Source organism: Pongo pygmaeus, chromosome 10, assembly GCF_028885625.2.
Source record: "Pongo pygmaeus isolate AG05252 chromosome 10, NHGRI_mPonPyg2-v2.0_pri, whole genome shotgun sequence".
NCBI lineage: Eukaryota > Metazoa > Chordata > Mammalia > Primates > Hominidae > Pongo > Pongo pygmaeus.
Window position 1 is genome coordinate 52571082 of NC_072383.2, and position 72089 is coordinate 52643170.

Here is a 72089-nt window from a genome sequence, read left to right on the forward strand (position 1 = left end):
CAAATCATCCATTTTTTATTGAACAAATATTCTTGATGCATGTTAGTTGAATATGCAGATGCAGAACCCATGAATATGGGGGGCTGACTGTATTATAAATAATTCTGCGCCATAACAATAAGGCTTCAACTTCAACGAGGGGATTTCTGGTTAACATTAGTAGGAACATCTAAACGAATGGGCTTGGCATTATTGACATAAACAATGTAGGCAACTTTGTAGCAGAATTTGAAAAAGTGACACACACACAGCTGCACACACTTATTATACATATATTAGTGGTGTTTCTTCCAATGACTGGTAGTGATGCTGTGGGAGTTGGATGGGCATGAGATTGCAAAATCTCCAGTTCAGTGACTTAGAGATGTCTCAAATTCAGCTTTCCCCAAACCACACTTTTTATATTGTGAACCCAAAATATCTGAGACATGTCTCAGTCAATTTAGAAAGTTTATGTTGACAAGGTTATGGCATGCCAGTGACACAGCCTCAGGAGGTCTTGATGACATGTGCCCAAGAAGGTTGGGATACAGCTGGCTTTTATACATTTAGGGAGGCATGAGACATCTATCAGTATGTATAAGATGTACATTGGTTCGGTCTGGAAAGGTGAGACAACTTGAAGTGGTGGCGGCGGAGGGGGGGTCCAGTTCAGAAGTAGATAAGAGTCAAAAGATTGCATTCATTTGAGTCCTTGATCAGCCTTCCACTGAATACACAATTTAGTCTGGCTCAGTGAATCTGCATTTTTACATAAACAAAAAGGCAGAGGAAGCAATCAGATATGCATTTGTAACAGGCGAGCCTCAGAGGGATGACTTTGAGTTTTTTCTGTCCTTTGTCCACAAGGAATTATCTTGCTGGCAAATTGTGAGGGAGTTAATGTAGGATTTTATCTTTGTAGCTATCTTATTTAGGAATAAAATGGGAGGCAAGTTTGCCTGACACAGTTACCAGCTTGATTTTCCCATGGCTTAGTGATTTGGGGATCCTGAGATTTATTTCCCTTTCAAAATATATTGCTCCTTCTTTATTCTGTAATCTTAATTTAGGTACTGAGATGGTTTGGCTGTGTCCCCACACAAGTCTCATCTTGAACTGTTTGTAGCTCCCACAATTCCCATGTGTTGTGGGAGGGACCCGGTGGGAGGTAATTGAATCCTGGGGGCAGATCTTTCCCATCCTATTCTTGTGATAGTGAATAAGTCTCATGAGACCTGATGGTTTTATAAAGGGGAGTTTCCTGGTACAAGTTCTCTTCTCTTGTCTGCCACCACATGAGACATGCCTTTCATCTTGTGCCATGATTGTGAGGCCTCCCTAGCCACATGGAACTGTGAGTTTATTAAACCTCTTTATTTTGTAAATTGCCCAGTCTCATGTATGTCTTTATCAGCAGCATGAAAATGAACTAATACAATAAATTGGTACCAGTAGAATGGGGCACTGCTGAAAAGATTCCTAAAAATGTGGAAGTGATGATGGAACTGGGTAACAGGCAGAGGTTGAAACAGGTTGGAAGACCCAGAAGAATACAGGAAAATGTAGGAGCTTGGAACTCCTTAGAGACTTGTTGAATGACTTTGACCAAAGTGCTGATAATGATATGAACAATGAAATCCATGCTGAGGTGGTCTCAGATGGAAATGAGGAACTTGTTGGGAATCGGAGCAAAGGTGACTCTTGTTATGTTTTAGCAAAGAGACTGGCAGCATTTTGCCCCCACCCTAGATATCTGTGGAACTTTGAACTTGAGAGAGATGATTTAGGATATCTGGCAGAAGAAATTTCTAAGCAGCAAAGCGTTCAAGATGTGACTTGGGTGCTGTTAAAGGCAATCAGTTTTAAAAGACAAGCGGAGTATGAAAGTGTGGAAAATTTGTGGCCTGACAATGCAATAGAAAAGAAAATCTCATTTTCAGAGGAGAAATTCAAGCCAGCTGCAGAAATTTGCATAAGTAACAAGGAGCTGAATGTTAATCACCAAGACAATGGGGAAAATGTCTCCAGGGCATGTTAGAGACCTTTGCATCAGCCTCTCCCAGCATAGGCTGGAGGCCTAGGAGGTAAAAGTAGTTTTGTGAGCCAGGTCCAGGGTCCCTCTGCTGTGTGCAGTCTAGGGGCTTGGTGCCCTGGGTCCCAGCCACTCCACCCATCACTAAAATGGGCCTAGGTACAGCTTGGGCCATGGCTTCAGAAGGTACAAGCCCCAAGCCTTGTCAGCTTCCATGAGCCTGTGGGTGCACAGAAGTTAAGAACTGAAGTTTGGGAACCCCCACCTAGATTTCAGAGGAAGTATGGGAATGCCTGGATGTCCAGGCAGAAGTTTGCTGCGGGGCAGGGTGCTCATGGAGAACCTCTGCTAAGGCAGTGCAAAATGGAAATGTGGGGTTGGCACCCCCACACAGAGTTCCCACTGGGGTGCTGCCTAGTGGAGCTATGAGAAGATGGCCACCATCCTCCAGACCCCAGAAAAGTAGATCCACTGACAGCTTGCACTGTGTGCCTGGAAAAGCTACAGACCCTCAATGCCAGCCCATGAAAGCAGCTGGAAGGGAGATTGTGTGCTGCAAAGCCACAAGGGTAGAGTTTCCCAAGACCATGGGAACCCACGTATTGCATCAGCGTGACCTGGATGTAAGACATGGAGTTAAAGGAGTTCATTTTGGAGCTTTAAGATTTGACTACCCTGTTGGATTTTGGACTTGCATGGGGCCTTTAGCCTTCTCATTTTGGTCAATTTATCCCATTTGGAATGGGTGTATTTATCCAATGCCTGTACTCCCATTTTATCTTGGAAGTAGCTAACTTGCTTTTGATTTTACTGGCTCATAGATGGAAAGGACTTGCCTTGTTTCAGATGAGACTTTGGACTGTGGACTTTTGAGCTAATGTTGAAATTAGTTAAGACTTTGGGGGACTGTTGGGAAGGCATAATTGGTTTTGAAATGTGAGGACAGGAGATTTGTGAGAGGCCAGGGGTGAAATGATATGGTTTGACTTTCTCCCCACACAAATCTCATCTTGAATTGTAGCTCCCATAATTCCCATGTGTTGTGGGAGGGACCTGGTGGGAGGTAATTGAATCATGGGGGTGGTTCTTTCCTGTACTATTCTTGTGATAGTGAATAAGTCTCATGAGATCTGATGATTTTATAAAGGGGAGATTCCCTGCACAAGCTCTCTTATTTTGTCTGCTGCCATGTGAGATGTGCCTTTCACCTTCCACTATGATTGTGAGGCCTCCCCAGCCATGTGCAACTGTGGGTCCATTAAACCTCTTTCTTTTGTAAATTGCCCAGTCTGGGTATGTCTTTATCAGCAACATGAAAATGGACTAATACAGGTACCATAACATCAAGTATGACTCTTGCATGCTATCTGTATCATCGCAACATGTAAAATGCTTAAATGTCCTTGGGCATGTTAGCAAGGTCGTACAGAAGCATAGACTAGGAATTTTTATTCATGAACATAAAGAAGATGTTAGGTGTGTTAATGTTAGTCTATGACTTTTTAAAAAATAAATAAATGGTAGTCAACTTCATTTATATCCTTTGCCTAGTTTGTCCATCTAGGTTTTTTCCCTTTTTTCTTATCAATTTATAGATTTGTTTTGATATAATGTGTTTGATATAATGTGTTTGATATAATGAAAGTCTTATTTGATATGTAAATAATATCATGTAATTTGAGCAAAGCTTCCTCATGGGAAATGAAGCTCCTTTCTAAGGTTGAGGATCTGGACTCTATCAATATCCTTTCAAATGTGCAAAGTGGGAAGGGGCAGGGATGCAATTCATACCAATTTTACATCACTAACCTGTTCTTACTTGTTATTCTCAGTGTATTAGCATTGGCTTAAGAAGACATAAAATCTAACCAAATTTGCAGCTCCAATATAATTCAGAGACATAATTATGAACTATAGTTGTAGTTTCTATGAAGAAATTTTTGGACATAGCAAACAAGTTGGCCCATATGAGAGATAATGAATGGCTTTAACTATTTCAAAATTTGGGTACTGTAGCATGCCATTTTGGGGTTTAGAAGATAATGCTCCAAAATATGGTGTTTCGGCATGCTGAGTGCTTGAATTAAAGGAAATAAAAACCCTCAGAACCAAGGTATCTCTCTGACTTTCCCCTGCCTTTCTGATCTTCTTTATTTTCCAAGTACTGAGAAATTTCCTCTTCTGACTAGGGGAGCTTCTTTACAAAAGAAATACAATTGTTTTAAGATTTTCTCCCTGGTAATCTCATCAAATAACTAGGAAATATTAACTACCAGAGAAAAGACTGGGAGTCATCACATCCAGACAGGCTTTTCATTTATTCTTCTGAGGGTAACTCAGAGGGTTTACATGGGAAAGTTTATCTACATAATGAAACAAGTTTTTTTTACTGTGAAATTCTACTCTTCCCCTTCCTGCCACCTCCCCTAGAGCACATTCTTCCTGAAAATGAATTACTTCTATACCCACTCCCCATCTCACCTTCTTCTATGAAGAAGGGTATATAAGCATCTGGACCTCATTAGGTTATTGGATAATCATTCCCTTGAAATTCCCTGGTGTGTATGCACATTAAATGGATCTGTAAGCAAATTTTTATATCTTAAAACATTTAGCAGAGATAGTATTTGATCTGTTAAATTAATTTGAAGATGTTTCTATTTTATTTTACCAAAGATTTTAAAAACGATCTTTACCAAAGATTACTAAAGTCATGTGAACTGAAAGGTATTTGAGTTAAAGTTTTAATTTTTCTGATAAAATATTTGATTTAAGTACTTTTTTCTTTAAGCCAATTAGAGTTCTTTTATATATTTCAGTAGTAAAACATTATATACACCTGACATATATAAATACATAGACATATAGTAGCAGACCGAAGTGGATCTTATAGATTTATAAGATTATTATTTTGTCAGTTTTCAAAATTTCTCTGCCCCATTGTAGACTTGCAGTTTTTTTGAGAGCCTGTCTCATTGCCCTAGGCAATTGTCAGCTAGACAGCTCTAAATTTGCATTCTAAAGCAACAACTCTTAGGTGAAATCAGATAGAGAATTTACATCTCAAGGTACAGAGCTAAGAAGTTGGGCCTAAAAGATAATTATATGCTCAAACCAAGGAAATAAAAAAAGAAATGGTGTAAGTACATTTTAGTTAAGAAAGCCAGGAAAAGCACTTTAAATGGAAGCAATGACTTAAGACAATAAAGAGAAGTTTTAGATTTAAGAATCTCTCTTCTTGCAACTCTGAGGGTTCCATGAGGAAAACAGAGGTTCATCCTAAAATGGAGTTTGTAGTGACTTTTCTGTTTCTCCCAAAGGAATCCCAGGCTGTTGAAAATTATTTTGGGTCCTCTCATGTGGGCATCCAAGACGGCAAGAGGAGAGGGAGGCCAAAAGCCTGACTGGTAAAAACTTTACCCTTATGTGGGCATGTCAGGCTTTTTGGTTCCCTTCCCCTGAGCCCAATCCTAAGCCAACCAGTTTAGGGTTTGGGAAATCAACTCTTTCCAGTTTAGAGGATGCATCTGAGGGGAGTATTCTATAGTATGGAGACAGAATTATCAGTGAAGAGAGAACAATGGAGGAGCAAGGAAAAAAGGTGCTTTTTAAGGGAGTCCCAGGATTTCAGGATGCATTCAAGAGGGGTACAGACTGAAGATGAATGGCTACTCATCTAAGAAGAAAGTGTACTATATGAATCATTATCAATCTATTGCACAGGAAGACATAAGTAGTGAAAATAAGAGTGAGAACTCCCACTAATAAAAAGTGAGAGTCTCAAAGGGGGGAAATGAGAGAAGAGAGACAGACCCTCTTATATTGTTTTATACTCAGAAAAAGAACGAGAAGCGAAACTAAAGTCAGGTAGCCCGGCTCCTAGGAACCAGACCCAAAACCAAGGAACCAGACCCAAAACCAGGCCTGGGCCTGCCTGACCTAAGCCTGGTAATTAAAGATCGATCCCTGACCTAACCGGTTATATTATCTATAGATTCCAGACATTGTATAGAAAGGCATTGTAAAAATCCCTGTCCTGTTCTGTTTCATTCTGATTACTGGTGCATGCAGCCCCCAGTCACGTACTCCTTGCTTGTTCAATCAGTCACGATCCTCTCACACACACCCACTTAGAGTTGTGAGCCCTTAAAAGGGACAGGAATTGCTCACTCGGGGAGCTCAGCTCTTGAGACAGGAGTCTTGCTGATGCTCCCAGCCGAATAAACCACTTTCTTCTTTAACCCGGTGTCTGAGGAGTTTTGTCTGCTGCTCATCCTGCTACACTTACAGGTTTTGGAATAGGCAGTGGAGTTAGGAGCAATGTTTTGCAGGCAGGGGGTGGATCTCACAAACTACATTCTCAAGGGTGGGGAGAATTATAAAGAACCTTCTTAAGGGTGGGAGAGATTACAAAGTACATTGATCAGTTAGAGTGGGGCAGAAACAAATTACAATTGTGGAATGTCATCAGTTAAGGCTATTTTCACTTCTTTTGTGAATCTTTGGTTGCTTCAGGCCATTAATAAGAAAAATAAAACAAAATAGTGGTAAAGTGTTGGGGCAGCAAAAAGTTTTGGGGATGGTATGGAGAGATAATAGGCAATGTTCCTCAGGGCTGCTTCGAGCAGGATTAGGGGCAGCATGGGAACTTACAGTGGGAGAGATTCAACTGAAGAAAGATTTTGGGGTAAGGGATTATACTGTGGGGTTGTTAGAAGGAGCATTTGTCATATAGAATTACTGGTGATGGCCTGGATGCGGTTTTGTATGAATTGAGAAACTAAACAAAAGACACAAGGTCTGAATAAAAGAAGTAAAAAAATAGGTATTAAAGGACTAAGAATTGGGAGTACCCAGGACATCCAATTAGAGAGTGTCCAAGGGGGTTCAACATTATCGTTTGCTTGGTTGGTGAGTTTTTGGGCTCTATGCTTGAGTTTTTTTATGTTGTCATATACCAGGCCAGATTGATTTAAGTAAAAACAACACTCTTCATTTAAAAATATACAAAGTCCTCCTTTTTCAGCAGTGAGTAAATCAAGGCCTCGGCAGTTATGGAGGACAACTGCAGCTAAAGAGTCAACCTGGGCTTGGAGAACAGATAAAGTTTGTGATATATCTGTGATGTTAGCAGAGAAGTCATTAGGGAGGCTGTGGAATGTTGTGGCAGTGGTTGAGATGCCTGCTATTCCAGTTCCAAGTGCAATAGCGGAGGCAGAAAGTCCTAGACCCACAAGTAAAGGGATTAGTGGAATGACTCTTTTTTGTCATGTCGATGTCATGAGGGGGACAGGCAGTTGTTCGTTCCCATCTGCGAACTGGATTTTGGGGGTAAGGAAGACTAGAATACATGTGCCCGTCCAGTTGGCAGGCAGGCACATGTAGGTAGAAGAGCCACATAAAAAGAAGAGACCTTTTGCCAGGCAGAACTGGAAATGTAAAGTGAAAAGGTGAGAGGGTGTACTGAAAGAGGAATCCTGCACCCAAAATCCTAGAGATCCAGCAAGGGTAGCAGCTGTTAGAGGTTGTAATGGGGATTGATAGTGCAACTGTGTAGAGGGAGGGGTTCAGTTTTCATGGTATATGAAAAAGCGCATAGTGTCTACAAGTAACCTTTTACTGCTATTCATGGGGCTGGGTATAAGAAAGCAAGAGGAGGGCCTAGGAGGAGATTCAGACGAGCAGTGGGAGGGTAGCCAAGGATGGAGTGAGATGCAGGCTAGGTGTCTTCCTAAACAATAGTGACTGCCAATGTTTTTTAGTTTGTCAGTAATGATAGAGGTCTTATCAGTAATGTGAAGTTGGAATGCTACCATCTGTTTGATAATGTGTGTGGCTGGGTTCTGCAGATAAAGAGTAAAGGAACATGTGGACAGTGGAAGGTTGCCTAAAGGGATTCCAGTAGGCTGTTGTCAGGAGATGCACAAAGGAGAGGCAACAGGAATAGGATAGTTTTTTGTGTGGTTAGAGGTCCAAATATGGGGGGAGTGCAACTGACATAAGGAGAAAGGTGCCGTAAGTAGATGCGGAGAAGTGTGGCAGCTTGTTGGTGTGAAATGTCTGGGGAGTTCTCACCAAATCTGTCAAGAAAGTAAAGAAGTTCCTCAGGTGGGTAAAGATGAGGGCTATTTTCACTTCTTTTGTGGATCTTTAGTTGCTTCAGGCCATCTGGGTGTATACGTGCAGGTCACAGGGGACATGATGGCTTAGCTTGGGCTCAGAGGCCTGACATTCCTGTCTTCTTGTATTAATAAGAAAAATAAAATGAAATAGTGAAGTGTTGGAGCAGCACAAAATCTCAGAGGCCTGACAATTAAAGATTTTATTGGGTGAAAAGGAGGGAAAAATGGAAAAACAGAGACTCTTGGTGAAGTGAGAGAGTGTGCTTTCTGCCTTGCAGATTGAATCCCAGGTTCCACCCAGGAAGAGGCGAGGCCAGGCTCCTCCCCACTGCAAATGGCATGAACTTCTGTGGCTCCACCCCAGAGTGCACTCCTCCCAGTGTGCAGGCCAGCTGGAGTTTTGCCAGGGAGCCCTTCCCGCCTGGCTGTCTCATTATTACCAGATTTTAGCAGAGGCAAATAGCTGATATTTCTGGCTTTTGAGCATCTTTACAAAGGGTAACCTCCCCAATGAAGCCAATAAGCATTAATAAGGTTATGACTTAACTATGGAAGGGCTCATACAATTTATATGATTACTGAGTACTCTAATTGTAAGGAGAAGTTAAGAATAGCTGGTTGTCAATCTTTATGTTAGTGGAAAGAGGGTTCTCAGATCTCACGAAAGAAAAATTAGGGGTGAGTCCACAGAGTCCACACAGTAGAGTGAAAGCAAGTTTATCAAGAAAGTAAAAAAATAAAAGGGTGGTTACTCCATAGACAGAGCAGCCCTAAGGGCTGTTGTTTGGCTATTTTTATTGTTATTTCTTGCTTATATGCTAAGCAAGGGGTGGATTATTTCTATGTTTTCCAGTAAAGGGGAAGGCAATTCCTGGAACTGATGGCTCCTCCCCATTTTAGGCCATACAGGGCAACTTCCTGACATTGCCATGGCATTTGTAAACTGTCATGGTGCTGTTAGTAGTGTCTTTTAGCATGCTAATGCATTATAATTAGTGTACAATGAGCAACGAGAATGACTAGAGGTCACTTTCATTGCTATCTTGGATTTGTTGGGTTTTGGCTGGCTTCTTTACCACATCCTGTTTTATCAGTGAGGTCTTTGTGACCTTTATCTTGTGCCAGCCTTCTTTCTCATCCTGTGACTAAGAATGTAGCCCAGCAGGTCTAAGCCTAATTTTACCCATCCCCTATTCAAGATGGAGTCACCTGGTTTGAATACCTCTGGCACCAACTTAGTCATTAAAGAGAATTTTTAAGACAAAATCTCAACTTAGCTGTTATCCAGGAATGAGGCTCAGGCTAAAGACTGCTCTCTACCATTGTAAAAGCAGGAAAAGTCACCTTCCTTTCCAGAAGCAAGCAGAACTCCAGAATGGAATTGTAATAGCAAGATAAACCTTAGATCTCACTCAAATTTTGGGAGATCAAGTCTTCACTGGAGAGGATGAAGCTCCCAGACCTCAGCAAGTTGTCCTATTGGTTTGAGCAATAAAAATAGCCCAAGTTAGTATCAGGCACTGTTAGGAGATTTGCCACAGGTCAAGGGCCACCTCCACTCAGAATTTCATCATGGTTGCCAATTTGTAAACCAAAAACAGTGTCTCTATTAATTTAAAGGTTCATTTTGTCAAGGTTGAGGTTGTCCCTAGGAAGAAGAGACACAAGCCACGGTAGAATCTGTGGCTCACAACTTTTCCAAAGAGAATTTTGAGGGCTTCAATATTTAAAGTGGAAAAAGTGGGTGGGTGGGGAAAGGAGGAAGGAAAAAAAATGGGAGAGTATGGTCACATTCTTGTGAGGCTTGGGTTAGCCATCACTGAATCTACCTGTTACATGTGAAAAGGAAAAGACAGAGGAACAGCCAATTATATATTTGTCTTGCACTTCATAAATCTGTACCTCGCTTAAGGTAAAGTAAACAAAGAGCAGAATTCAAATATGCATTCATCTCAGGGTGGACAGGGGGACAGTTTTTAGTTTCCTTTTGTTCCATACCTGTAAAGATAAGCTGTTAATTTACATTGTCAGGGTGAGGGAGGCCCCTTGAGTAGATATATGTCCTCCTGTCTCATAACTATCTGTTTAGGAATACAAGTAAAGTCAGCATTTTACATGACTCAGTTTCAAAGCTTTATTTTTCCCTTTGGTATAGTGAGTTGGAGTCCTGAGACTTTATTTCCCTTTCACAGGGGTACAGACACATTGAGGATGAAGAGGTTTCAACCATTTCTCTTCTAAGAAGAAAGTATAAGAGACTCTTGGGTAGGACCTCAAAAATTGATCATCAGGAATTAGTCATCCCTTTCCACTCCCAATACTTCTACCTTTCTACAAGCATATTTGATTTTTAATCACAGTTTTTTTTTTGAGACAGAGTTTTGCTCTTGTTGCCCAGGCTGGAGTGCAATGGCACAATCTCAGCTCACTGCAACCTCCACCTCCCGGGTTCAAGCAATTCTCCTGCCTCAGCTTCCTGAGTAGCTGGGATTACAGACACCCACCACCACACGTGGCTAATTTTTTGTATTTTTAGTAGAGACGTGGTTTCACCATGTTGGCCAGGCTAGTCTCAAACTCCTGACCTCAGATGATCCACCTGTCTCAGCCTCCCGAAATGCTGGGAGTACAGGAATGAGTCACCATGCCCGGCCCACATTTCTTAATTGCCATGAGTTCTTAAAGGTTTTTCTGAACTCACAGCCGTTTGAATTTTATGGAAAATTTTTGTTTGCAAGGATTTCCAAAGCAGAAGTTTTTAGCACTTGCTCAGTAATCATCATGTGCTTCCTTATTATTACTGACAGTTACTTCCCTCTTGGGTCCTGTCTTAACTTTGTTATACTGAAATCTTAGCTCTTTCTCTCCTCCCATTCTTTGGCAGGAAGAACATCCGTTCTCCGTTCTTTGCAGGTAACAACGTGGCTTAGACATGTAAGCAATGACTCAGTTCCTACTCAGTCTGCTCTTTCTTCAGCTGAGTCATCCTGACACCCACTAGACAAACTGAAATAGTCTCTTAGTCTTTTTTGTGTTGCTATAATAGAATACGTGAGGCTGAGTAATTTATAAAGAACAGAGGTTTTTTTACCTCACAATTCTGATGGCTAGAAAGTTTGAGATTGGGCAGCTGTATCTGGTGAGGGCCTCAGGCTGCTTGCAATCATGGTGCAAAGTAGAAAGGCAGGTTGTGCAAACATATCACATGGTGAGACAGGAAGCAAGAGAGAGAAACCAAGGAAGCCAGGCTCTTTTTAACAAACGACTCTCCCACGAACTAATCTATTCCTATGAGAACAAGAGAGAACAAGAACTTGCCCCCACAAGAGAACATTAATCTATTCAGGAGGGATCTTCCCTTATAACCCAAAAACCTCCAACTAGGCCCCCCCTCCCAACACTACCACACTGGGGATACAATTCCAACATGAGTTTCAGAGGGAACAAACTCAAATCTATAGCACAGTCCAATGCATTTTTAAGGCATTTTTAGTAACAGGTAAACTTAGAAAAAAAAAATCTCAACCGTCTCTTTGCAACTGGGCAGGATCACTTCCTTCTGAAGAACTAGACTCCTCAAGGACAGGAAATGGGCCCAGGCTTCCCTCATACTGTTCCATCTGGTAGCTTCTAAGGCTCTACTTTCAAATTGCTTACTTTGTTTCTTTGGGCATACATACGAATAGAAGGGCCCAGTGCCTGCATTCTAGTAGTGACATACATTGAGAAACACATTGTATTCAAATGGAAAACTTGAGATCTATTTCTGTTGTAGGAACTAACATAGAATTCATTTCAGTGTATAAGAAAGCCTTTAGATCTAACTTGAATCATTCTGGTTGTTTTTAAGCTCATTGAATGTAAAAGTATTTCTTATAATTCATTTGGGGGAAGATAATGCAAGGTAAAAAGAAACCACATGGAAAAATACCTCATGACTAAATCAAAGATTCAAACAATTAATATTGGTAAATCTGAGGTAATCTAGTTTAATATCTTTAGTCTTCATTCGTTCATGTATTTAGTCACAGAGTGACTCAGGCATAAAGCACTATTCTAGCCCTTGAGGATATAGTAGTGGACAAAAAGGACAAAAATACCTTCCCTCATGAGCTTACATTCTACTAAGGAGAAAGACAAGGAACACATTAAATAAGTAAACATAAAATGTGAAATAGGGTAAGTTCTATGGAGAAAAATTATGGCAGGAAAGGGGTAGAGAGAAGATGTGGGCTGCTGCAGGTGGGATTGGAAGTGGATGAGAACACTGAGGCTGAAAGATGGAGAGAGACTTGTCCAGGGTCAGGCAGCAGGTTGGAGCCATGATGAGACAAGAATCAAGGTTTCTTTACTCTCAGTCCTGTGTACATTTCTCTACTCCTCCTGCATGTGCCAAGATCAGAAGGCACCCTTACGCAGATCACTGCATCCTGACTCACCCTGTTGAAAGTCAACAGGTTAAAATGCAGAACAATGTATTTCTTTCTTAAAATGTTGATACAATAACTGGTAAGTTTAGGAAGTGGTGGAATATGAAAAGGGAGTAGCTGTGCCTTAAACTGCAACTTGTAAAAAAAAAATATAATTCCCTGGTATATATTTGACTTGGTTTAGAAAGCACTCTCTTATTCTTTTGTCTGATCTTCACAACAATAACTTGAGAGGAAAGCAACCTTTATATTATTATCCCCATTTTAACAAATGAGGAAACTCTCAGGGTGCTCTTGAGCTGTCTCTGAATCTAACTAGAGCCAAATACCTGAGAATTTGGCTAACTTGAAGAGCTAACTTGAAATAAACACCCAATCCCTAGATTTTAGCAACCCTGGAGATCTTGTTAAAAATTTAGACAAATTAGATTGAAAAGAATTTATTTGAGCAAAGAATGATTCATGAATCAGTCAGCACTAATGTGATGGTTAATATTAGGTGTCAACTTGGTTAGATTGAAGGATGCCTAGATAGGGGGTAAAGTATTGTTTCTGGGTGTGTCTGCGAGGCTGTTTCCAGAGAAGACTGACATTTGAGTTCGTAGACTGGGAGAGGAAAGCCCACCCTCAATGTGTGTGGGCACCATTCAGTAGGTTGCTAACTCAGCTAGAACAAAGAAGGTGGAAAAAGGTGGGTTAAGCTGGCTTGCTGAGTCTTCTGGCTTTCATCCTTCTCCCATGCCAGATGTTTCCTCCCTTTCCTCCTGCCTTTGGACATCAGCCTCCAGGTTCTTTGGCCTCTGAACACTTGGACTTACACCAGTGGTTTGCCGGGGGCTCTCGGGCCTTTGGCGACAGACTGAAGGCTGCACTGTCGGCTTCCCTGCTTTTGAGCCTTTTGGACTATTGGCTCCTTTCTTCCTCAGTTTACAGGTGGCCTATTGTGGGACTTTGCCTTGAGATCATGTGAGCCAGTTCTCCCTACTCAATTCCTTTCATATATACATATATCCTATTAGTAATGTCCCTCTGGAGAACCTTGACTAATACAACACAGAACCAGACAAAGTTCAAAACGCTCAGCCAAGCAGTGTGAGCAGTGAGCTTTTACAGGCTACACACAGAAGCTGAGTAGACATATCATCTGATAACTAGGAATCTGCCTTATTTGGACATGGTGTGATGAAGCATTTGCCTTTTTTGGGCATGATGTGATGAGTTGAAGTTATTGGTTGAAGTTTAATTATTTGTAATTGGCTTTTGTTACAAAAAAAGTTCCAGGCATACTCATTTTGTTGTGTTTTATTTTATTGTACTTTGCAGATATTGAACTTATTACAAATTGAAGGTTTGTGGCAAACTTGCATGGAGCAAGTCTATTAGCACCATTTTCTCAATAACATGTGCTCCTTCACGTCTCTGTGTCACATTGTTGATATTCTTGTAAGAGTTCAAACTTTTTCATGCTATGGTGATCTGTGATCAGTGATCCTTAATGTTACTATTGTACTTGTTTTGGGACACCACAAACTGCCCAAATATGATGGCAAAGTTAATTGATAAAGGTTGTGTGTGTTTTCTGACTGCTCCATTGATTGGCTGTCCCCCCACCTCATCTTTCTCCTTTTCCTCCGGCCTTCCTATTTCCTGAAACACAACAATATTGAAATTAGGTCAGTTAACAACCCTGCAGGGGCTTCTAAGTGTTTAAGCCAAAGGAAGAGTCACATATCTCTCACTTCAAATCAAAAGCTAAAAATGATTAGGCTTAGTGAAGAAGCCATATCAAAAGCTGAGCTAGTCCAACAGCTAGGCCTCTTGCACCAAACAGCCAAGTGGTGAAGGCAGAGGAAAAATTCTTAAAAGAAATTAAAGTTGCTACTCTAGTGAACACACAAATGATAAGAAACTGAAACAGCCTTATTGCTGATATGAAGAAAGTTTTAGTGATCTGGATAGATCACATAAGACACAACATTCCCTTAAGCCAAAGCCTAATCCAGACAAAGATTCTAACTCTTCTATGAACTTCATAAAACTCTTAGTTCTATGAAGGCTGAGAGAGGTGAGGAAACTGCAGGAAAAAAGTTTGAAACTAGCAGCAGTTGGTTCATGAGGTTTAGGGAAATACATTATCTCTATTGCATAGAAGTGCAAGGTGAAGCAGCAAAGTGCTGATGTAAAAGCTCCAGCAAATTATCCAGAAAATCTAGCTAGGGTAATTGATGGAGGTGGCTACAGTAAATAACAAATTTTCAGTGTAAGTAAAACAGCCTTCTATTGGAAGAAGATCCCATCTAGGACTCTCATAACTAGACAGGAGACATCAATACCTGGCTTCAAAGCTTCAAAGGACAGCCTGACTCTTGCTAGGGTCTAATGCGGTTGGAGATTTAAGTTGAAGACAATCCTCACTGACCATTCCAAAAATCCTAGCGCCCTTGAGAATTACACTAAAACTATTCTGCTTATGCTGTATAGATGGAAAAAAGCCTAGATGGATGACAGCACATCTTTTTATAGCATGGTTTACTGAATATGTTAAGCCCACTGTTGAAATCTACTGCTCAGAAAAAAAATACTATTTTTCAAAATATTACTGTTCATTGACAATGCACCTGGCCACTCAAGAGCTCTGATGGAGATGTACAAGACAATTTTTTTCATGTCTGGTAACAAAACATTTGTTCTGCAGCTCATTAAGGAGTAACTTCAACTTTTAAGTTATATTGTTTAAGAAATACATTTTGTAAGGCTTTACAAAATGGATGGATCTGGGCAAAGTAAATAAAAAACCTTCGGGAAAGAATTCACCATTCTAGATGCCATTAAGAACATTTGTGATTCACGGGTGAAGTCAAAATATCAACATTAACGGGAATTTGGAAGGTGTTGATTCCAACCCTCAAGGATGACTTTGAAGGGTTCAAGACTTCAGTAGAGGAAATAACTGCAGATGTGGTGGAAATAGCAAGAGAACTAGAATTAGAAGTGAAGCCTGAAGATATCATGGAATTGCTGCTTGTGATAAAACTAGCAAATGTGGCCGGGCACGGTGGCTCATGCCTATAATACCAGCACTTTAGGAGGCTGAGGCAGGTGTGTCACCTGAGGTCAGGGGTTTGAGACCAGCTTGGCCAACATGGTGAAACTCTGTCTCTGCTAGAAATACAAAAATTAACCAGGCGTGGTGGAGCGTGCCTGTAATCCCAGCTACTGGGGAGGCTTAGGCAGGAGAATCGCTTGAACCCAGGAGGTGGAGGCTGCAGTGAGCCCAGATCGCACCATTGCACTCCAGCCTGGGTAACAAGAGCAAAACCCCGTCTCAAAAAAAAAAAAGAGCAGTTATTTCTTATGGATTAGCAAAGAAATTGGTTTCCTGAGATGCAATGTACTCCTGGTGAAGACATTGTAAACATTGTTGAAATAACAACAAAAGATTTAGACTATTACATAAACTTAATTGATAAAGTGGCAGTGGGGATTGAGAGGATTAACTCAAATTTAGCCTCGGGCTAACAGCCTCCTACTTTTAAAATTTAACAGTCTGTATCTTCTCCAAGCCAGATGAATGCTTCCTCTCCCTCACTTCCCATCCCAGCCATTCCCACTGCCGTATTCCACCCAGTAGCCTCAGAGGCCTCTCTGTAGCTCAGGAAAGTGATCTCCTAAAGGCTTCTCCACCCATGTCACTTTCCTTGGAATCAGCTCCCTGTAATGACCTTGGCTTTCCCTGGCCTCCCCTTAGAATTCGCTTAGGAACTCCAATTTGCATACATACGCTTGTCACTTTTTGTTTTTTTGGGCAGCACTTATGAGCTCCAGGCTGTTTCCTGAGGGAGCCTATCTCCCAGATTGGCCTCTCTTCCTTCTACAGGGCTTTCAGATAATGCGGGATAGAAATGGGAGGTGGGAGAAAGTCATGGCTGAGAAAAGTCAGCACTGAAAAGGGACAGTGAAGAATTGGGGGAAAAGCTTGGACAACATGGAGAATGCATGTAACAGAAAAAAAAAGCACTTCTGCTCATGGCCATAGGACCAGAGCTCTAGCCCTGGATGCCAGCCAGTGATCTTGATCACATTCCTTTGCTCTCTCTGGCCCTTTTTTGTTTCTTTACTACCAGACAATTGGGCTGGTCCTTTTGAATTGTGATAGTCTGTAATTTCCAGCCTCAGTTTACCCATTGGGAATGGAAATATTAGCCCCTGCTTTGCTAAGTTCACAGTGTAACAATTTCGCTACAGCTGGTAAACAAGCCTACAACCTTATCGAGACTGCAGTGCTGCGCTCTGCTTAAGAAACCACTGAATTGCCGTGTGTCTAATCCATTATTCCTAAATGATGCAGCAGCTCTGCCATCCACCCAGCTTCTGTCACTCACATGGGAGAGAGGAGGGAACTGCAGAGTGGCCTGGAAACAATGAGCAGTTGTTAAGCAGCAACCAGCCAGTTCCCTTGGAGTGCGGACTCCCTCCTCCCATCGCCCCATTGCCCCTTCACTTAAGGACAGTTTGTGGCTGGGGAGGCTGGCAGAGAAGTCTGGTCCTCCCTGGTAGCCAACTGGAGAAGGTGGAGCCAGGCAGATTCTGGAGAGAGCTAAGGCAGCAGGGGAGCAGGGGAAGCCTTTGTTCTCAGGGCTAATAATAGAACTTGCTGCAAAATATTCGCACTCACCAACTCAATTCTTTCAGAATCTTTGGGGTGGGTGGAGAGGGTAGGGCAGCAGGGGAGCATGTGTTGTTTCTTTCTCCCTCCCTGGTGTTTCCCGTGCAGATCCATTTGTCACTCCTCATGGTCTGTGTGGCCTGAGACTAGAGACTGAGGAAGCCCCTAGGGAACAGAGGAGATTATCTTGACCATACCCCCGCTACCTTCAAAATGAGATCTCTGATAGACACACACTCTAGATGCCTTTCAGTTGTCCACTTTCAGTTGTTGAGGAGTAGTGTCTGGCAAAACTGAATGTGGGGATTGCCTCATTCTGCAGCCCCAACCCATTTCCTCATGGAGATGGGATCAAGGATGCTGTTAGTCTCTCAGGTTCTTAACATGGTTTGTGTCACATGGGTCCGAGTGAAGAGACCACCAAACAGGCTTTGTGTGAGCAATAAAGCTTTTTAATCACCTGGGTGCAAGGCAGGCTGAGTCCAAAAAGAGAGTCAGCGAAGGGAGATAGGGGTAGGGCCGTTTTATAGGATTTGGGTAGGTAGTGGAAAATTACAGTCAAAGGGGGTTGTTCTCTGGTGGGCAGGGGCGGGGGTCACAAGGTGCTCAGTGCGGGAGCTTCTGAGCCAGGAGAAGGAATTTCACAAGGTAATGTCATCAGTTAAGGCAAGAAACGGCCATTTTCACTTCTTTTGTGATTCTTCACTTGCTTCAGGCCATCTGGATGTATACGTGCAGGTCACAGGGGATACGATGGCTTGGCTTGGGCTCAGAGGCCTGACAGTTTGGATCTGTGTCCTCACCCAAATCTCATGTCAAACTGTAATCCCCATTGTTGGAGGTGGGGCCTGGTGGGTGGTGATTGGATTACTGGGTAGAGTTTTCATTAATCGTTTAGCACCATCTCCCCTTGGTACTGTATAGTGAGTGAGTTCTTACAAGATCTGGTCTTTTAAAAGTGTTAGCACCTCCCCTTTTCTTTGTTCCTCCTGCTCACACCACGTAAGATGCCTGCTCCCATTTTGCCTTCCACCATGAGTTAAAGCTCCCTGAGGCCTCCCCAGAAGCTGATGTTGCCATGATCCTGTATAGCCTGCAGAACTGTGAGCCAATTAAACCTCTTTTCTGTATAAATTACCCAGTCTCAGGTATTTATTTATAGCAGTGTGAGAATGGACAAATACAGTTCTTTGAATGAAATATCGTCAGATATTTCTGTTCTCTTGTGACGAGATAGCCTTAACTTTCCCCTCAGCTTGACCGAATAGGTTTCTTCCTGACTTCAGGCCCTTGACCTCCCTTAAGAATATTTGCTTTAGAAAATTTACTGTAGTTCTTCCTATTTCTTGAGATATAAATCTTCTTCCAGCCTCTTCCCAGTTTTACAACTCAGGAATACCTTTCTCTAGGACCTGAGAACCACCTCTTTGAAATATAAACATTAAGGAAGATAGTTCCCCTGTCTCCTGGTTTCTGTGGGTGGGAAGGGTAGGAAACTTGGAGTGGGGGGTTTTTTCCAAATTGTAAAACTATCTTTTATCATGAAATAGAAGAAAGTTCATTTTTTTCTTTTGGTATGGCGAATTAGTAAACACAGATGGTTTAAAATTTTTTCTACCCTAGACCTTTGTCTCTGCCTCACTAGGTATCAGACTTAGTGTGTGCCTTCTCCCCTAATGCTGGCAATAGCATCAGAACAAAATCAACTTCTGTTTATCATGTCTGGTGTAATTTTTCCCTTTAAACTTTTGGTTATGATTTCCCTCAAATTCCCTCAAGTCCCTCTCTTCCTGTCTTTTTTTATTATTATTATTATTTTTTTGTCTCACAATTTATTAGGCAGCCAAATAATACGCTTCTGGAAATGCATGTATCTTACTTCTCCCATTCTATTAATACTAATATTTTCTCAGGGAGAAATGTGTCCAAGATGCTCTGAAACCACATACTGCCTAAGAGAGCACTGCATGTGCTCAAGCCCTGTTTATTGACAAAATATTTAACTTCCAAAGCAAACTACAGCTGTTAATTAACTTTAAAAACATGCCATGATTTAAAAAAAATTTTGTATTGTTTTCTGCCAGCAGAAATAGCGTTTTTTTCCCCCCACAATGGCTAGGAGAAGAGACTCTGAATCCTACTTATCTCTTTGCATCTATTTATCTCTTTTCCATCTACTAAAGATGCAAAATTTTGGGTAGAGAAAGAAACTGGATTTAAGGAGGAGCCTCCAAGTTGATTTCTTCAAAGGAGGTCTCAAGAAGAAAAATAGGACTCTGGTGTTGTGGAAGATTTTCTGGAATTTAGTTAGGAACACAGGGATGAACAGAGGTGCAGAGGGAATCCTACTGTGAGATGCACCATGCTTTTAGAACCAGAAAGTGAGGTGTCCTTCCTCTCTTCACTTGGGCCTTTTGAAAGTATTAGAAAAAAACTTGTCCCCTAAACTTGATCCTGAAGTCTCCTAACTGCCCTTGGCAATGTCAAAGCTTGGGAGAAAATTAAGGCTTTGTTCAGTTTACTATTGTCCACATTATATATTTTAATACACACATAGTAGAGAAACCAGTGTACAGAGAAATGAAGCAATGTGCCTAAGGTCTTTGTGCATGCAGCTGTGGCAGCGTTAGGATGTGGATTCCAAATCGCTCAGTCTGGTCTTCCTCCCCATGTTCCATGCTGCCTTTCTCCTGCAGAGTTTGGGGGTTTGGAGGACCAAGGAGTAGGGGCTGGATGTTGAGGGCAGTGCAGTTTCCTGCAAGAGGTGGCTTTTAGGTTCTTCTATGAAGCCACTTCTGTCAGACCACATGCTGTTGTGGCAGTGGAGAAAGCCTGCAATGGGAATAAAAAAGATACATATCATGCATTTTTTAAACAACTTTGGGTACTGAGGTTGGTAGGAACTTTCATACCTCAGCTGTGGAAATGTTTCTCAGTATTATAAGTGATATTTAAAGTTATTAGCAGCAGCAGCAAAGAGTCATGTGACCTAGGGTTTCTGCTCTTTTCATCATGAGGTGAGATTCCTGCAAGAGTTTACCTCTTATTATTTAATACTTATAAAAGCATATATTTATACCTTTATTTTTTTGTATAGATTGCTGAGCACTGTTGGAGAATATCACTAAACCACTATCAATTCATGTTCTGTACCTTGAAATGAGCCTAACATTATTCACCTATTCAACTAGCAATGCATTTTCTATTAATAATTATTTCTCTTGTTTTTTCTACACAGTAGAATTCTCAAATTTTTACCATTCTTTTCCTGACTCACACTTTTTAGTAATGACCCCACAGGAAAAAGAGAGAAAGAAATAGGCAGAATTTTTCTTGACTTCCTCTCCAGATGACCAATATAACTATATTGACACTTAAAATTTTTTTCCATTTTTTCTTTCCTTTAATCTCAGAGAAATATCTGTCACACTATTTTATGGCTAGCTACACCCTCCAAAAGTGCCTTGGATCTCATCTCATCCCAGTTCTCAGTGACTTCACACCATCAACATCCATGATATGGTTTGGCTCTGTGTCCCCACCCAAATATCATGTTGAATTGTGATCCTGAGTATTGGAGGTGGGGCCTCATGGGAGGTGATTGGATCACAGGAGCAGATTTCCCCCTTGCTGTTCTCATGACAGCGAGTGAATTCTCATGAGATCTGGTTGTTTAAAAGTGTGTAGCACTTCCCCCTTCTCTCTCTCTCCTGCTGACCATGTGAATATGTTCTTGCTTCCCCTTCCCCTTCTGCCATGAATGAAAGTTCCTGAGGTCTCCCTAGCCATGCCTCCTGCACAGCCTGTGGAACCATGAGCCAATTAAACCTCTCAGGTAGGTCCTTATAGCAATGTGAGAACAGACTAATACAATCCCTTCCCTCCTAAACCATAGCCTTTCCCATTCTATTGATTCTTTCCTTCCAGGGAAATATTTACTGTATGCTTAAACTTTCACCATCCTAGAAAAAAATTATTTACCTACTTTCTTTTCATCATTTCTTATTCACTTTTCATATTAATATTTTAAAGCCTTGCACCCAAATAAAAATATTCTTATCAAGGTTAGTAATTGTTATCTAGTCACAAATACAATGGTATCTTTGCATTTTCCTTCCTATTGGATATTTTATGGTAAATGTTACTGAAGACTACTCCTTCTTGAGAGAAACATCACTTGGTTTTTATTTGCAACCTCCTTTTTCTAATCAATATTGCTCCTTTATATACATTGTTCCTTGATAAAACTTTAAATATTAATATTTCTGAGTTTCTTTTTTTTTTTTTTTTACTTCAGATTCTGATTCTGCATACTTTCTTTGGTGAACTATCTTTCCTCATGCCGTCACCTATTATAAGTAAGCCTTGAACTCCAAAAAGCTCAGTTCCTAGATTCCTTTATCTAACTGCCTTATGGACTGCTGTTTGAGTTTGCCCTCCAAAATTCATGTTGGAATTTAATTGCCATCGTGATAGTATCAAGATGTGAGGTCTTAGGGAAAAAATTAGGATTAGATAAACTCATCAGGGTGAGGCCCCATGATGGGAATCTTGGCTATATAAGAAGAGGAAGGGAGGCCTGGGATGGCATGCTCTTGCTTTTTTACCATGTGATATCCTCTGCCATGTTATGATGCAGGAAGAAGGCCCTCACCTTGGACTTCCCAGCTCCCAGAACTGTAGCAAATAAATTTCTTTTATAAAGTGAAATACCTGGTTTGTAATGTTCTATTACAGCAACAGAAACCAACGAAGACATGGACCTCTTTATCATAGTATTTTAGAAGTACCTTACACTCACCATGTTCAGATATGAACTCATCAGCTTTTTGTAAGTAGTCAAACAAGATGACTAGATATTCTTTCAGTACAATGTTAATCTTGACTTTCTATTTACACTGCTATTTTATATTTTTGCAAGGACAGAGATTACCTTAGTGATTTATGTTGGGTAGAGATGCAAATAATTTCCATCCAGTGGAACCAGTAATCCCAGAGATAAAGTTTATGCTGTTATTGGATATTAACCAGTTTTGTATCTAATATGGCAATCTATTAAATTATCTCTCTGTATAAATTGACTTCTCAAATAGTCTTTGGACCAGGTCAAGCATATTGCTGGTGCCTTCAGTAATTAATGAGTTGAGTAAAGTCTTTGAACATGTTTATCTACATTTGCATGAGAGTCATTATTTTACCTTTTTGAAAATTATACTTTAATATATTTGCCTTCTAAATTGTTATTCCTATTTTACTTCATTCTTAATAAAATGATATTTACATCCATTTAGTTGCCCAAGAGGAAACCTCTATGTGCTATCTTTCTTTCTGTTCCTTATTCCATTTTTCTTCCCCAAACACAAGTCTAATCGGTCCTGGCTTAGATATTTTACCTCCTGAATATCTCAAAATCTTACTCGTCCTCCCCTCCATTCCCACTGCCTTCAGCTTGTTTCTGATCATCACGTTTCTCCCTAGGTTTCTGCAGTAGATTCTTAAATTATTTTCCTTACTCCGTCGGTTTCCTACCCAGTCCATCTCCCATACTTCTGCCAGAATAATCTTTCTAAAAGACAAATCTAATCACATCACTTCCTTTGTAAATTTTTCAGGGGGTTCCTATCTTAGACTAAATGAAAACACTTAAAATAACATAGGAGACTTTGTTTTATAACTTCCTTTCTATTCATCTTTCTCATTTTCAGTTCTGATCTTTCTCCAGCACATCCCCTTTCTCCCACTAGGCATAAGGTGTAGTTTCATAAGATATTGCGGTATTCCATTCATCTGTCTTTGAACTTATCTTTCTCTCTGCCTAGAATATCAATATTGTGCTTTTCCTTTTTCTACTCTCCTCAGCCACCTTCTCCCTGTTCAATGTTGGACACATCTGTCCAGACTTACCTTCTCTACATCTTTTTTTTATTTACTTTTTTTTTTTTTTTTTTTTTGAGACGGAGTCTCGCTCTGTCGCCCAGGCTGGAGTGCAGTGGTGCGATCTTGGCTCACTGCAAGCTCCGCTTCCCAGGTTCACGCCATTCTCCTGCCTCAGCCTCCCGAGTAGCTGGAACTACAGGCGCCCGCCACTACGCCCGGCTAATTTTTTTTGTATTTTTAGTAGAGACGGGGTTTCACCGTGTTAGCCAGGATGCTCTCAATCTCCTGACCTCGTGATCCGCCCGTCTCGGCCTCCCAAAGTGCTGGGATTACAGGCATGAGCCACCGTGCCCGGCCTACCTTCTCTACATCTTTGCCAACACACATCGTTAAAAAAAGTAGTGTCATCTTCTGAAAGGTTAATTTCTGGTCCCTATGGCATTTAATGAAAATTATTAATAATTACTGATTTTCTTGTCATATTTTTCACTAAACTATGAACTCAAAGCATCCTGTGAACATTTCTGCTTATTCTGTATAATGCGCCTCTTGCTGGTGACTTTATAAGAAGGCAAGTACATTTCAGTGGTGACAAAGGTAGTGAGAGTATTGGTACTTAGCATAAAGGGTCAAGGCACACAGTAAATGAAGGTCAGATCCAAGTACAGGTAGTGAGGCTTGCCCTGATCCACAATAACAGCCTAAACTTCTGCTCAATCAGGGCCATATGCTCTGATGGAAATGGTCTTCGCTTGGATCTCAGGAGACCTGGGCTTTAGTTCTGGCTCTGACACTAACTAGTTGCATGATCTTGCTAAGTCCTTTTCTTGAGCCCAGTCAAGTATAAAACGGATTTCAGGTAAATGAAATCACAAAATGCAAAACCACAGACAAAAGAACACTGCTGTATCTTCTTTTCTCTTCCTCAGGCTTCCCTTTATCTACACTGTCTCATTCTTTCTTTGGCTGTGGAAGGCAGAAAGATAATCTTTATCTGCATTGCATAATCCCCATTTTCTAAGTTGTAGTTCAAATGGATCACCAAGATTACTTCCAAGGCTGCCAAGGCACACAACATCAGGTGTCAACATTCACATAGAAAGCAATGTAAGAATTGCTTTTGAGGATGTGCAGAGAAGAGGAGGTCCCGGCTTCATCCACACCACTTTACACAGTCCTTCTGGTAGAAAGAGCCTCTAGTAATTATACTGTATAGCATTTTCAGAAATATTGTCTCATATAAGTCTTATATAGAGAGATGATGTCCACAAGATTCATCCATGCCATCACATATTGCAAGGTTTCCTTTCTTTTAAAGGCTGAATAATATTTCACTGTATATATATGTCACATTTTCTTTATCCATTCATCCACTGATGGACATTAAGTTTGTTTCCATATCTTAGTCATTGGGAATAGCGCTGCAGTGAAAATAGGAGTGCTAATGTCTCTTCAAGATCCTGATTTCAATTCTTTTGGATAAATACCCAGAAATAGGATTGCTACATCATATGGTAGTTCCACTTTTTATTTTTTGAGGAAACTTAGTACTCTTTTCCATGGCCGTTGCACCATGTTACATTCTTACCAACAGTGTACAGAAGTTCCAGTTACTCTACATCCTTGTGAACGTGTATCTTTCTTTTCACTAGTAGCCATCCTAACAGGTTTAAGGTAGTATTTCATTGTGATTTTGATTTGCATTTTCTTGACGATTAGTGATATTGAGAATCTTTTGATATACCTGTTGGGCACTTGTATGTCTTCTTTCAATAAATGATAATTCCAAAATATATAAGAAACTTCTTCAACTTAATAACAAAACAAACAAATAGATCATCCAATTAAAAAAATGGGCAAAGGTTGACAGCCATCCCTTTGAGATGTAATCATCAAGGAAGGTAGCACCTCTCTCTTCCAGTCTCCATGGGCAGGTGGGCATCTAACTTAAGCACTTTGTTTTAACTTGCAAAACCACTTCCTGTCTTAAAAATATGAGAAGTTTATTTTTTTCTTTGCATAAAGCCAATTGACTGACACAGATGACCACTCCGATTACCAGGTAAGTATAGGGTGAACTGTGAGTGACAAATGATTCTGTTAAGTCTTCTTACTTGAGGACAAAGTATTGTTTATTTGACAACAGCCATGTAATGGGTTGTATCTGCTTGGCTGTGTACAAGGGTAAGATTTCGTTCTGTCTTTGCAATCTGTTTAGTGGATGTTCTGTAATGCATATCATAGTCTGCTTCAATGGTATTCAAAAATAAAACTTTCTTTCTTTTACACCTTTGTGGAGCGATTTCCTGGGGTGGGAGGAGATTTTGCTTTTAATTGTATTTTCCCAACAGAGGCAAAACAACATTGGTAAGAATTGTAAATGAGGTGGAAAAATATTCACATTTTCATGATGTCCTCCCACCATCCCTCCCCCTTGTTTAATCTCTTCCTACATTTCACATCTGACAGTACCTCTTCAGAATTTATTTTGATATAAAAATAACTGTGTCCAGTATCATCATCTATAAAATGGGGAATAATGAAAGACCTTATATCATAGGATGAAATGATTTAATATCCATAAGTGCTAAAGATACTGTCTGCTATGTAGTAATCCCTATATATATTTGTTGTTATTGGTAATATTATCATACAGGACAATCTTACATCAAAGAAAAGACTGTAGCTACCCAACTTACAAAGGTTCCACCAAGTACAAAACAGATAGTGCTTTGAGTTACCTACCATTTGGGGGTATCTCAAACTAGTTTTCTTCTTTGTCTCGTGCTCTGAACGAGCATTCCCACCTAGTCCCTCCTGTCTCTTCTGTTACCACCAGCAGGGTTGACCATAAAAATGAAAACTTCCACCTCTAGATATGGTCACTTCACAAAGAGAATAAATATTGACCTGTGCTACCTCAGATCTGGTAAAAGAAACAAAAAGAACAACAAAAAATAAAAACTTTCTCCTTGGCTCTGCCTCTTATAAGTGAGATAAAGGTCAAGTGGTTTAAATGTCAACACAGGAAACCAATAGAAAGGGCTGTGAATTTGACATTTTTGAGCATGGTGGAAATTATGAGGAAAGATGTGGGTCATCCTTTCTCAGGAACTTGGAGGAAGATTAAAACCTCTTTCCCAGCAGAGACTAAATGAGAAGGTGGCAAGTGAAGAAAGCTGTTGGCTGGGGGTCAAGGTCCTCTTTTAATAGAAAAGTTGCCTGTTTGACTTCATTTCGTGTTGCCATAACAATACCACAGATAATGGCAATTTTTAAAGAAAAGAAATTTATTTCTTACAATTCTGGAGGCTGGCAAATCCAAGGTCAAAAGCCCGCATCTGGTGAGGGCCTCCTTGTAGCATCATCCCATGGTGGAAGATGGAGGGGGAAGAGAGCATGAGAGAGCAAGAAAGCAAGACACAGCCAAACTTGGTTTTATAACAAGCTCGAGATAACGAATCCTCTCCCACAATAGTGACATTAATCCATTTATGAGGACAGAGCCCTCATGACCTAATCACCCCTCAAAGGTTTGACCTCTCAGCACTGCATTGGGGATTAAGGTTCCAATATACCAACTTTGTGAGACTCATTCAAACCACAGCAGTGCCCTTGTGCTAATTACAGAAACGCACTCACCTTATGTGAATGAATTAGAAAAAAATGGAGCTCGCTCTTAGAAGATGAAAGCCCTAGAGTTTTTGGATGGCAAGCTCAGTAGGGCTGGATTCTAATTCCCATTTGCCTACTCAGCTGGGTGTCTCTGGGCTATGCATGGGCTGCACAACACTACACGGTGGCTGGCTGAGTGCTGCTACCACTTCCTATCCACTACTAACAAGTAGTAGTTAATACCTGGGACTTGAAACGACATTACAATGGAAGATCATTAATCTCCAGGAAATAATTACAGACTCTGAAAAAGGGAGAAGTGGGACTATTTCCCAGCAGAACTGAAAAAATTATCCAACTTAGCTCTGCCTTTGATTGTGGTGAGTGAACTTCCCCCTTCCATATTTATCACACAGGCTTTAATATTGGCAGTACTGAGCTGTTGCTATAGCTCTCTCCGCTTCCTGAGATTTCTTAAAGGGTAATAGAGGAGTGGATTGAGAGAAATAGGTTATAGCTTTGTGAAAAGACGGTTAAACAAATGCACAGGACATTGGAAAAATTTGGGAACTACTGTGACCCCTTCCTCAGCCAAAGACTGTGTCAGGAAAGAAGAGATCTCTTATTCTTCTATGTAATCATAGAAAAAAATCACAAAATATTTTCCTAATTTACTTGAGAGAAAAAGTGCATTTAATTTATAAAGTTATTCTATTTCATTGATTATGATAAACCATTTTTTGTAAGACTCATAATTATTTTACATTCCACTTAAGGAGGCAAAAAAAGACAACTAAATTGGCTGACACTACAAATTTTAAGGCACAACCTAATTTCAGAGATGTTAAAGTGTGGAAAAATGTGTGCCTTAGAATCAATAAAATACAGCATTTTAAACCATTACCTCTCCTGCTGTAATGAAGCCCCATCACTGGCAGAAAATGGAATCTAGTTAGGTACTTGAAATGTATGACTCCTAGCAATACTTTCTCCCTAGCAATTCAATTCTGATGTTTTAAAATGCTGACCTTTAGACAAAGTTGGGACAGGTTTGTGAGAGGAACTTGTGTTCCGGGCATTGCATAGATTGCCCAGAAATGTATAACCATATAAATCCTGCACACAGCCTGCTTTGTGGAACATCTTGGCATTTTTTTTCTTGTGCAAGGCTGACATCTGCTGGACAAACAACACTTAAGCAAAGTGTTGCATTTTAGAGTAAATTCAATTCTTGGCAAGAACCTACTTGTGGAAAATATACTACACATTTTCTGAGGAGAAGTTGCATGTAATTCTTATCTTTGTTCTTTTATAGGTAAGGTGTTTTTTCCTTCTGGCTTCTTTTATGATTTTCCCCTTTACTTTTGATTTTCTGTAGTTTAAAAATTATATGCTTAGGTGTAGATTTTTGTGTTTTTTTTTTTTTTTTTTTTTTTTTGCATTTCTTCTTTTCGGTGTTCTCTGAGCTTTCTGGATCTGTGGTTTGGTATCTGACATTCATTTGGGGGAAATTCTCAATTATTATTGTTTCAGATCTTCCTTTTATTTCTTTCTCTCTTTCTTCTCCTTCTGGAATTTCCATTATGCATGTTACACCTTGTGTAACTGTCCCACATTTCTTGGATATTCTCTTTTATTTTTTTCAGTCTTCTCTTAGCTTTTAAGTTTTGGTGATTTTTATAGCTATAGTCTCAAGCTCAGAGATTCTTTCCTCAGCCATGTCCAGTCCACCAATAAGCCCATCAAAGGCATTCTTCATTTCTGTGACACCATTTTTTATCTCTAGCATTTTTTTTTTAATTCTAAGGATTTCCATCTCTCTGCTCATCTGTTCTTGCACACAGACTACTTTATCCATTAGAGTCCTTATCATTTTAGTTGTTTTAAATTTCCAGTTTGATAATCCTAACACCCCTGTCATATCTGAGACTGGTTTTAATGTTTTCTCTGTTTCTTTAATCTGTTTTTGCCTTTTACTATGTCTTTTTTTTTTTTATAACTGGACGCGATGTACTGAATAAAAGAAATTGATGTAAATAGGCTTTTAGTAATGTGGTGGTAAGGTTTAGGGAGAAGGGAAGTGTTCCATGGTCTTATGGTTAGGTCTCAGTCTTCCAGTGAGCCTGTGCCTCTGGATTGTGACTCTCACCTGTGCTTCTCATCCTCTCTGTCCCCTTTAATGGGACGGGATGGCTAGAGTAGGCTGGAGTTGAGTGTTTCCCTTCCTTCAGGTCGATTAGTTTCTGATAAAACCTCATCCGGTTAGGTTTTTGGTATCTAGTTTCTCCCGAGGGAAGACTTTGTTAAGAGGAATAGAATGCTCTGTTGCATTTCAAAATGGTTCCTTTCTCCCGTTCCCTGTGGGAAACACTAGGGGATTTTTCTCCAGTATTTCCTGTGAGAACCTGGTTGAGCTCCTAGAAGTAAGACTCCCAGAAATAAGGGGCCTCCCAATGACTGGGTCTCCCTAGAGTTTTTATTTCTCAGACTGGTCCATGCTGAGCATCCAGTAATTCCTCGGTTATTGTGTGGATTCTCTACTGTGGTCCTGATTCCTGGGGGAGTTTATGCTTTGGGGTTTTTGCTCTAACAAGTCATAAATCTTTGCATTTGCCTATTTCTCTAATTTGAGGAGAAATGGTTTGCCCTGTGACCCACTTCTCTGATGGGTCTAGAACGGTTACTAATTTTTCAGTCTGTTCAGCTTTTTACTTGTTTGGGTGGAGTGGCCGCTTCTAGCTCCTAACGTGCCAGACCAGCAACTGAAACCATCTGAAACTTCTTGAAGTGCATATGACATATTGATGCCTTCTGCTATTTACCTCTTTTGTGAGTGACTAAATATATACATATGATTCATATACCCTGAGATGTAGGTAGCAGGTAAGAGAGAAACAAGAGTGATTAGATTCCTAAAACCACAGAGAATTAGAATTAGAACAGTTAGAATTGTAAATATCTTTGTGTGTCTGAGCAAGTGCCACTGAAATTTTGGAGTATTAACCAAGAAAACAATTAGAATAGAAAATGCAGAAAATGGTACCAAGATATCCAAAATAAAGGAATCTCTAAGCAAGATTTATTTACTTAATTCAATAAAGATTGTAATTTATACTATCTGGGGAAAATACCATTATCCCTTATGCCATTTTCTTTGTGGTTGTAGTAGATAGGTGGTTAAAACTACAGAAAGACTAATTTTCATTAGTTTAAGTAATAAATTACTGGCCAAACTATTTCAAGGTATAAGAGATATTTCTGAAAAAATTAATACTGAAAAACTCATATCTGGAAGAAAGAAATTTTAGCTGCAATAAATAACAATGTGAAATTCATTTCCTGCTTTGAGAAGGGGAGGGAAAGCTACCTTCATCCGACCATAGTTGCAGAAGGGAGCTCAGACCCTAAATGAGCATAGCTGTGAGGTACATTGAGGAGTCTGCTCTGAGTCCAATGATGTGGGCTGATTAGAACATAGCTGAAAGCAGGTGTTGGGATATTGACTTCCATGGCTGGTCCTCACCTGTTACAAAACTTCTACTACAATGAGTTTCAAACTTCAATATGCAATCAATTATCTAACCTAAAGATCTTGGTAAAACTGTGATTCATTAGGTCTGGGGTGGGGGCTGACAATCCACATTTCTAACAAAATCCCAGGGGATGCTGATGCTCCTTGTATCTGTAGACTACAGTTTGAATATTAAAGTTCTACACAATGTCTTCTGAAACAGCAGTTCTCAGACTGTGATTACCAGACCAGCAGCAATAGCATCACCTGAGAACTTCTTAGAAATGCAAATTCTTTGGTTCTATCCAGGCCAACTCAATCAGACACTCTGGGAGTTGGGATCCGGTCATTTGTAGTTTAACAAGCCCTCCAGGTGATTGTGATGCCTGCCAAAGCCTGAGCATCATTGATCTAGAGAGGTATTTTCCAGCCATAATAGAATTACCTGGAAGCTTAAAATAATTAGTCATTGGTTTCCAATTAAATCAAAATTACAGGTTGTGGGACCCTTTATTATGGGGTTAAAAAAAAAAAAAACCTTCCTCATTTGATTACAATGTGCAGCCAGGTTTGACAACTGCCTGAGAGAGGCCCACTTACTTCATGAGTCTTTGCCAGCAAAAGTCTGGTGGTGGTGGGGGTGCCTGGGTCTGCTGGGCCAGCGACTCTGACTCTGCTCCTCTTCACTGTTGCTTTGCACCTGTAACCAAGATCCCACAGAACTCAGCCAGAGCCAAGGGGGAAAGGGGGTAAGGAAAGGTGCAGGTGGCAGGTAGCTGTAGGGGAAGGAGGCTGAGTGTACTTGAGAGACAGCCTCTTCTGTGGTGTCAGGGACACAGTAATGAGGAAGGCAGGAGCGGAGGTGTAGCTCTACATTCAAGGAGAGGTGACATACATGCAAATGATATTTCAAATAATCACGGCTTCTTTTTGTGGCAAGGATTTAAAAGGTTTTTAAAGAGATCCCAACACTTCATGGAAGTACCTTCCATAGACCCAGGCAAGAGGAGTTCTGAGTCTTAGAGGGTCAGAAGGGTTGGTGGACTTAGAGAATGTGCCCACCTAGTCCTGCACTATTCCTTCTAGAACATTCTTTGGTTACCCAGAATCACAAAGTTTGCTGGTCAAATGGCCCCAAGCCGGTTGCAGGAATGTGCATTGGTTTTGCCTGATGACTGTTCTCTCAAGGGCTGACCTCTCCAGTAGTGTATGCAGTCTAGGCCCAAATGATGACCAATGGCTGTTTGTGTAGGTGGGAGCTTGTGGCATTTGGATGTGCAGGCTTGGGTGACCAACATGGACATGCAAGGTCCCTTATGGTATAGGACAGGTCTGGGCACGGGAAGAGAAGGGAACAGGTCAGGAGCTGGGGAGTGGTTCTGCTCACACTGTCACATTCTAGCACAGAAGTCCTAAGAGTCTGAGAATCCTAGATTGAAATCTGGACTTCTGGGTCTTTATGGTTAGATATTTGTCAAGGTAAGGGAGAATTTATTTTATTTAAGAGTGGTTAGCTTTGTGTAAAACTGCTCTCCATTTGTAATCTCATGGGGACCACAACAAATGGTAATGACAGGTGTACTTAAGGAGAACATTAAATGGCAATCAGATCAGGTAAGTATTACCAAAGGAGCTCTGAAAACTCGACTGCTTTTAGGAAACCAGGCCTCTTTCTCTTTCCCCCTGTATATTAACCCTGAATTCAAATCAGAAAGTGGTATATCTGGCTAGGACAGGAAGCCTGGATTTTTTTTTCCCCCAAGGGTCCTAACCCTTCATCTTCTAGGAAAGAATCTACAGTCTTTCTCTGCCAGTCTCTCCCTCACCTCCAACCCACTTACCTCCTCCAAGTCAAAAGTGTCCTGTGGCTGCTGGCTTAAAGACCGATGCAATTCTGGTCTGTCTACACTCTGCTTCCATTTCTGCTGGGTGATGGACAGGTCCAAGGACTTAACCTTCCTGTCCATGAGATTCTTCTGGAAGAGGCTCTTTCTTGCTCTGCTCTTTCTTTTCCAGAAAGTCTCATCCTTGGCTGGATGGGTTTCCGTATTGGTGGCTGGTAGACTACACAGCTCTCTCCTTATCTGAGCTGGGTCTGTGCTCCACTGTGGATCTTCTATGGGCAGAGAATGTGTGCAACAGGGTATCTTGGGGTTCGAATCCAGAGTTTGTGATGGTGCTAACACGGTGGACATCCCCTGCTGTGTTTCCTCTTTGCAGCAGAGGACACATGGATAGGGAGAAGTGGCCAACTTTTTACCCTCAACAGGGGGCACAGGAACTTCCTGTGAGAATTGCCCCAAATCAGAGTCTTGCTGGAGGAACTGCTTCTCTTCTTTCACTTTATCCATCACTTCCAACACAACTTGGTCCAAACTGTTCCTTTTGGGGGTGTTGTGGGGTGGTGGTGGCCGATCTCGGGGGCATGTGTACAGACACATCTTGGAGATGGCTTTCCGAAGGCGGTCTCTGGGTGACTGGGGTTCAGGCTCTCGGGACAGAATCCTGATGGATGGCACATCAGTTGGATGGTTGCAATTCCAGAACATGTGGGATGGTGTGAACTTTTGGACAGGTGTCTTAGACACATAGGAGTAGAGACAGAAGAAGGCATCAGCAGTGACAGCCAGTGTTTGCACCTGCTTAAACCTGCCTGGGTACAAGAGTTAAAGATGGTGAGTCTGGGGTTCATCAGCAAATGTTCTTAAATCTCTCCCTTCAGAAGGCTCCCCAAAGCTCAAAATTCAGGGAGAAGCTTCCAATTTTCCTACTAGTGTTTCTCCCTTTTAGATTTCTAACACTCTTTTTCTGGAATTTCATGACTTCTTGACACCCCATCCCATGAAGATATTCCAACTGGGAAATAAAAAAGAGGGCTAAGATTTATAGACATCATGCTGATATGATTGACTGAAAGGCAAGAAAGCCTAAAGGAAGCAGTAGTGGCCTGAAGTCTCTTAAAGGCTATTTCTTTAAGAGAAAGAATCAGATAGAGTTCTCCATCTTCATTGAAGACAACATAAGAGGAAATAGACACAATAGGCAAAGGGTGAAAGATAACCACGAGAAAGCAGGATTTGAAGCCACTGAGCCCTGCTGTGAAAATCTAAAGGAAAAGGGAAGTAGAGCAGATGCCTGGGAGGGACACTCACTGGCCAGCATGAGGCAGGGGTCTTCCATTTCAATCCTCCGCACCTGGGACTTCAGGAAGAGCTGGAAATCAATGCCCTTGGCCTGAGAGGGGGTGGTGAAAAATCGGGCGGGTATCCGAGAAGTGTCTTTGTGATCCTCTTGGCCAAAGCCCAGACTGAAGAGGACATCTTCTGCATCTTCTTGCACTTTGTCCAGAATTTCCGAGATGCTGAAATGAGGGAGTTTGGGTAAATAAGGGACAACTTTGAGACATATGGTAATTCAGAATATCAGAATATCTAATAAAAGTGTCAGAAGACTGAAATTCTTTTCTGTCCATTTCTCTACTTTTCACCGTGACTTTGAGAAAAACTTTCACTTCTCTGAACCTAAATTATCTGTTGGAAACATGGAAACTACAATCCAACCCTAGTTACAAAAACTGATTAAAACTTTAGTACAGTACTCTGAACAACTTATTGCAGATGAATAAAAATTTAAGTAAATATGAAAGGATTTTGAAAAATAAGAGCAGTATAGATATAAATAAATTTCACAGTTGCATCATTAAGTGCTCAGTTCCCAAATTTGCCATCCGACTTGCCCCAGTGGTTGTTGCGTGGGACAACTAATCAATGAATATGTAAGAAACATAGAACCCCTGAAGTTAAACATTTTTATTCTTGATCTTAGGGCAAAAAGTAATCAGTAAGTACATCCAAAACCTGATTTTGAGAGATATGCTCCTTTCTAGCACTATTTTCAGTACAGAAGTCCTGTGTCACAGAAGATCACATGCACGCGCTCTCTCTTTATGGTATCAACCTGGATTTATGTCTAAATCGGAGTTCCACCAACCTGGGTGACACTAGAGCTTAGTAATTGTGTTTCAGACAGTGAGGCTAAGGGAAGCTATTATTATTTGAGGCTTTGAATAATCACTATCACTCTCTTCAGAAAGTATGCTGGGCTTTTTGATCAAATAGGGACCATCTTGTTTAGCTAATAGCTGGACAGTCGGAATCCCTGGATCTACTCTTGTGCTTGCCAGCTTTTATCTTCATGGTCCTAAGTTTCCCTATCTGTGAATTGTGGGCATAAAACTGGATCAGTGCTTCTCAACCATGGCTACATGTTAGGGTCACCTTTGCAGGCTTTAAAAATGCATATATTTGAATCCCATCTCCAGACATTCTGACTAAATTGAACTAGGGTATGAACTAGGACTAAGGCTCAGTGAGGATAAATTACTAAACTTGGTCATGTAACAAAATTTAAGTCTCAGAACCAGGTCTCAAATTCAAATTTTGACTTCAAATTTCAGATACTTTTCATTATATCATAGTAGTTTTCCCAACTTTTCATCTTTTTTAAAGAGTTATTTGTGTGTATATTTTGTCCACCCTGTTAAATCATTCAGCTCCTGGGATCAAGCTATTTGTCTGCTTCATCTTTTCTTTTTTTATTTTTATTTTAAGTTCTGGGGTACATGTGCAGGAAGTGCAGGCTTGTTACATAGGTAAATGTGTGCTAGGGTGGTTTGCTGCACCTATCAACCCATCACCAAGGTATTAAGCCCAGCATGCATTAGCTATTTTTCCTAATGGTCTCCCTCCTCTCACCCCATCCCCTGACAGGTCCCAGTGTGTATTTTTCCCCTCCCTGTGTCCATGTGTTCTCATTGTTCAGCTCCCACCTAGACGTGAAAACATGTGGTGTTTGGTTTTCTGTTCCTGTGTTAGTTTGCTGAGGATAACGGCTTCCAGCTCTATCCATGTCCCTGCAAAGGACACGAATGCATTCCTTTTTATGGCTGCCTAGTATTCGTGTATATGAACCACATTTTCTTTATCCAGTCTATCACTGATGGGCATTTGAGTTGATTCCATGTCTTTGCTATTGTGAATAGTGCTGCTTCATCTTTTTCAAATTCCATACAGTCATTGCCTGGTCTGCCTGTCTGAATGAATTAATATTTTATTGCTTCATTCAATCAACAAATTAGTCAATTAATCAATACATTGTTTACTGAGCACCTACTCTGAGTCTTGGAACTGTGATGGTACCAATACTATACCTCCTGGGGTACAAGTTTCAGTGGGAGGAGACACCTGTATTTTACACATAGTATTCAGCTCTGAGAAGACTCCTCTGCATCTTTCACAATTCTTGAAACAAATGTGGTCACATTTTTCAAGTATGCAGTAAAAGTGCATAAAAGCTCCAGTAAGATATCCCAGAAAAAACAGGCAATGGCTCTTGGTTCCATTCTCCTATGCTTCTCATCTTCTCCACCCTTCCACCCTGCCAAACTTCAGTACCTACCTTGAACTAGTCTTGTTGGTCCCCCCAGTCATGCTGCTGGAAGCCAAACTACAGCCAAGATCAAGTAGCTGGCAAGGCCTGGCTGTCTCGAGGAAACTCCTGCAGAGATCAAAGCTGTTGTCATACAAATCTTGTTTCCAGTCTGCACCCTGGCTTCAAGGAATCCCTGCTGGGCTTATTCACCCCCTGAAGGGTACCTTTTAGTCTATGCAGTGGTTGTTCATTGGAAAGTCTCACTCTCTAATGTGAATCTTTAGCTCTTTATTTTAATCTCTTTGACCTACCCCAATTCATTGATTCTTAAAGGAGACATCATTCACCCTGGCCGAACCTAACACTTACCTGGAGAAGAGTTTGCCATTGGCGGCCAGTAGTGTGGCTGGACAAGAAACAGAGAAGCAAAGAGCAAATTAGAAGGAAAAATGAAAATCACCTGTGTTGCCCCTCTGAACTTAAAACTCAGTCTTCTCTGTTTCCTTTTGTGACTATGACAGGCTAGCTGGACCCCGTGAATTCTGCACTTCTTGGGGCCTCAAGATTACCTAACACAGTTCTGGAATAGGGACAGATATGCCAGAGAGTAACTGGCCTTAAGCCTCTGAACTTCTGACCCATGACTGATGTGTAGGCAAGAGCCCCTCTGTCCTGAAAAGGATAGAGTCACTTGGCCTTCCTGGCTAGTGTTCCTGTCCCCCTACACAAGTCTTTACAGGTCCCAGGAGACACTGGTAGGTTGCTGTGCTTTCATTCTTTACTGATGTCCTTCTCCTCCCGCAGTATAGTCTCTATTTCACACCCAGTGCACAGACTTGTTTGGAGTTTCTGTACAGAAAACAGTCTTAAAGCTATCTGGGCAGCAAATTTTATAGTAATTTTATATGTTATCATCCCAGGGGCCAAAGGAAAGTTCCAGTGATGAACCAGTAGGAGTCATGGCAGGCTGATGAGGAGGTGTTTCTGGGCATGTGATGCCTTCTGTATTTTACATTAGATAATAATGAGACTGCCCTTTCCCTATAGATAAGACTCCATGGATGGGCTGTTTCTTTTTGAAGTTTTGCACTTCCATCCTATTCTGAATTCAACCAATGTATATCCTGTTTTCTCATCCCAACCTCAGAGAACTGCGCCACTTACCCTCTGCTCCCAGGGTCAAGTCATCTTCAAAGCTGGTCCCATGGCTGCAGAAGCCTGTCCAATAATCAGGTGAGGGTCACAGAAAACCAGGATGGAACATATACACATGCACACGCACACCCCTGCATACACGAACATCTTCACATGCCCTTAGACTAGACTTGCACAACCAGATAATTATACTAGATACCCACATTTGTCAAATTACCACAAACTGCACATATATCACCTCAGAAGTCATATTCATTTTTGATTCAGAAAGAATCACATGCATTCACCTATAACCTTTCCCCTATATCACATAGTTATGTACACAATCCCCTGCCAAACAGCAAACACATGGGGGTGTGCACTCACACCCATATAAACACATATTTTATAAAGTTCTTTTCCTATAGCAGTGGTTGTTATCTGAGCAACCACTAGCAGAAGATAGCCTATGACTGTTAGTGAGCCTGTGGGCTCTGAACCAGCACTTTCTTCTGGATTTCCTGAAGCCTTGTGACCACCAACAGTGTTTTGCAGCCAGTTTAAGAACACTCGGGGACTCTTTTGCATGCCTATGCATGTACATGTGCATAAACACTCACATACACACACGCACCGGTATATCACTCTCCAGGTAGAAGAAAAATAGATGGACAGAACCTATACTCACCATTGTAGATAAACTGTCCTGCTTCCTCAGAAAATCCTTCTTCAGAGTATCTAAACCAAAAACAGTCTTACAGGTTGAAGTCACTTACTACATTTTCCAAGGAGCTTTCTCATGGAAAAACTCACACATATTCATATTCTTTTCCAATGAGAGTCAGTAGTATTTAATTTGCTTTTATGTTGGAGAAAACAAAGACAGAGTGGTTACTTGTCTGAAAAATTCATAGAAGTAATTTGGGAAACTGGGGCTGGAATGCACTATATTTTAGATTGTGCTTCTGTTGTCCTGGCCACAGGACTAAAGGACAAAAGTCAACTTAGCAATGATTCTTCGGTCTTTAGGTAAAACAGGAAAGAAAGAATATTGAAGCAAAACTGGAGAATTACATTCATAGAAGCAGGGGTTTGCGTGCCATGATTTCCAAATCACAAATACAAATTTCTAGGTTTTCTTAAAACTTTTAGATCACCTTAACCACCCACACTTCCTTCCTTCTCTCTGAACCATGTTATTGCTGAATATCGTGTCATTCAGGAAACAGCAGAAATTGTATCCTGGTTAGAGATATTTAAAAATTTTCAGACATGGTCTTATCAAACATTTACCATCTCCAACAGAAGAACAAACAGAAATCAGCACAAATGGTGGTGAGAGACAGCTCAGTTTTACAAACAAGCAAGAAATTCTCTCTGTCCAAAAACAGGTGTGTGAAGTAATCTGTGACAGAGCTTTGAAACGCGATCAGCACATCCAGATTCTAGTCCTGGCTCATCGTGGCTGTTTTGTTCTCAAATATTATGTAAGAGAATTTGGATCCCTAGATATTATCATCATTTAAGTCTGCTTCAAACACTGATATGTTGTGAATTTTGTGGAGTTTGCTTTCCTAAAGCTTTTACATGGAAGTTGTTCATGGTGCTTTAAATGTAATCTCAAGTGGAGGTTGGAGGGGAAAAGGGTCAGTAATGTGAGTTAGCAGAGAAACTGAAGTGCATCCACTGGTGCTGGTCCTAAAGGAGCTTTTCTCTTTATCAGTCTCCAGCAATCCAGATTACTCTCAGGCCACTGGAGTATCACTTCACGGCGTGTGTAACAGTGGGAATAGGCTTACTAACCAAATATCTGTAGGTCAAGTTCTGCCTAAATTTTACAAAATAAGTCACTACACACACACACACATATATATGTGTGTGTGTGTGTGTAGATAGATAGATATAGATATATCTTTTGCTTGTAACTCCTTTCAGTAGTAAAAAAATCAACCATGTTTACCAAAATCTGAATTTTAATATGTCCTTATGAAAAATACTACATCAAAGGTTCATTATAAAATATGAAATAATAGCCAAGCTCGTTAAGAATAGGTAACTCTAATAATGCACCTAGAACTATAAATATATTTTTCTCTTCCTAATATATAATTGCATAAAATATGTTGTGGTATAATACTACAAACATGTGTAACTATAATATTTACTATTACTACTAAAAACAGCATGATAGCTAATATAGTCAAGTACTAGAATATTACAATTTACTACTGTATTTAATGCTTGTGTTGTAGCTGCACAGTAGTGCCACTACTAAGGCCTACTAGTACTAGAGGTACAATTTAAATAGACTACAATTCCATTTCTAGATTGTACCCAATGGACATGCCTGTATAGGTTCCCCCAAGTAAATACTAGTCATGATAACCAAAAAATGGTAGCCTCCAAGTCCCTATTTATTATAAAATTAAACAATTATATAATAACTATACAACTTAATATTACACAATAATAACAATGAGTTACTGCTGCATGCGAATACTTGGATAAGCATCATAAACATAATGCTAAGCAAAAGAAACACACATAAAACAGTACATGTTATATGACCCTATTTCTATAAAGTTCAAAATAATCCCAAACATATCTATGATGTTACAAGTCAGGGGATTTGTTACCCTTGGAGGCAGGATAGTGAACGAAAGGGACGGAAAGGAGGCGTTTGGAATGCTGGCGATGCTCTGCTTTAGGTTTCATGGGTGTATTCCGTTTGTGAAAATTCATTGAGCTATTTATGTATTTATTTATTTGCCTATTATTTATTTGTTGACAGGGTCTCACTCTGTCTCCCAGGTTGGAGCGCAGTGAGAATAGCTCACTGTAGCCTTGAACTCCTAAGCCCAAGCGAGGCTCCTGCCTCAATCTCCTGTCCTGAGTAGCTAGGACTAAAGGTGCTGCCATGCCTGGCTAATTTTAAAAAACTGTTTTGCTTTTTTTTTTTCTTGTAGAGATGGAGTATTGGTACATTGCCCAGGGTGGTCTTGAACTCTTGGGCTTAAGCAATCCTCCTGCCTTGGGCTCCCAAAGTGCTGGGGTTACAGGCATGAGCCATGTGCCTAGCCTCAGCTACATATTTAATACTCATTTATTTTTCAGTAAGTATATTATACTTCAATATAATTTATATTAAAAAGGAAAATGTTACTGATATGTATGCTGAACTTCAATACAATTTACATTTAAAACGTCACTGATAAAATTTCTGATTTGTCCAAAGCAAAACTCACTTGTATTCATTGGATACAAATTTTTATTGAGTGCTTATCCTACATTTCTCTTCTTTAGTTATAATCTGCCAAGTATTTCTATTCTCTTTATGAGGAATAGCCTTTGGTGGGTCTTGGGGCATTCTGTGGAACCTACAACAGCAGTGTGGACATGGGCCTGGAGCTACTGATGCTCTCTCACCGAGCACGATGATTTGAGACTTTATGTCCATCACTCAAGTCCCAGGCCTTCCATGGGTTATCGGATAGGCCATAAAATCAATGACCAGGGACTAGATCTATAGCTGCTCCCCTCTTCCCACCCTTGCATTGAAAAATTCCTTAGCATCATTTTAAGTCTCAAATGAAAGAGCCAAGGTATTGCTCTTTCTGTATATGCAGTTCATAAACAAATAGTAGGGAGGAGGGGTTGCATTGTGGGAAAAAGTATATGGCTATTTTTAGCTTCTTCTAGATGTTTCCATAGCTACCTGCCTGCAGAGATTTAAGCTGAAGCCCACACAGATGATTTTTGGGCTCCCAACCCCACCTCTGGTGATTCATGAGCAACACAGTCATGTCCCAGAAAATCCTGAGAGCTTAGGAGGAGAAAGAAAAAAGGAGAGGCATAGTTTGCAAAGACATGCATGATCAGATCCTGTGGCAGAATAGTCGGCCGCTAGATTCAATTGCACTGAGAAACATTGACACTAAATTGCCTGAGATGTTGGTGGACTCTTCTGCAGAGCTTGTCAGAAAAGAAGATGCTCTTGCTACCAGAGGATGTTTGGCTTTGGAAAGAAAAATGGAAACTATATGGTCTTGGAACAAAATTTGAAAAGTGCCCCTCAGGGCACCTGGCAGAGTGGACAGATAATCAGTAAATGCAGGCTCCTTGTTTATCCTCTTTCCTCTGTGGTCTTGGAGCATGGAATACTGTGGTAATTCAGAATCTCATATTTAGAATGCGTTTTCCCTCTATCTTCTTCATTATCTATTACCAAAAGTCAAGTGTACTCTCACTATCAATCATTGTCATTATCGTCCTTTAATTTTTCTAGCTTTTCCATGCAATTAAGAAGTATTACACACTTAGAATCAGAAAACAGAGGAAATTGGAAAATGTTCTGACTCCAACAATTCCCCTTCCAAAGACAAATGCAAGTATGTTGATTAACTCTTTATGGCCATTTTGAAGTTTAAATATTTGAAACCTTTTCAAAACACAGATACATAATGAAAATGTAACAGATACCCTTGCACCAGTCACTCTATTTTCACACATGTAAACATTTTGCCATATTTGCTTCAGAAAAAATATATTAAGTAATATATAATGTAAAATAAAAAATTAAATATTAAAGATATAACTAAAGTCTTATTTTACTTCTAAAGTCAATTCTTTTCCTTCTTCCAGGTAATCACTATCCAAGAGTTAATATGTATCCTTTCTGGGAGTATTTTTTTCTGATAAATAAACAGATGTAGATAGATGGATAGATATAGACAGACATTTTGTGGAATTATAGGTAGGTATAAACTCCTCGTTTATAAAACTCACCAGTCACTCACTATTAAAAGCACAAAGCACATACACATATATCATCTCATTTAAACCTCACGAGAACCCTTAGACTGTATTATTTTAAGTGTCCCACTTTATAGCTCAGGTGTCTACAGTGTACAGATTTTAAGTTATTTCCTTATGGTTGGTTAACCACTTAGTAGCACAAGAATTAGGCTCAAATCTTGGACACTTTTCACTAACTAGACCACATTTTTGTCATAAATTTTGGTTCAGGGTTTATCTTTGTAGAGCATGAGTGAAGAAAGTTGATTTCTAGAGTTTATTATCTTGTATTTCTGTGAATTTATTATTTTCAATTAGAATGAAATATGTTCTAAGTCAATGAGCATATTTTAAACTACTTGGCACCCCTCTAGGTTATTCAGATAATCAGACAGTTAGCAAAAGCGTAATTAATAATTGCTGACATGAATTGATGACTCAAGAGTAGTTAATGAGATAAGGACATTAACTGAGTTGACTGTTTCCCCTGTACATATCTGGTAAGTATTTTAAATCCTAGGACAGTTCTCATCCTAGGCTTCTCACCCAAACCTGCAAACATTCTGATTACCACCGTTCTTTTCTTCCTGTATTTTTTGGGTCCTCTAATTGACTTTGAAATCAATGAATTGTGAATAAGATGAGGGCAATGAGAACAATAAGTTTTTTCAAACAACAAAACAAACACAAAATAAATCCTTCCTGGCATTGCCTTCTTGGGCACAGGTGAAATAAACAACCTTGGATTATTTGGTGCTATTTATTTCCTACCAAATAAGCAAGAATGGGTTTCTTTATGCCAATTAATAGATGAGTTTAGATTAAAGGCTATATAAAACTTGAGACATTCCTGGAGGGAAAATAAGGAGCAGGCAGAAGTTGTCCATTCTGAGAATTCATTATTAGACATAAGACTAAATAGATCACAGAATTCTTCCTTTTGTGTCTGGGTATACTGAGCCTAAGAACGGTAACAGGCTGATGGGCTGTGGGGTCTCATAATTTAAAGTATCTCTGAGGAAAGAGGTAATGCACTGCCTTGAAGTGCCTGCTCCAATTCTCCCCTGCTTTGAATGACTGTCATAAACCCTAAGCTTCTCCTGTGCTCTGCAGTAGAAATAAATAACACAGATGAATTGCTCTTCAGCAAGAATGATCAGGTTTCCAATTCCCTTTGTTACACAAAGTAAGACTCCAATCTAAAGGGGGAAGTCAGGGGAGTAGGGGTCTGGAACTCACCCCAACTATTCCCCATCCACTCTTAGCTTTAGCTCAAACCCAACCTCTATTCCTAGACCTCGTGCCTAATTTAGTCTTAGCCCCAAGTTGCACTTGATTCATAATTGTGATTACCAGTTCACCCTAAACCCGCAACACCCCTCCAACCACCATCTCAACCTTACTTCTAATCTTTAGGCCCAAATCAAATCCATCTTCCTGTCTCTGAGTTTCCAGGAGTTGTGTCTGTTAGCAAATTTAACCATCAGCCACATACCACCCCACTGCCTGTCCAGCACTTACCCGCAATCCTGCAGCCAGTCTTCAATTTTATTGATTGGATTCCCTAGAAAAGTCAGACACTAGATCACTGTGAGAACTGAACGAAATCAGACCTCCTCCCTGCAACTAATTCCATTCCACAAGTTTATTCTTACATAAGCTGCGTCATGAATCTTTTTTTCTACATAAAGCTTTTCTTTAAGATATGAGAGGAATACACCGTATATAAAAATAGTAGATATTTCTTCTCTCTCTCTGCTTCTTTTCTCCCTTCCTCCCAAGAATCTGGAAAGTGCCCAAGATGTCAGGCCCACTGCTGTCTTTTGAGAGTTCCTTTCCCACAAGGGTGGATCCTTCTCATTTAAAAAGAAAAAGAAAAAGAAAGACAATCTTGTTTTTGTGCTTTTTGCTTCCTACCAAAGAAGCATTTATTTCCATCAGAATTTTTGTTTTACTCTTATGACTGTGGTCTCATTTGAACCTCAAAGAAGCTCTGAGAAGTGTAGGGAAGGTACTACTACTTCAATTGGACAAATAAGTCTTAGAGAGGTGAGTGACTTCCCAAAGGCCACACAGCTTGTTAGTGACAGCATTGTGGCCAGAGTCCAGGCATCCAGCTTGGGTGTGGTCTTGTTACACAGACAAAATAGAAACACCCCAAAGCATTCATAGAGAGCCCCAGCCTCGGGTTCTTACAGAAGCTTCTCAGGATGATGCAAAAATGTGCCCTTCCCTTTTTCCTAATCATATGCCTGTCTCTTTCTCACATAATTCATATTTTGTATTACTTTAGCTTTTCTCCTAAACATATTTAAACCAGTCAAAACAGTCCTCCCTGAGGGCCTGGCTAAACAAGGAACCTGTTCACACTCTGCAGACCTGGGCCTGCTGTCACCTTTTGCCACCAGACAACATAGATGTCTGTCTGATGTTCGTCTCTTACCTTCTTGGAAAACGTCATCCAGGCTGGAAGGCTCAGGATCTGGGACATCCTGCAGGGCGGCAGCAGCCTCCTCTTCTAGGACCTGGGTCTGCCAGTTACGGCTCTGACGGAGCCAGGCCCGCCGTTTCTCCCAGGATGTGGGGCTCAGCACAGAGGCCTCCATTGCCCTGGCTCAGACTTCAGAGCCTCCCGTAACAGTAATGCCGTCCTAAGAGTTGAAAAACAGTGATACCCCCTCATCATGTGCTCAGAAACCACCATGACGCTCAGGGTTGCCCCCCGAATTTTCCTGTGTCTGCCCAAAGGAGCTTGGTCTCTCTGACCATTCAAAAGCAGGGAGGACATGCCTAGCTCATTTTCTGTCTCTCCCGCAAAACAGGAATGCTCTGAAAACTCTAAATACCGGGGTAAGTCTTTCAAGTCAGTAAGTTTGAAAGCTTCAAACATCACGATTTAATGGACATTAAGAAAACTCTTCTGACTTAAAGAATCTCTATTTTTCAGGGTAGCTGAAATGCTGTATTAGAAAACATTTTTTCTTTAATCCTTAAGAATGTTGTCTACCAGAATCTTCCATTATGGCTAAAACATCTTTAAGTTTACAACTTATAAAATTCACTTCATTTTTTTATCCTCATCAAGACATATGAAAAAATTTAGGGTCTCAAAGGTAAAACAGATTTTCTAAGGTCCCACAACCAGGATGTCACTCCAACTATAGGAATTCTGGGTTTTGTTTGTTTAGTTTTTGTCTTGATTTTTTATGTTTCTGTTTTATATATTAGGAGTCCACATATGATTTCTTTCAGAAAAAAAAAAAAATACCCTGTGATTAAAAGCAAGGAGACACTGCCTTAAGCAATTAGCAGCCAGCACCTTCAGGATAATGACTTTCTAATTAGTCAACTTGTGCTTCTACCTAACTATGAATTTATTCCTCAGCTCATCAATGCAATTACTAATACTATAGATTCATATTTCATGAAACATTACTAAATATGGATGTATTCTTCCAAGAGACACAATGACGGCACTAGATACACATTCAAAGAGGAACAGAGGGGAAGAATCATTCAATTGTCCAAATAGAGCTTAAAAAAGCTTGAGGCTAATGTAATATTCATTGGCTCATACTCTGTCCTGCTGCCTCTCCCCCGCTGGCCACACTTGCATCCCACCACACTGAGCAAGTAGGAGTGGGGCTGAAACTCTCCGGGTCTTATCCCCCTATTTCCTCGAGCTGCCATAAACAACCCCATCTTAAGAGCTACACTTTTAACTGTTGGAATAAAATAAAATAAAATAAAATAAATGAAATAAAATAAAATAAAAAGACTACCAGTTTACAGAGACTTCTGTTCCTCCAACACTTAAAACCATTAGTGAGGCATCCAACAATATAAGCGTTAAAATAGCTTTTTTGAAAAGAACATCCTGAACATAAAATGCATTCCTAGGGCAATAAAATTGTTTTTAATGCCTCTGCTTGTTACAGACAAAACATACCTAGGAAAAACTAATACATAATTACTGTTGTCTGATCTAAATTCCTTCACTTGAGGTCCAGTCCAAGACATATTTTTCTTCCAAGTGAGACGGTAGTTAGCACTATGAGACTTTGCTCTTTAACCCCGGGCACCTGGCTCTTTGTCTACTGCCTGTGCCTTTTAGAGAAAATTAAATCATTGAATTAAGTTTGTGTCATAAAGAAGCCTCAAAGAGGAGTAGCAGAGATGACTTGCTATTCTTTGGTCAGAGCTGTCGTGAGGAGATAATGTCCATTAAATCGTGATGTTTGAAGCTTTCAAACTTACTGACTTGAAAGACTTACCCCGGTATTTAGAGTTTTCAGAGCATTTAATGCAACTGCCACTAGAATGACCTTAGGACAAGAATCTAAAAAGCCTTATCAGTTTGTTTACCTAGTCCTGTGATCCAAAATATTTAATAGATTGGTTCCAAAACCCAGAGAAGAAAATCACAAAGGCTGACTTGCCTATTGTTTTTAATTCCCGAAGGAAATGGACCTCCCCTAAATCACTGGGAATCTTCAGCTCACAGAACATTTTTGGTAGTAGAACTCAAAAGGAAGGCAGGAAGCCAGGAAGCCAGGAGGGCAGGAATGCAGAAGGGCAGGAGGGCAGGCAGAGAAGGAGGAAAAGAAGGAGGGAGGGAGGAAGGGAGGAATATCTGGATTCCATACTTTATTCTGCCACTTCAAATGGTATAACCTTGGAACATTTCATCCTTTTATTTGATCTCAGTTTGTCAATGAAAACATTACAGCCCTAATATTGATGCATCTAGTACTACAAACTTCTGGATGTGCTGTTTTACAGTCGAACCCCTATACTGCCTAGCACAATTCCAGAATCTCACTAATTGAAATGGAGGTGGGGGGTTTCAACATCCTCTGTGATATGAATCTATTTCACATTCCTCCCACATCTTCAAAAATATATCGCAATAATATAGGCTAATTTCCTCTGCATCCCCTGAAAATACTTACCTCTTTTTTTAACCTCGGTTTTCTCAAATTCTTTCCCTCCTTCTTTTCATCTTCCTCAGTCTTTGCCACACTCACCCTGCAGTGTCCAGGTCTTAACCAACCTCCTCCATGGAGCCATGCCTGGCTTCCACAGCCTACCTTAATCACTTTCACTGAGCTCTTTCTCTGCTTGATTTTTTTCTTCTTAGGTATTATCACTAACATACTTTACATTTTATTTATTTACCCCATTTATTGTTTACTCTTCTGATTAGAATACAAGCTCCAAGAGCACAGAAATTTTGGGTCATTTACTGCTGTGTTTCGAATGCCTAAAACAGAATCTAACACATTGTAACCACTTAATGAATACTCATTGTCTAAATGAGTGAATGTTTAGAAGGTGACCTTTCCTCATAGGAGCCCAGTGCCTTTCAGAGTCGTCAGAGACACATGCAGGGAGATCAACTTCAAAACAGTAACAATAAGCTGGTAACTATGTGCTTACTAAGCATGTAAAAATGTTGTGGGTTGAAAGTTGGAGAAAAGAGAGATGGTTATTCTAAGACTTGTTTTTATCCTAGAAGTTCCTACAACTGAGAACAAAAATTGCATTTTCTTGACTAATCCCTATCTACTGCCTGTCTCTATGTCCTATGTACAGAAGTTTTACTTAATGTTAATTCCTAAAGGAAAATGCCTATGAAGACAGAATCCTTAATGCTTAATAATTCCAAAGAACGCCTTACAAACAAATGGCAATTGTAGGTATGACAATAAAAAGACCAGACAGGTAAGTGTTCACTGAGAATGACAGACATTTTCCTGGCAATTTGGGTGAGAATGTAATAATTTTTCTACTTGAAAAAGTAATAGTGATCTCAAGTCTTGAAGAAAAGACACAAGGTAGATCTAAGCTAATCTTCACAACTCTAGCACACAGGATAGAGGACTGGGAAATTGCACAGATAATTTTTTTCCCAATCTCAGCAACACTTGAGTTGTAGAGACCTGTCCATGGAGTGTTATATGGGAATACTATAAGTACAGCAACATCAAGAGGCAAGAAGAAATGGTAGTGTCTGGTTAGTGGTAATAGGAGGAAGCTGTACTGCTGGGAGATAAGAAACCGTCGTTTTTTTTTTTTTTTTTTTTTTGTGGAAATCTGCAGGAAGCGGCAAATGATTATCAGACAAGCACATCAGCCATGAGAGTGTTAGACAGAATTAAAAAATGAGTGCACACGGATGTCAAGATAGCAGCTTTGTAGGTCTTGGGGCCCCTTGTAATAGAGACAAAGACATGGAGATGTTTCCTCCAAATAAGTCATTCAAAAACGTACACTGATAATACAATGGAGTTTGGTGAAGTGAAAAGAAAACTGACTAGAAATCAGAAAACTTGGACATTTTTCTGACTTGTCCAATTAATTGACTTATGGCATATCAGTTAGGCTTTTTTATTACAGTTTCTGTTTAATCCTCTAGGAAAGGGATTGGCTGGACTCAGTGTTGTGTACATTTACTTCCAGTACCAATGTTTATTAATTTATTTAGGTGAGTTTGAAATATGCATAAGAATAGTACCCATAAAAGAAAGTGCATTTATACAGTTTTCCCCATTAAAAAATGGGAAATGCTTCAGTGGTCTCTGGAGTTACTTCCCATATACCAAATTCCCTTTCAAATTAACACCAACATATGGAGCTCCTGCACATGCGGCCTTCACACTGGATCCAGGAAAGTGGTCAGCCTGAACGGGAAGGCCATACAGGAACTTATACAGGGAGTCAGTCAGGTGCTACTCATTGACTCTCAACACTGCTTGAACTTTTCTGACTCCAGCTAGGTGATTATGAAGCAGTTTAACCTTCCTCAGGCTTACAGAGTGGTTTTTTTGGCAAGGGCCCACCTAACTTCTAGTTGGGAGGAGAGAATCTGCCTGGAATTCCACATTACTTTCAGGTTGTTGTGGCATTCGGAATATTTCGTAATGGTTTGGGGCACCACAGAGCAATGAGAGCTGATACCATCACAGCCCTGTGGTGGGGCCCCACCCAGTACATGGCTGATGGGGCCTTGAATTTCTGGGGCCTGTCTGGGGAGTCTTGAGGAAAGAGCTGGGATAGCTGGGCTGGTCATGGGCACTCAGAGGGCTTGGGAAAGTGGATAATTATCATTATTAGACATATTTTAATATTTTAGCAACTATTAGCCTACCAATTTGCACCTGACAATATCAGCTGTGCTTACAGATACTTCACCATGGGGAAATTTTCAAGGGGCTCAGTAAGGATGACCAATGCTTCTTTTTCTTTAAAGTTCAGAGTGTTATTTAGAAATTAAAGAAAAGGAAAACTGTAGAAAGAGTTTGGGCCTTGGAATCAGAGTAAGCCTAATTTGGAATGATAGTTCTGTCTACTCTCTGCATATTTGTCCTTGGTAACACTACCTTTTCTTCTATACCTAAGTTTCTTTTTCTTTTTCTTTTTCTTTTGTCCTGCTGTGTTACTCAGGCTGGTCTTGAACACCTGGTCTCAAGCGATCTTCCCACCTTGGCCTCCCAAAGTGCTGGGATTATAGGTGTGAGCCACCACACCTAGCCTATACCTAATTTTCTTCATGTGCAAAATAGATACTGTGACAAACTAGTTGGGTGATTGGCAGTTGTAATCAGGTAATATATATTAAGTCCCTGATGTATAAAGGTGGTGCTTAATAAGTGATAGATATGATTATGATTATGAATCTCCCCTCAGTCTAAGATGTTCACTAAAGTTGAAACATCTTGAGGAATAAGGAAGGAAAAAAGGAAGGAAGAAGGTGTGAATGCAGGGTGCAGTTGACAGTATAAAATCAAGATGGTGAAAAAGATTTTTTAAATCTGTGTTAAGCAGAGATAAAAAGTAAGCAATGAAAAGTCTTTGTTTCCTGGGGCCTGTCCTGGGGTGGGGGGAGGGGGGAGGGATAGCATTAGGAGATATACCTAATGTAACTGACGAGTTAACGGGTGCAGCACACCAACATGGCACATGTGTACATACGTAACAAACCTGCACGTTGTGTGCATGTACCCTAGAACTTAAAGTATAATATATTTAAAAAAAAAAAAAAAGAAAAAAGAAAAATCTTTCTTACCTAATTCCCAAAGGGACCAGAGAGATTATCTAATCCTGGTCACTCATTTTGTAGTTGAGGAAACTGAAGAGAGAGAGAAAGGAGGGAGAAAGAGAGAGAGAGAGAGAGAAGCAGGCTTGCCTGGAGTCACAAAGAATATTAGTGGTTTTAAATGGGAACCAAACTCACAAGTTCTGAGTTCCAGATGCATGCTTTCTTCCTTTATATCATACAGCCTTCCTCCTGCCACACTTGGTCTCCAAGGCCCAGTCCCAGGTTTGTCTTTAGTGCTCTGGGGGACATGTATGAGACAGACCTCTCTTCTCTTCTGTCCGTTTTGTACCTATGCCCCAAGCAGTGCCTGTGAGTTGAGACTGAGAGTGAGAACCAGTGTGGGAGGAGAGAAGAAGGAAATGGGGTTTCCATGATGTGGCCCATAAGACCTTCTGCATCCACAGCCAAGATATACATCATTACCATCACAGAGCTGCGGGAAATCCCAGAGTAGCTGACATTTCTCTATTCATTAACTGGACAAACTCTACCTGAACCCAGGTGGATTGTCCCCCATTTGATATACCCCAATCTGCAACAAATTCTCACATTCCTTCATAGAACTGTCTTCTAGCTCCTAACCCTCTTCCATGTCACTCAGGTTGGAAGATCATCAGAACAAGAATTTCCCTGAGTATAATATTTGAGCATTCTGAGACTTCTATTGTCTAAGGAGCAGTTCAATCTGTTCAGGGAAAAGGGGAGATGTTACTTGGTAAATAATGGAAAGAAAAAAATGCCCATTAGTCAATAGAACTCCTATTCCCCTCCCTTTTCATACTCTTTCTCCCACAAATAAGCGTAGCTGAATAAATACTGAAAGAAGACCATCTAAGACCTTTTTCCTCTCCTTCCCTTTCTTCCTTACTTCCACTTTCAGGATATGAATTTTAAGAAAGGCTTGTATAATTGCTACAAGAAATATTAAAGTTGTGGATTTGGAAAAAAAATTAATACCATGTTCTCAATATAGGGAGACATCAAATATCTTTATTTGAATGGGCAATAAAGACATCAAGAATAAGACACAGCAGTTTATCTGAGCTTATTTATAGAAGGTTTCATCAACGGAAAGTACAAAGAATGAGCAGATTTCTCAACCATTGTGTTAGCTCTGTGAATTCGTATCTTTAATTCTTCAGTTTTATTTCCTTGGTAATAAGCTCTGTCCTGCATATACTCATTTTTCTTCTTTCCCGCTTTTCTTTTTCAATATCTACACACTCTCTTCTCCTCGTCCCTCTACTTACTTGACTGAACTCTTTTCTCAATCTAAAATCTGTGTTTAGGCCATTCTGCATCAGGCCTGGGTGTGGTAAGGCACACAGTACTGTGGGTACTGGAATATCCACTTTGGTCCTGTCCCTTAGGTGGAAAAGAGAACAGTTACCAGTTTGCAGGTGGAAATAAATGTGTGATCTTTTCCCCTCACCGTAGCCCAGAAGGAATCTTGTAAGTCACGGTATTGGCTGAGATGAGACCTCCATTTAATTCTCTACTAGAATCCAAATCAAACATTGAACTGAAAATGACGGTTGGGCCTTCATGTTCACTACATAATGCTGAATCTCAGGGTTCCATCTTAATTTTCAAAAAACCCAAGAGTTAAGAGAACATGTTGGTAGCGTGGCTGTAAATGGATTCTAAACACCCTGGGGTGCATGCGAATAACTCAGATGTTAGATTGCTTTCTATCCCTCCTGCTATATCTTCAGCTTGTTATTTCTGATGATAGTCTAAATAGAGACAGACAATAAACCTGACTTCCCTTCTTCCTACTAACACTTCATGCTGCAAGAGAATCATACGAGATCTTTATATCTAATCACTCAGCTGAACAACTATTGAGTCTGATATTTGGACACACAAGTTGAAGGTTCCTACCTCCAACCTCCCATCCTAGGTACTGCCCTGCAACATCTAGAAAGTCTCCTTACCTCTCTACTCAGGACCATTTGTGGTATACAGAGTCACTAGTACTTCCCTGGATATCTCCTGTAAATGCTCACAGTCTTGTCAAATCACTTCTGTGGAACTCTCTTCTCTTGTCCTTGCCCCGCCCTGGGGACCCACCCTTTTTCTTCCACCCACTGGTGAGCTTAGTGGCACAGAAGGGGCATGGGAAAACCCCAGGGTGGAGGATCTTTCCACTCCTCCATCTACCCCAAAACTCATGTAGGTGGTGACATGCTCTGCCTGCTACCACTGGGGCAAGGGGTGTTGGAGGAGCATGAAGCCCCCAATATTATGTAGGTCACTGAGAGGGCAACACATCCATCTATCTGTCTTTGAGATGTGAACCCTGAAATCTGGTCCTGATGGTAGCTATCCATCTATCTTGAGCCTCCCAGCGAATTTGACCTTGCCTCACTCAAGCGTGTACATCCTCCCTCATAGCTGACCTCAATATATCTTGCTGCAGTTTCTCTCAACAAGTTTCTTCTACAGCTTCTGAAGAAAGAGGTCATACCCACAGAAAGCAAAGCTGATTTCAGCCAGGTACTCTCAATGGTTGGAGGTATGGACACTAGAGTAGGGCCTGAAATGAAACTGGGAAACTTCTTCCTTGAGAACTTTTCAATGTTATAATCAGATGGAAATTGCAGCAACAATGAGTTCAGCAAGAAACAGAGAGGAACTTTGCAGGTGAGAAAGGTAAAAAAAATTCCTAAAATAGTTATTCAAGTCATCAAAGAGACCCAAGTTTTGAGAATCTAGAAAGATTACCTCTCTGATAATAAAGAGAAAACAAACAAACGAAAGCAAAGGGGCACCCAGCATCATTCTCCTAGGCATAATGATGGATGCTTTTAAGGTTGAAGTAAGAGTGGTGGGAGATTTTCTCTTGATTTTCCCTTGACTTGACAGCCTGATTTTTCTCTGACATGTTTCCTTCTTTCTCCTAGCATCACCCTAAATCAGTACAGCCTTGAAACTGAGATAAAGGCTGTGCTTACCTGTCCGCTGGTAGAAAGCTGAGTTTGAGGCAAAGCAGTTGTCGAAGCTGGGCCAAGGCCTTCACAGGTGTGGGCACAGAGGTGAAGCAAGTGAGAAAGTATCATGTTGTAGATTATGCCTTTCTCCCTGAACTCATTCAACTGCTGTTGCCTGCTCAAAAGGGGAAGCGGAAATGAGCACACACCACACACACACACATCCACACATGTAGATGCAGTCCCCGCCTCCTGGCCCAGCCACATCCTTTGCTCCGGCTCAGGAGAATGAGCGAAGGACAAACCATCCGTAGACAAGGTGCTCACAACTAGGAAGACCTTCCTGCCCCAGAGCTGCCTCTGTCTTTCCAGAAAAACAGGAGATCTTTTCCTATTCAGGCAAAGGTACAGTCCATTTAAAGAGATGTATGCAGGAGTCTTCCTACCATATAACTAGAATTCCACTGCTGCAGATAAATCCTTCTGTCCTCAGGAGAGCTGTCTGAAAATGGGAAAGCTCTCTTTCATAAATGATCTGGCGTTTATCTCAGAGAAGATGTTTCCAGCCCTATCACACACTTGAGAGGGCTCTGAGCCAGTCGCTCCGTGTTGATAATTTTCATACTCTGGTAAATTCCCCTGAAGCTTGTTTTTGAATACTGCCTACTTTTTTTTTTCTGTTAGTTTCTTAACTTTGTTTTTATGTTCAAACCACTTCAAAGTTTTCGTTTTTGTAATAAATGACTGCTTTCCCCAACGTTTTCAAAGCTGAACTTTTAAAATCAGTTACACCCTGAAGATGTCTTCAGTTTATTGGTTTTCAGTTTGGAGAAGGCTTGTTGAACTCTAAAAGTTTCTCCCAGCCCTCAATCACTTTCACCCACCGGGGGCATCCAGCACTGCTAACTATCCCTCCTCACTTCTCCAGTATCTCCTAACACACTTTCCTCTCTGTAGGATGCTGCTGCATTTTGGATATCTTCTTTCTCTCTCTCTCCTGATTCTACTGTTTCCTTCTTTAAATCATTTATTTCTGAATATATATCACAATATTTATTCTACAAGGCACTCCTCTAATGTGTTAATTGTGACTGATTTTCACAAGTTCATTACCTTCTTTCTGATTTTTTGGCTATAGGTATAGTTAGATTTTTTTTTTACCATGTTTCTAAATTCCATTTCCAATCATCAATGGGACAACTCCATTGAGTGTCCATAGTATAGCTATAATATGGTAGAAATAATCCTAAATAAAATTCTTGCTTGGCAAATTAAGTTCTCAAGACATTATTTTCTTCGAGTATAATGTGAGGAAAATAACAATTCTCTCTGTTTCTCACTCAACCCTTCTCCCACGCTATTCCTTTTACATAGGCATGAAAATATCTAACATATTTTCTGAGGACATAGTAGATGCTAAATATGTGCTTCTCTGAGAATTAGCTTCACAGTCAACAAGTAAAATGCTAAATCCAACATGCCCTAATTCTCTTTATTTACTATTCTTTTCCGTACAAATTAACTGTAAAAACTGAACTAATGGAAACTTAACAACTCTTTTAAATCCTAAGTTTCTAGAATTCAATGTTTTCCTTAACAGTTGTTTTTCAATATGTTTGGGATATGGAGAATATAACTTTGGTAGGGAGTTTGGAAATATGTGAGGGAGATTTAATTTTCAAAGAAATGGGAAGCTGATACTGGTATTTAGTACCTGAGGGCCAATGATGATAAGTACTTTTGAAGGGATGGGAATGTTCAGTACAAGGAATAATTGTCCTGGCCCAAATGTCAACATTTTGCTAACATTGATAGTTTGATGGTTAGGAGAGCAGGCTTTAGAGTGAGGCTCTGGCATCAAGTAGCTCTGTAGTCTTGGACACATTAACGTCTCGAGGTCTCAGTTTGTTAGCTGCTACATGGGGATAACCTTACAGGAATGGTTGTAGAGCTATAAGAATAAAGGAATACAGAGTATTCAGTCCAGCGCCTACTTTACAGCAAATGCTCAAGAAATTGAAGCTATTTTTAAGACTCTTGAAATATAATAGTTTCTTTTCTTTTAACTTTTATTTTAAGTTCAGTGGTACATGTGCAAGTTTGTTACATAGGTAAACTCTTGTCATAGGGGTTTGTTGTACAGATTATTTCATCACCTAGGTATTAAGCCTAGTACCTAATAGGTATTTGTTTTGATCCTCTCCCTCCTTCCACCCTCTACCCTCCCAATGGGCCCCAGTGTGTGTTGTTTCCCTCTATGTGTTCTCATCATTTAGCTCCCACTTATAGGTGAGAACATGCGGTATTTGGTTTTCTATTCCTGTGCTAGGTTTCTAAGGATAATGGCCTCCAGATCCATCCATGTTGCTGCAAAAGACATGATCTCATTCTTTTTTATGGCTGAATAGTATTCCATGGTGTATATGTTCCACATTTTCTTTATCCAGTCTATCATCACTGGGCATTTAGGTTGATTCCATGTCTTTGCTATTGTGAATAGTGCTGCAGCGAACATACACGTGCTCGTGTCTTTATAACAGAATGATTTATATTCTTTCAGGTATATACTCAGTAATGGGATTGCTGAGTCTAAAGGTATTTCTGTTTTTAGGTCTTTGAGCAATTGCCACATTGTCTTCCACAAGGGTCGAACTAATTTACACTCCCACCAACAGTGTACAAACATTCCTTTTCCTCTGCAACCTCACCAACATCTTGTATTTTTTGACTTTTTAATAATAGCCATTCTGAGTAGTGTGAGATGGTATCTCATTGTGGTTTGGATTTGCATGAAATATAACATTTTCAATTTATCCAGAATACTATGTCTATCTGTCAAAATTACCTCACTCATGAAAGATACCATTTCACAAGCAATTGCTAGAGATTTTTTTGTTAATAAAAAGGATGTATTTATTTTTGGTTTTTATTTATATTTATTCTTAATTTTTATGAGTACATATGTAGGTTTATATGTTTATAGTATTTGTGATTTATTTTTTGAAAGAAATATTTTTCTCTCCTACAAGCAGCTTCTGAAAGACAAAGATGAAGACTATATGATTCCTAGGAGGAGAAGGAGGCCCGGGGTATTCCTCTGTTTATCTTCTTTCTCAGTTGTATAGTCTTTCTCTTTCTTTCTTTGTTTCTTTCCTTCTTTCCCTTCCTTCCTTCCATTCTTTTTCCTTCCTTCCTTCGTTCCTTCCTTCTTTCCTTCCTTCCTTCTTTCCCTCCTTCCTTTCCTCCTTCCTTTCCTCCTTCCCTCCTTCCCCTTTCTCTTTTTTCCCTCTCACCTGCCCTTCCCACCCTTTGAAAACATTGTCTCTATATCTTTGGCACCATGAACTTCTCTGAGCATATATTCCAGGTGCTTCATGAAAACAAAATGGCTTGTTCTTTTTATACTAGATGCCGTAGTTCAGGGTTTCTGAAGGTTTTTTTGTGAGCTTGTTCATTTTTTTTCCCTTGGTTAAAAATAAAAACCCTTATGCTAACTGAGATAATGAATTAGCTCTCTACTGCCTATGTGATTCAGCAGTTTGGTGCCTCATCATAGGGCCTATTTGTCATTCCATGGCTCCCTCTCTTGTGTTTTATAGAATTTAGTAAAAACACTGAACTAGGGGTAAAAGAGCAATCTGAGTTTAAAACTATACTAGTTACTTAATTTCACTGGATATCAGTATCACCTTCCGACAAACAGAGAAATATTTTCTAAGATCCTCTTGGTTTTAGATGTCAGTAACACTTGTACAGACTATTTTTCTCTACCCTTTTATAACTACATGTAGTTTATTATGGAAAATGAAAATATTAAGTGATATTTGGTAAGAAATTATTATAAAGGTATTAGAAAAAGTATTTTGAAAGACTCTTTTCCATTGAAAAGACAAGTAAATATTGCTTTTGAATAATATTATCCTCTAGACATGTAACCTGATAACACTGATAAATAAGAACAATTTCTGAACGCTGATGTGCCCATCAAACAGATGGGCTGTAGTGAGTATAAGTTCTGGAGCTGCAGTACTACAGGCTGAGCTGGCAGGTTGCCCAGACCTGGGGCAGAGCCAGGACAGCTGTCCATAGAGGCTGCCCCAAGACAGAGAAGCTGCTGCTTAGAGCCACTGCTCTGGGCCGAGCAGCTGGGCCCCTCTGCCCCAGGCCCAGATGCAAATCATCTGCCTCCATTTCAGCTCTCAACCTTCTTCTTTCTCAGATCCTGGGGTTGACAAATGCCATTTTTGTTTTGTTTGGCTGTTTTGTTTTTTTCTAGGAGTCTGTTCCTCCAAATTGCTGATGTGGGAGTTTGAGTGAGTTTGTCTTCTTCCTGTACCAAAGGCTCAAAAGTAGAAAGACAGAGTGGATAGAATTGTAGGGGGAGAGCAGTGATTTAACTCACCAAGGATTTTCTGAACTTTCTCCAGGCAGAAAAGTGTCTACGAGGGTCATCTTGTTGTTTTCTCTGCTTCTACGTTCTGGTTGTTAAGGATACAAACAAATGGGATTCTCTAACTTTTCTAACCTACCCATTCTACTAAATTACTCCACTCAATGCCAGAAAGTTCTTCCTTCTGTCTGGCTGTATCTTCCCTCTGTAAGAGTCCAGCAGAACAGAAGAGCAGTCCATCTCAGGTCTCTGCAGAGGGTGTTCTTTCAGTGATCTGGATTGTAATTCTACCCAAAATGTATTTTACTGGATACCTTCTGAGTGTCAGAAATGAGATAGATCTGGGGAAGGGGCTGAGGGGAGTGTAGGAGAGGAAGACATACAAGGGGGAGAAACAGTATCAAATACTATCACTTAGAGGGCTTATTTTCTAGTATGATCAAGTAATTTGGGGAAATACAGGGTTAACAAAAGACAAACATGTTCCTTTAAGGCAATGGTCCCCAACCTTTTGGCATCAAGGACTGGTTTCATGGAAGACTATTTTTCCATGGGAGCAGGGTGAGGGGGAGGGTTTGGCGATGAAACTGTTCCATTTCAGATGATCATGCCTGCCACTCACCTTCCTGGCTGTGAGGCCAGGTTCCTAACAGGCAACCAAACTGTGCTGGTCTGTGGCCCAGGGGTTGGGGCCCCCTGCTTTACGGCATAACTTCTTGAGGCTTTTAACAAATTAACATGAATTGTGACTCTCCTAGAAGGAGAAAGTTTTGTATTTCCCAAATGTATTGGCCTATGGATTCCCCTCCCCTCCCCTCCCCTCCCCTCCCCTCTCCTCCCCTCTACTCCCCTCCCTTTCCCTTCTCTCCCCTCTCCTTCCCTACCCTTCCCTTATCTTTCCTTCCTTCCTTGGAACATCCCAAGGAAATTATTTTGGAAAAGTTTTCTTCCACTACAGCCACTTCTCTGGATTAAATCGTGACATTGAAATCTTTGATTATATTCAGATGGCTATGAACACAGGATTGACTTCTCAGTGAGCCTATGTTTCATCTTTCTTTTGATCAAGCTCATTTAACTCAGAATCACAGGTCTTAATTGAGTTCTTCAGTGTGATTTGCATGGTGAGTGCTCAGTGTTTTGTAAGCCCATGGAGGAGGACAGAGCCTGGATGTGGGTGTAAGTGCAGTGGAGGAGGAGAGATCTGAGGGTTTCGTAGGATGGGAGGCAGGAGCCTTTCAGGGCTAGAGAGAGATCTATCAAGAAAAATCTCATGGACTTGACAAACAAGAAATGTGGAAGAGTTTTAAAACTTGATCTCTCCACCTAGAAGAGAAGAGGGCTTCTAGCAGGGCTCCTTCCTACACCGGGGACCTGGTACAAAGTAAACACTCATAGTAATAGTATAATTATTGATGGGGAAAGAAAGAAGAGGAGGAGTGAAAAGCAGCCAAAATTTTTAGATGAAAGAGGATTTAAGGTGGGTTGAGCTATTACCTTAGTATGTTCATCTGCTACAACAGAGAAAAACCCACAAAATTGGCGATTTACAAACAACAGTAATTTATTTCTGGCAGTTCTGGAGAGATGTCCAAAATCAAGGTGCTGGCAGATTTGGTGTCTGGTGAGAGCCTACTTCCTAGGTCATAGATACCTGTCCTCTCACTGTGTCCTCATGTGATGGGAAGGGAGAGCTAGCTCTCTGGGGTCTCTCTTATAAGGCCCTAATCCTGATCGTGAGGGCTCTGGCTCTCCTGACCTAATCATTTCCCCAAAATGCCACCTCATGATACCATCACCTTGGGGGTTAAAGTTTCAACATATGAATTTGGGGGGCTGGCATGAACATTCAGACTATAGCAACCTTGGAGAAACCATGAAGGGAGCATCAGGGGTTAGTGACTTCATGGATTTGGGGAACATTTAAAACTGGATTCTTCAGACCCAACATTCTAAAGCCTTGAAAAGGATAGGCATCAAAAGACACAATAGCAGGTAAAATTTGGGCATTGTTGTAGATTTGGTATAAGGGAAAAAGAGGTAGGGTGAGTGAATATGGGGTTAGAGATTAGAGGTAGAACATGAAAACATGGGTTATTGTGAGAAAGGGGCAGGAGGTCACAGATTGGAGGAAGGGGCAGATTTTTTTTTTTAAGAGCCTGGGTTCCTCTCTCACCTCCACAAAGGTGAAGCCCTGAAGTCTGAGGTCACTCTACCAGTCAGACTGCACTCGCTGTCCACAGGAGACTGGAGACCCTGGTGCGCAGTGGACACAGGTCAAAGCAGAAGAGGCTGTGGGGCAGAACCCAGCAATGAACTGCAGAACAATAGACCAAGGTTTCTGGAAAGATGTTAAGTGTTTCCTCAGTGTAGTGTCAGTTAATCAGAGGAAGTGGGACAACTGCAGCCTTCTGATCGGAGGGATATCTGCAGGTGGCGAGATGATCCATGTGGCACCCCAGAGTATGTTCCGCGCACACAGGAGTGTCAGATCCAAGGAGAGTTCTCTCTGTTAGGTTTGAGAAAGAGTAGGAGGAAGAGGTGGAGGAGGAAAAGAGAGAAGAGAGACTGAATCAGAGAGAAGCAGAGACAGAATCTGAGGGAAATGATTTACATGCAAGAGAAAGTGAAACTGAAGCGTAACCACCCACCTAACTGCAAAAGGCAACTTCTCTTGTCCACCCACTGGAGGAAACATCTCATCTTTCTCAGGCACCTGGCCTGGCAACACTCATCCTCCTCCCATAGCCTGCCCTGCCTCCCTTGGAAGGTAGGAACAAATGAGAAAGTGGGAGTGAAGGAGATTTAAATGACTTAAAGTGCTCCACAGCTACATGTTATAATTTTCCCTATACTTATATTGAACCTGTCTCTTTTGACCTATGTGTTAAGGAGTGAGAAGTAAAAAATCCTGTGCTTTAGGCCTTACTCTGCTTCTTTTCTGGGTTTCAGATTCCTTAAACGTAAAATGAGGAAGTAAAAATAAATTGTCTTTAGGGTTCTTCCCAGTGTAATGTTTTATATTTCTAATAATACTATCATTTAATGAGTGAATACTCTGCGAAAAATGACTAATATATCTTAACTTGAATCCTGAAAACAATCTCAGAAGTGGATATTGTGATCTACAGATGAATTAAGTAAGATTGTGTCTCTTTCTGACTTTTCCCACCCTACAAACCTCTGTCTTCACAGATGAACCCCCAACCTGTTACACAGTCATGCATCACTTAGTGACGGGGACATGCTCTGAGAAATGCGTCCTTGTGTGAACATCATAGAATGCACTTACACAAACCTGGATGGTATAGCCTACTGCACACCTTGGCTGTACAATGCAGCCTATTCCTCCTCGGCTTCAAATCTGGACAGCATATTACTGTACTGAATGCTGTAGGCAACTGGAACACAGTGGGAAGTGTTTGTAGCTCTTAACACATCTTAACGTAGAAACAGTACAGTAAAAATATAGTATAAAAGATAAAAAACGGTACACCTGTATAGGACACTTACCATGAATGTGGCTTGTAGAACTCGAAGTTGCTCTGGGTGAGTCAGTGAGTGGGTGCTGGTGACCGTGAAGTCCTAGGACATTACCGTACATCACTGTAGACTCTATAAACACTGGACACTTAAGCTACACTAAACTCACTTAAAAATATTTTTCTCTCTTCATTAATAAATTAACCTTAGCTTACTGTAATTTTTTTATTTTATACAATTTTAAATTTTTGACCTTTTTGTTAATAACACTTAGCTGAAAACACACATTGTACAGCTGTACAAAAATATTTTATTTATATCCTTATTTGATAAGCTTTTTTAATTTTTAAATTATTTTATTTTACTTTTTAAACTTTTTAAAAAAATTATGACACAAATACACACATTACTTTTGGCTCACACAGGGTCAAGATAATCAATATCACTGGCTTGCACCTCCACATCTTATCCCACTGGAAGGTCTTCAGGGGCATGGAGCTGTCATCTCCCTATGATGACAATGCCTTCTGGAAGAGGTCCTGAAGGACCTGCCTGAGGCTGTTTTACAGTTCACTTTTTAAATAAGTAGAAGTAGTGCACTGTAAGACAACAATAAAAAGTATAGTGCAGTAAACACATAAACTACATAAACTATATATAACTGTACATAAACTATACATAAAAGTATAGTGCAGTTTAGTATATGTATAGGTACATATACTTATACATATACTAAATATATATACATATACATTATGTATACATGCAGTATACATAAAAGTATTGTGAAGTAAATACACAAACTACATACAAAAACTGTTACTCCAGTAACAGTTGTTTATTATCATTATTAAGTATGTACTATACATAGATGTATGTGCTATACTTTTATATGACTGGTACGCAGTGTTTGTTTACACAAGCAATCAACACAAACATGCGAGTAAACGTGAGTAATGCATTGTGCTACCACATTACCGTGGCTACGACGTCACTAGATGACAGGAATTTTTCAGCTCCATTATAATCTTACGAGACTGTGGTATATATACGGTCCATCCTTGACCAGAATATTGTTATGCAGCTCACGACTGTGCTCTTAATAGCCACCAGGTGGCAGCCTATACCCATTCTTTAATCTCACAGTTACCTAGCTGGAAATCTGAGATTAGCCCACTGCCCAGGACATTGTCTAACCCAGACTGATGAATTAACCCAATTATGGAGTATCTGGACAACCCCTGTTTGTCTGATTTGTATCACAGGAGATTGAACGAATTTAGGAGCTGAATAAGCAATCGAAGATTTCTTCCTTTGATTTTTTTGGATTTCTTTTTCATCTTTGGAGACAGAGTCTCCCTATTGCCCAGGGTGGAGTGCAGTGGCACAGTGATGGCTCACTGCTGCCTCGACGTCCTGGACTCCAAAGATCTTCCAACCTCAGCCTCTCGAGTAGCTGGGACTAGGTACCACCACCATGCCTGGCTAATTTTTTTTAGAGACAGGATCTTACTTAGTTGCCCAGGCTGGTCTCAAACTCCTGGGCTCAAGCAATCCTCCTGCCTCAGCCTCCTAAAGTGCTGGGATTACAGGTATGAGGTACCACCACGCCCGGCTAGATTGCTTATTTTAAATTAAAGAATGTTCAGGGTTGAATAGAATTTTAAAAGGTTAAGGAGTAAAAAGAAGTCTGTTCTCACAGAGAGATCTGAGTGAGCGTAAGTACCAAGATGGAAAAGTATAGGGTATGTTTGGGAAAAATCGAGTAGCTCAGCATGGCTATACTGTGAATTGTGTTATGAGAAAGAGTGAGTGGAACCTAAGATAATTAATCTAAATTAAGTTTAGATCTAAGAAATCTTGAATACCGTATTTTGGGATATGAACTTTGTTTTAACTTTAACAGTTTTCCTTTGAAATAGAGAACTTCTGTACACCTGTCATTCTGACTTAAAATTGTTAATATTTTGTTTTATTATAATGTATTTTTTCTCAACATTTTGAGACTCAGTTGTAGATATTACGCCCCTTTGCCTCTTAAAATTAAAGACAATAATTTTCATAACTATAGTATAATTATCAAAATTTAAAAAATTAACATTGATACAATCATCTAGTTTACAGACTTTATTCAAACTTGATTGTTTTCCAAATAATATGTAGGATCACACACTGCATATAGTTTTCATGTCTCTTTTGTCTCCTTAAATCTGAAATTCTTTCTCTACTTTTCTTCATCTTTCATGGAAATTGACATTTTTTCCTTTCCAATTTTTGTTTTAGGTTCAGGGGTACATGTTACATGGGTAAATTGGGTGTTGCGGGGTTTGCTGTACACATTCTTTCATCACCCAGGTAATGAGCATAGTACCTGATGGGTAGTTTTCTGATCCTCACCCTCCTCCCACTCATTACCCTCAAGTAGACCCAAAGTTGCTTCCTGCTTTGTATCCATGGTGTACTCAATGTTGATATTTTTAGAGTATAGTTTTTCTATTCTGTAGAGTATCTCTCAATTTGATTTGTCTGCAGTTCATGTGATTCAATCTGGGTTAGACAATTTTGTCAGGATTACTACATGTGATGATGTCTCCCCAGTGCATCACATCAGGAAGCATGTGGTATCAGTTTTCCTATTATTGGTAATATAAGGTGGTATTCTTTTTTTCCACTATAAATTTATAATTTTCCTTTTTTAAATTAAAATTACTTTTAAATATTTTTAAACTATGTCAATATCCTATTCCTTATTAAGCTTTCAACTCTCACCTACTAGTTTTGGTATTTTATCTTCTTAAGAGTTGGAAGTCATCAAAAATATATTGAGTTGGATAGGATAAAATCAGAACCATGTTTAGAAATGTCACCCTAGAAACTGTGAGTGTGTGATTTTACTGTCTTCAACTCTGATACATTGTAGACCTTTTTTTTTTTTTTTTTTTTTTTGGTTTGTTTTATTTTTTGGGATGGAATCTCGCTCTGGCTCCCAGGCTAGAGTACAGTGGTGTGATCTCAGCTCACTGCAACCTGTGCTTCCTGGGTTCAAGCAAATCTCCTGCCTCAGCCTTCCAAGTAGCTGGGATTACAGGCGCCTGCCACCACACCCAACTAATTTTTGTATTTTTAGTAAAGACAGGGTCTCACCATGTTGGCCAGGCTGGTCTTGAACTCCTAACCTCAGGTGATCTGTCCGCCTCAGCCTCTCAAAGTGCTGAGATTACAGGCGTGAGCCACCACACCCAGCCTAGGCCTTCTTTTTGTCTGGGACTCTGGTACCCAAGTTATGACCTGCTCCGGGTAATCTTTTAACCTTGAGTCTAGCACATACGAATCTTGGTAGATTGGGGATGCCCTCCTATCAGGCCAGTGCAGCCCAGGCTCAGATCACACATTTTGGATGGATTTGTTCCTTTGGGCAGATTCCCTTGTGCAAGGCACAACCAGCACAATCATAAGTGCAGAGACCTAACAGCTCTGGATTAGATTTGGGGAACATTAGAATCTGGGAGAAAAGAAACATACATTAAGCTCTTCCAACTCACCCATCTCTCTTCTGGTTGTTTCTCTGTACATCCTCTCATGTAAATCTCACAGCAACCCTTCAAGGCAGGCACTAGCATTCCAATTATACAGATGAAGAAACTGAGGTTCAGGAGTCTCTGTAGAAGGCCACGATTTAAAGCTTGATGTCTCTGATTCTGAAACCTATATGCATTATATATGCTACTTTATAATCCATTGATTGCAATGACAATACTAAGAGCAAACCATGTCATTGCCTTGTCACTGACATACCAGCTTTTCAAATACACATTTTCCTCACATTCTCATGACAAGTTGTGGGAAATGGAGAGCAGATGCCCATTGTCTCATTTGATAGATGAAAATCAATGCCCACACAGCTAGTGGGAAAATCAAGCCTTTTGACTTTTAGTCAAGAGATCTTTGTAATTTTATCACATGCCCTTTTTGGGCACATGAGGGTTTAGGGGAGTGAGGGAGAAAAGATAAGGAGAGAAATCTATAGGGGTGGAGGACATCAGCAGGAAGAAATCTGTACAATCAAGATGGCTTTCTGAACGTGAGCTCTGGGGCTGCCCAGCATTGCCCGCAGGCTTCAGGATGCAGGACACATCTGCGCCCCTGGTTCATCTTGCCAGAGCCCAGGAGATTGGCAGGGACCCTAGGGAAGACCCACTTCTGGGTGCAGGGCAGATCCTGAGCAGCTGAGCAAGCAGAACTCTGCAGGCGGGTGTTCGGGGTTCTCCTCTAGCTAACTTGGGTTACCAGAGGCCTGAGAGCACAGCTTCCATATCTTCCTCCTTTGGGAGGAGGAAAGCTAGCTTCTCTTCCCTCTGACTCCCAGTGGTTCTCAAGGCCCCAGTGGGAGGTATTTGCCTGGGAAAAACAGAGCTGAAAGAGCAACAGAACCTCAAGGTATGAAGGAAAAGGAGAAACTGGCTTCTCTGCTTTTTCTTATAAGACAAGAGGCAGTTAGGGTAGGGCCAGAATGATTTTGCGAGTCCTTAGAGGGGAGAAGAAAGGTTAAAAGCCACAGGGAATATTAACTCTGAGGGTAAAGAAAAGGATCCCCAATGTATCCCTACATGTCTACCTACTCTCTGCAATAACAGACAGACATCTGAGTGGGACTGGCTTAGGTTTGTCATAAAGAAAGATTTCTATGGATCTCCAAGGTTTTTTCTGACAACGGGAGGGATGCGATGATGCCTGGAGGGGCCGTGTGTTCCATAGGGAGGCAGTGACTAGAGAATGGGCTGTCTGGGTTTGACTCCCTGCTCTGTCATTAACCTGCAATTTGAATTTGGGCAAGTTACACAGCCTTGAAGCCTTCGCCTTCTCATGTAACATGAGACAATCATAGTGGCGACCTCAAAGTGATGTGCAAGTGAAATGAGGGAGTATGTAAAGCTTAGTATATCATCTAGTACATAAGAAGGGAGCAGAGACTTTAGCTGTTGTCACATTTGTCACTTACAGTGAAAGAGCATTGGGTTGAGGGTGAGGAAACCTGGTTTCTATTTGTTTCTTTCTGTATATCCAGCTCTTTCCTCGGCAAACAATATCTTTTTTCTTGTTTTCCCCCGTATGTCCTCTGGTAAAGAGGCAGTATTGCATGAGATCCAAATTCTATTTTAACTTCTGATAGTAACTCACATTTTGAGTGAATGCAAATTACTTTACCACTCTGAGCCTCAGTTTCCCCATATATAAACGAGAGGATAATAGCTATTTGGAGTTGTGGATTATTAGCATAGTGTTTAGAGTCAGACAAGCCTGGATTTGAATCATACCTTCAAAACTTACTAGCTATGTGACTGTGGGCATTTTACTTAAAGTCTCTGAGCCTCAGTTTCCTCAATTGTTACATGGGGATTATAATACCTAACACTTTTGTTCAGCTTGGCAAGGACTACTTAAGACAGTAAGTGTAAGCTGCTTAACCTAGAGCCCAGCTGAAAGTAAGTACCCTGGCAGCAAATTTGTAGCTGGTAGCTTTCCTGTATGAACGAATGAAATCACCTAAGGAGTATTCTTTTAATCACATTTCTTCTGCCTGAAACAAAAAGGAGATAATACATGTGCAAATTTCATGTCCTCATTCTGCTTCCCCCATTTAGATTGATCCACTGAAAAAGTATCTAAGAATATTTGTCCCAAATTCAGCCATAACCTGCTCCAACATCCCCCATCTATTCCCTCCAGGGTAACTCACAAGGCCCATCCATCAACTCTCAAGCTCACCTTTGTCATGCAGAGTGGATCAGCCTGGAGCTACGAATCCCCCTCCCCCAACACCCAACACCCCAACACACACACACTCACACACACACACATATATACTGCACACTAATGTCTCAAAAGCCAAATTAAAGTCACTGCCATCCACTGCCAGAAGCCCCTTTCCTCTTCCTTACTCCCAAAGGAATCCTCGCCCTCCATAGACATCACCCTCCCCCCCAGCTCCATCCTCTATCACAGACACACACTGGTCACCATCCCACTTCTCCTCCCCTTCTCTATTGCTCAGTAATTATATTCTCCGCCTCCCAGTGTCATGCTAATATAAGCTCCTGGCACAGCTGCCCAGATTAAATTAGAGCCCAAACCAGCAGGCCGACTAATTATATTTTCTGGGATGGAATTGTCTTCCCCCACCTTTGGGGTACGGGGCCAATAAAAAGTAAATGAGCACTGCCAATATTTGCAGAGGATATTTGACTCTTCTTGCCTGGGTGGTTTTGTCTTCCCCAACCAATCTGGGCCCTTGAATTAGATTACACCAGAATGAGAGAAGAGAGTTTTACTCAAATGACCCTTCTAAGTCCCATCCATTGTCCTGCAGGTCAGCTCAGCTGGGCCTGACCACCACCATCAGGCCAAGGTAAAGAAAATGACATGGAACTCTTTCTCGTGAACGAGACTCTTCTGCTACCTTTGTGAGTCCCTCCCTCGTTCCCAGCACCAAAATCTTTCCTTCAGATACTCACTGCAACCTGTCCTGAAATGATTGTTGCTGAATTCTTTTTACTTCTGTCTCATGTGAAAAAGAGTGTTGCTTCCCTTACAGAACACTGTTTCAAGGCTGATTCTTCAACTTTTACCTTTCCTTATTTATGGCTGGAACAACATAAAAGTTTCAATTGTGAAAAGAAATATTTTAGACAAGTTAAATTTAACAGAGTTTAATAGATTTTTTAATTAATTTTTTTTTTCTTTTTGCAGAGACAGGATCTTGCTATCTTGTCCAGGCTGGTCTCAAAATCCTGGGCTCAAGCAATGCTCCTCCTTTGACCTCTCAAAATGCTGGGATTACAGGTGTGTGGCATTGTGCTGGCCAACAGAGTTTAATTGAACAAGAAAAAAAAAGATTCATGAATTGGGCAGCCCCCAGAATCACAGCAGATTCAGAGAGGCTCCAGGGATGCCTGGTGGTCAGAGCGAGTTTATGGACCGAAAAAAGAAAGTGATTTACCTAAAACGGAAGTGAGGTACGGAAATAGCTAGGCTGGTTACAGCTTGGCATTTTGCCTTACTTGAACATGGTTTAAACAGCAGCCTGTGAATGGCTGGAGTATGGCTACTGGGATTGGCTGAGACTCAGCTTTTGTTACAGAAGCATACTCCTCAGTTAGATTTCCACCCTGCCTACCTACTAAGTTAGGTTATGGTTCATCCATAAGGACTTAAGTATGAAAGTACCGGAGCTTTCCAAGGCCAGGTTTTAGTTTGATGTAAAACAATTTCCCTAGAGACAAGGTTTACTTAATTTCTTGATTCCACAAACATTTATTGCACACTTGCCATATGCCACATACTGAGATGGGTATTGAAACATGTAAAGGCATAATTCTTGCCTTTAGAAAGATCAGGGCCTCATGATGGGTCTAAATATGTGTAGGTGTGCAGAAATCAAGAAATCTGTGCAAGGTGCAGTGGCAGAACAAGAGGCTTGCAATAAGAATCAGAAAAGGCATCATTGACGAGGTGATTCTTGGTGAGATTTTGAAAAATTGTTCAGAAGGCCAATAAAATTAGGATAGGAATTCTGGGTAGAGAGAGAAAAGATATAGGGACAAGAAAGTCATAGCAATTTCATGACCTGCACACATAAAGGATAAGACGAAAGGAGTAGGCAGAGACGGCCTTGAGCAGCTGAGGGATGTTTTACTTCTGGAGTTTTCTGGATCCCAAATTCATGTCCTCCTAACTGAGGGAGAGCAGATCTGCCTCTTAAAGGTCTGGGGCAACCCCAGTTAGGGCCCTTTCTTTTGCCACCAACTTTCCTCTCAAATTTGCCTACAATGATCCCTCTCACAAATAATTGTCCCATTTTTGTGTGACTACTTCCTTTGGAAGTGCATTTAAGGAAGAATCTGATATTTTCAAAGCATTGAAGGAAAAAATTCTGGTAGTAGAATTTCTAAAAACAAAAGAAAACCTCTGACTGGATCTCTGATGTTCTTCCATATACTCAGCAACCTGCTCTGCCTCTTTATTCATTCATTTGTTCATTCAGCACCAAGTTTTCAGCACCTCACCAAGCACTGCTCTAGAGATGATCCAGGGTAGAAGGAAAGGAGAGTCTTTCCCCTACAGGAACTCAGTCTAGAGAAAGAGAGACTGATACATAGATAATTAGAAAGAAGTTGCAATGAGAGCTCAGAGGAGGGGCATTGTGTTTGTTTCCAGTCACTGCCATTAACAAAGTACTGGAAATTGAGTGGTGTTTATTGTAGGGTAGCAGCCTGAAATCAAGGTATCAGCTGGCCGCCTTCCCTGAAGCTTATAGGGGAATTCTCCCTTGTCTTCTCCTAGATTCTGATGGTGTGCCGGCAATCTTTGGCATTCCTACTCCTGTAGATGCAACACTCCAAATCTCTGTCTTCACATGGAGTTCTTTGTGTGTTTTTTTGTCTTCACATAGTCGTCTCCTTTTTTTTTTTTTTTTTTTTTTTTTAAGATGGAGTCTCGCTCTGTTGCCCAGGTTGGAGTGCAAAGGCGCCATCTCAGCTCACTGCAACCTCTGCCTCCCGGGTTCAAGCGATTCTCCTGCCTCAGCCTCCTGAGTAGCTGGGATTACAGGCGCGCGCTACCACACCCCTCTAATTTTTGTATTTTTAGTAGAGATGGGGTTTCACCATGTTGGTCAGGCTGGTCTCAAATTTCTGACCTTGTGATTCACCTGTCTTGCCCTCCCAAAGTGCTGGGATTACAGGCATGAGCCACCGCACCCGGCTCATAATTGCCTTCTTATAAGGACAACAGTCATATTGGATTAGGGTCCACCCCACTCCAGTATAACTTCCCCATCATTTAACTAATTACACCTGCCATCACCCAGTTTCCTAATAAGGTCACATTCTGAGGTTCTCATTAGGATTTCAAAGTATCTCTTTTGGGGGAAACACAATTCCACTTGTAATAGGCACCTAATTTTCCGTAGATGTATCAAGAAGATTCTTAGAAGCAGGAATGATTGAACTAATTGTTTATTGCAGACAGTCAAGTAAAAATGAACTAAAACAGTGATTTAGAGAGAAATGGTCCCATGGAGGAAATGACATGAGAAGAGACATGAGCGTATAGAAAAGGCACAAATAGACCAGGGCAGTGTGAAGAACTTCCTGTAGCTATAGTATACAGTATTCAAAAACAAAGTGGTGAATAATGGGATGTGAAAAAGGCACGCAGATCAGATAGTTACGGGCTTGGTTAGCTGTTTTACCCTGGTATTAGTTGAGACCATTTCTTACTTATGGACTTGGGATTTACTGCCCTGACACCACCAAAAAGCAGGAGGCTGAGCAGTTAGTGAGTGTGATGTGGGAAAGGGGAAGTGGGAGACAGCTCTGTCCTCAGCAGCTGCAATGGTCCCCCCTGCTCCCCTCCTTGCCTTCCAGAGTAGGCACAACCATCATCACTGGACTTTCCTGTGAAACATAAATCCCATCAGAAAGAGACTCTGTTGTATTCATCCATATATTCTCAGCACAACAGCTGGCCCAGTGTACACACTGAATTTAGATTGGTTGAATGAATGAATAGATGGAAAAGTACATTTAGCTCAGCAAGACCCTGAGCAGGCCCTGCTGACCAAGTAATGCACCTAGACGGATGCCATTTATGCATCCTGGTGCCTACTTTACTTCTCTTTGCTTCTCTGTCTTTAAGGTTCTGTCAGGGAAGGTCTTTCAGGTAATAAAGAAAGACTCGCAGAAGTCTCTAGTAATCTGTGTTTACTACAAGGCTATGTGAGGAAGTGAAATAGTACGGGAGTATACGGCAACAGAAGCCTGATTATTCCAAGTCCCAGGGATGCCAGGATGGAGAATGAGATAATTAAGGCACCAACCTGGACTCAAACTCACTTTCTGTGTATACTTAATATTGTTACTTCCCAAGAGAGGATCTGCTAAGTTCCTCTCACCAACATCCAAAATGAAGCATTTCTACAGGTGAGAGTTTTGTCTTTGGCCCCTTCAGAGGGGTTTGGTCTCCTCGTCAAAGCTACACAAGGTCTTCTCTGACCCTTAGCCCAATCAGCTACACTGTTGGACTTTAATTTTTACACAACACCTATATTATAATTTTAGAGAATGAACCACTGTTCTCAGAAAGGGACAGTAGACCAAACAACTTATTTTAAGACCTCTCTTAAGAATAAATCACTGACTGTATCAGCATGATGTAGGTCTGGAATTCCATAGCCCTTGAGAATTTTTACACTTCCTAAACACATGCCTTTATATGGACATATTTCTGTCTTTCACGCTGTCTTTCAAGCATTTCCTCGCTCAGTTATCTATCTCCCCAACCACTCTGAGCAATGAGAAGATTATGAACATTGCAGTCAGGCAGACAAGGGTTAGAGTCCTGCCATGGCATTTAATAAGTGTTCACATTGGGTGATTAATGTTCCTCTTAGCTCCTCAGTGTCCTTATCTGTTGTAAAAGATGCAATAGGCCGGGCGCGGTGGCTCATGCCTGTAATTCCAGCACTTTGGGAGGCTGAGGCAGGGGGATCATGAGGTCAGGAAATCGAGACCTTCCTGGCTAACACGGTGAAACCCCGTCTCTACTAAAAATACAAAAAATTAGCCGGGTGGGGTGGCGCCTGTAATCCTAGCTAATCGGGAGACTGAGGCAGGAGAATCTCTTGAACCCAGGAGGCGGAAGTTGCAGTGAGCTGAGATCGCGCTACTGCACTCCAGCCTTGGCGACATAGTGAGACTCCGTCTCAAAAAAAAAAAAAAATGCAATAATGATTCTTCATAATTCATATTGAGTATTAGTAGAAAATGGTGTGAAATTAGCTGAAGACATGCCAATTTTCTTTCTCATTTCCTTAAGGGCAAAGATAATTTGTCGGAGTTCTTTGTAAGCATTTTCCTAGGACCCGTTTCAGAGCAGGCACACGGTTTGCTTATTGATGGACTAAATCAGTTTGAACATGTCTAAAAGAACATAGCTTACAAGGCATAACAAACATTATAGCTACTTACAACAATGAATCTGGGTCTGAAGTTCAAAATTGTAAGTGTTCCTGGCCGGGCGCGGTGGCTCATGCCTGTAATCCGAGCACTTTGGGAGGCCGAGGCGGGTGGAACACGAGGGTCAGGAGATCGAGACCATCCTGGCTAACACGGTGAAACCCCGTTTCTACTAAAAAATACAAAAAATACAAAAAATTAGCCGGGCCTGCTGGCGGGCGCCTGTAGTCCCAGCTACTCGGGAGGCTGAGGTGGGAGAATGGCGGGAACCCGGGAGGCAGAGCTTGCAGTGAGCCGAGATCGCACCACTGCACTCCAGCTTGGGTGACAGAGCGAGACTCCATCTCAAAAAAAAAAAAAAAAAAATCACGTAACTGGTGCTGCTTTCAGAATACGGGAAAGGAACGTATAATTTGTTTCTTGCCTACTTTTGAAAACGCTGCAGAGCCTGAGCGGTTTACTAGACCTGCTCCCTCATTAGCAGTTCCGCGTGTCCCTTTGCTGCTTTTTATGGCCAATTTTTTTCTGTACACGTATCCACCCAACCAAAGGATGAGTTATCCAAGAGCAAGGT

At 40.7% G+C, this 72089-nt stretch overlaps 1 protein-coding gene across 3 annotated transcripts; it reads right to left on the reverse strand.

Moving 5' to 3' along the window:
• Positions 1–17662: 17662 nt before the first annotated feature.
• On the reverse strand, positions 17663–53176 carry TESPA1 (thymocyte expressed, positive selection associated 1). 3 transcript variants are annotated; one of them, XM_063672814.1, is made up of 13 exons: positions 53074–53176; positions 52652–52802; positions 49830–50001; positions 44037–44244; positions 43115–43157; positions 37488–37537; positions 36830–36883; positions 36035–36071; positions 35693–35791; positions 33388–33596; positions 32077–32888; positions 30836–30935; positions 17688–20064 (listed from the first exon to the last, which is right to left on the reverse strand). In XM_063672814.1, the coding sequence occupies exons 4-12, from the start codon at positions 44197–44199 to the stop codon at positions 30837–30839; spliced, it is 1566 nt and encodes a 521-aa protein (XP_063528884.1). In that variant the 5' UTR covers positions 44200–44244; positions 49830–50001; positions 52652–52802; positions 53074–53176; the 3' UTR covers positions 17688–20064; position 30836. The 3 variants fall into 3 exon arrangements, with proteins under 3 accessions (XP_054300259.1, XP_063528884.1, XP_054300258.1); XM_054444283.2 differs by lacking the exon at positions 53074–53176 and having other exon boundaries at positions 52652–52825; XM_054444284.1 differs by lacking the exons at positions 49830–50001; positions 53074–53176 and having other exon boundaries at positions 17663–20064; positions 52652–52829.
• Positions 53177–72089: the final 18913 nt, after the last annotated feature.

Excerpts from the sequence above, each read along its gene's own strand:
- TESPA1 (XM_054444284.1), bottom strand. The coding sequence starts at position 44,199 with ATGGAGGCCTCTGTGCTGAGCCCCACATCCTGGGAGAAACGGCGGGCC. Across the intron at positions 43,158-44,036 it reads GGATGACGTTTTCCAAGAAG|GGAATCCAATCAATAAAATT; the intron begins GTAAGAGACGAA and ends TGACTTTTCTAG. Across the intron at positions 33,597-35,692 it reads ACCAACAAGACTAGTTCAAG|CATCTCGGAAATTCTGGACA; the intron begins GTAGGTACTGAA and ends CCCTCATTTCAG.